The sequence below is a fragment of the Limanda limanda genome, chromosome 20, assembly GCF_963576545.1.
Source record: "Limanda limanda chromosome 20, fLimLim1.1, whole genome shotgun sequence".
NCBI lineage: Eukaryota > Metazoa > Chordata > Actinopteri > Pleuronectiformes > Pleuronectidae > Limanda > Limanda limanda.
The window spans coordinates 10,455,234-10,527,322 of record NC_083655.1 but is presented as its reverse complement, the minus strand read 5'-3'; the positions used below and the strand labels follow the sequence as shown (position 1 = coordinate 10,527,322).

The window sequence follows — 72,089 nt, the reverse complement described above, 5'->3', positions numbered from 1 at the left end:
GACAGTGCCCATAAAACGTCATGTGATGCCATTCTAGCCCCCCCCCTTCCCCGATTCAAAACAAGATGTAATCAGCATCTAATTTGGTGTGTTTACTCTTTGCTCGCGTACAGTTCGGCTGGAGACATTGCCAGACATTTCACTTGAGGGGGGGGGAAGGAGATACTTTGATTGCACAAAGACAAAAAAATTGTAAGAGAGCAGAAATTGTTGAAATCAAATTTACTGTATTTCTATTTTGCCATTTGAATACAGCTTTGAAATGTCATATTATCAAGAAGATGATATTTAAAGATCTATATATTTTGACTCAACCTACTAATCAACAAACATCTGTCTGAACAAGTTTCTCGAGAACCTTTCTTCTAATCAACGGGTTAATGGCCTGAGAAAGTGAAATGCTGACTTTGGTGCATTTTGATCAATATCTATAAATTATGAATATATGTAAATATTATTATAAATTAAATTGGTATCAGTCAGTGGGGGCGGGGCAGTGTTGCCTCAGTCTGCGGACCGAGGGGTCTTCTTCCACGTCATTGGATTAACGACAGCAGCAACTGGGTCAAATCACGCCAGATCATTTTGTTTAAAACAATGTGATCTCCATCACAAACACAACATTCATAGAATTCTCTTTTGCAAGTTATTTTCAAAGTAAAAGCACCACATTCATATATTTCTTCTAATGCTTTATAAAGAGATGAGTTGCTGTGCTCTTATTTTGAAAAAAGTCGAAATGGGGTCTGAAGATTGTGTCGATTGCTTAACAGACCTTTGAAATAGCTGACATGTAATGTATGAAAAAATAACAGCAGTTCAGTGATTCATTCAAACCTATATAGAAAGCACACACGTTAACAGTAATAAAGCAAATTCAGGTTCATTTTGTCATTGCAGATAAACAAAGTAGGATGAACACAAAGTTTTCTAACTTCACTCTGCACCGTAGAGAGTTCTGCACACAACAAGTTGTTATTGTCGAACTGTTTGAGGAAGACTCAGTAATGACCAGGAATAGTTCTGGAGTAGCTCTGGAGCATCAACAAGTACAAGAGAACAGCCCATTCCATCGGAACAGACACTGCACTAGTTTGACTAAGGCAGACGAGGTCTTTGTTTCTTCAAAGTAGTGCCCACTTTGATTGAATAAGCCCCTCACTCTATTGTTTATTGGAAATGCATGAAGAGCGAGTGTCTCCGGACACCTTAAGTGGATAACCATATGCTGTCACAGTAGACCAGACGCGCCTCATATTGAGAGCTCTGTTGACCTGGGAATTGTGTGGGAGGTGGAGAGCGGGGGTGGAGCGGCACAGGGGACTTGTGAGAATTTTCGAGACGTACAAATCAAGGATTTAACTACTTCAGCCGTCTCTCCTACACAAAAAACGTATAGGACCGTGTTCGATTGTGTTCGAGGTGGTGCTGGGCTCTCGGACTTCTGATATTTAAAAGGAGGAATCACGAAGCCCTGAGCTGTTTTGAGAGGTTGATGCTTTTGGAACGAGTGAGATGTACAGCGAGAGACGGACAGATGCAACAATAGATGGAGACAGAGAGACAGACAGATATTGCAGTAATGCCACGGCTCTTTATTGGGCCACACGTTAAATCAAGTGCAGATGTTCATCCCCCTTTTGACCGAGACCACATCAGCTGTCGCTCCCCTTGTTTCCTCCAGCCTCCCCAATTATTTCTCAATAAGCACAAACCAAAACCAACGATCAGTAAACATGCAGACTCCTCAGATTCCATCAACGTCAAGCCCTACGGACAACAAGCTGCGGCCCGACCTCTGTTTGTGTATCTGGGAAACCCCTCTCTGGTTCTGAGGCAGGGCTGTGCAGCTATGGCACGCTAGTTAAGGGGGGGGGGGGCTGGAGTGTTATTATGGTTTAACATGCCAGCAGTTTCTCCTCCTCATCATGAAACAAACCCACCGGCCTGTCAAACAACTGTTGTCTTCTCGGGGGGGAAGCACGCTGTCGTCTGCTCTGCAGAAGTCTTGCTTGTGGTTGAATGTTGGCAGCGCAGGAAAGAGTCAGTTTGTGAAATAACAAAGCAACTGGGCCCAACGCACATGTTCCTCTGTGATTGGAAGAGAGCTGAAGAATATGCAGCAGTGAGGGAGATTTCTACATAACGTGCTCTCCTGCTCCAACGTTCAACAACTTCGAAATGTGTCACGCCAAACTACGGCAAGTGTGCGTGGACGTGGCTCGCACGGATCTGGCAGGAGGCTGAAGCTGTTAGAGTAAAGGTGAAGCTAAAACTCATACAGCAGCAACCTCCACAAATCCATTTCTACTTAACTTTTCATGGGAGATAGAACTTGTTCCCTTCCATTACTCTGACTGTGTCCCGGGCTGCATGAAAAGTGTAACGCATTTGAGTGTGCTGCGTATTTAGCTCTCGCTCGCCCTTAATGGTGCCCAATCAGTTCCACCAGGTCCGCTCCAATGGGGTAGGCGGCCTCTGCCCTGATTACACTGAATTGTGGGTATTTCCTGCCTCTAAGCCTCGCATATGGATTGAGTAAGGCAGTGGCTGAGGGACTACCGTTTCTCTCCACTACATCTTCCTTTCTTTCTCTCTCTCTCATGCTTTTTTTTGCCTTTCTTTTTGTAACGGAAAAGCAAAACACTTTTGTTTTTTCTGGCTCGGCTGTCAAAATACTGAGCTGTGCTTGGCTCGGCGTCCGCCTGCATGTAGCCAAGGGAAATCCCACGAGACAAGTGTGGCTAAATGCAGTTTAATCCACATGATCACTATCCGTCTGCGCACTCAACCACACCTATTGCTGACCTATAGCTATAAGGCAAAAACATTTTCATTCAGTGTGTGTTTGCCGCTTTAGGATATTGATACCTTCAATGCATTTAAGTCCTGCTGGATGTATACATGTATGTGTAATGATTAACTCGGTTACACCATATGGGCTGTGGCCTGTTTTTAAGACGTTATAAAACAGCAGGGTGGACACTTAACAAATCTAATAAGTTTTTCCCCCTAAAAACTCAATTATAACATCATCATGAAATATAACCTTCTGCTTTAAAATGGCATGATAGTAGCTGTAAATGACAATGTGCACATAAATGCTTTTAAAGCTCAAATCTAGCAGAATTTTTTATACATATACTATTTTTATAAGCAAGTACTCTTCGCCGGAACATCTAACAGTTATTGTATTATTAAATAAAAGCACCGATATGTGAGACAAACCTTTGGAAAATGGTGTCAGTAAAGGAAAGTAGAGAGATGGCACATCAGTGGAATCATATTATATCCAAGAGGAGCCGATAAGAAAACCCCTCTCTGGTATTCCTTAAGACGTTTTTAACCTTCACACACATTATCTCCTGCAAGAGTGATTTTCCGTTAAGAGCCCAAAAGATTCTGGATATAATCTAAAAAGGAATCTGCCTGAAATGTTAAACAAAGGAGCCAACTTATTGGGCATCCCATAAATCCATCACGACTCAGTAAAAGTGGAAGACGAGGTCCTGCAGTCAGCGCCAGACTCCTTCATGTCACATTAAAAAGAATCCACCCGTACCAAATAATCATACTGAGCGGTTTTGGAGGACGTCTCCTCTGCTTTACAAATTTCCCATACTTATGCGATCCCACTGGACGGAGGCTTCACAAGCTCTTTTTGTGGGAGCTTCTGGCATTTGATGCCGGTGCTTGTATGTTTGTATAAAACATTTTTTGGAACAGGGTGGATCATTATTTTGCGCTGGGGTCTCACACACTGGCCATACTTCCTCTCCAATATAACCGCTGATAGACGACCGATTGGGCTGCATTTTTCATGGTTTTACACACTGCACGGTACCTGCAGGCCTGTTTGGTTTGGCAAGAGGACAGCATTCACCTCGAGGTCATGTACCACTGAAGCAAGGAAGTACTTTGATTGTTATTGTATTTGTATGTTTGGATGTCTCGCAAGTTAAATATATAAAATTAACTAGACCGAAGGACACACTGGGTTGTATTTTGTGGTATTAAGCTCTAATTTCTAGCCTATGGATCTACACCGCAAACATACTTGTGGATATATTATAATAGTTGTATGCATTAATTTCTTTTCCACAATATTTGGGCTTGGGAGTCTTTTTCACAATGTTTTCGAAAGGCAAAAGGTCAAATGATTGGTATCCAGCTCGATTTGCTGGTGACATGACCAGGGTGTACCCTGCCTCCAGCTCTCCATGAGTGGTATAGATAATGGATGGATGGATGGATGGATGGATGGATGGATGGATAGATGGATGGATGGATGGATGGATGGATGGATGGATGAATTGGATGGATGGATGGATTTCAGATTGGACCTTTAATTGAGGAATGACCTTCATGTCGCTATGTTGACTATACATCCTGCTGATTATTTACCAGCTTTAAAGTTGTCATTTTATTCCTCAGTTAGTCTGCAGTGGTCAATAAAGTGTCAGACTGTAATCCTATAAAAGATATATTATATTTCTACAAAAGTGTTACTGGTGGTACTGTATTAAATTGAGCATATTTGAATGAAATAGTCCATAAGTGATTCATATAAACCTCATAAAATGTTGCATAATCTGTTTTCTTTTCCGTCCGGTGGGAGAAAAGGCGGTGGGACCTTTTTTTTTTTTTTTTTTACAGTATGTGTCCTCAGCTGTTTGCAAAGCATTCTGTTGTCTTGCCTCCTGTCCCTGACTCACTCTGCCGTCCTGTGGCTAACAAAAGAGATAGTATGACACCCTACTAAATTACCGGCATGCAGAATGTGATTGATTGACTTGTTGTTGGCCTGTCAGGACCACGGGAATGTGCCTCGTGTGAAAGGTGCCTCCGACAAACACACTGGAGCATACCTCCTCAGGTTTCCTGTGTGGAGGAGGGGGCGAGCGTGGCACACCAGGTATTGTAGATCTCATTGTGTGATTAAAAAAAAAGCGAAAAAAATAATATCTGAATAAAAACACAGCCTCCTCCTTTGTATCAAAGGAAATATGTGCCTTTTTTTTCTCCAGGTGTGCGTTGTTTCACTTTGCTCGTAACGCGATAGGAGACTAACACAAAACACCTGACCTCAGAGTGAAACCTAGCATATGTATAATGTAATAAAGTGCATTGTCTGATTGGTAATGGTGATTCGTCATTTAGCCACAATAACCTTAAGCTCAACCGCCTCAGTCAAATCACTTGAAACAGATGTGGTTCTAAAGGTTCCACAGAGTTCTTTGAGGAATGTGTCTCCGGGAAGCGGCACCCCCATCAAATGCATGTACGGATATTTTCACTCGGAAGAAAAAGCATTCGTGCATTGTTATATTTTACTGGGCAGCATAAATCGAGAATTATAGAGGTGCTGAGAATAAAAAGTGCCTTGACATTTTTGGCGTGACAGTTCCGCCATCCCCGTTTAAATGGCGGCGGGAGCTTTGTGGCGCGAGGCCGAGATCTCCTCCTGTTAAGCGAACATCCTGTGCGCTCCGTCCCGTGGCAGCGACCCGATCCAGCCGGAGGAAGCAACCAATCAGGGAGATATTAGATCAGCGCCGGGGAAAAATTTATAAAAATTCTCTCAGGTCTGCCTCACCTATGGCGCTGAACCGTGAGATTTGTGCAGAGGAGTACAGGCGTTGCACTTTCAGCACTGCGACTCCATTAAACTCTCCGGGTTCGAATGATCTATGGGCATCATGATCCGCTTTTGTGGAAGGTGTTGTGTTCCTTGCCGCCAACATCCAGACGAGGGTGGTCCAGTGCAACCAGATCCTCTGACATCGTGGCGAACATGAAAACATGAAACATAGTTATTGATCACCGAGGCCCGCGCTAATCAAATAGCCGCCCCGTTTGTTTGAAGTTAAAAATGGTTGCAGTGGGTGTTTACCGTTGCACTTCAGGACCCTCCAGCCGCGCCCCTCTCAAACATACACAGACAGAAGTGTTATTTGTATTGTTAAATTTACATTAAGTCCATTTTAATTGCATCAACCCACTAAACAGATCTTACAATAATGGGCCTGACAGAGAAAATTGCAATCATCTGTGAGGAGCCCGCGGCGGTATAATGGACAAACCTGATTAATTTAATCTTGTTGCACTCCATTATGGCTGCACTTTATCATTTCAACAGATGGAGCACCAAGAAATTAAAAAATGCTCTCAAGGATGTGCGGCAATCTCCATCCCTTTATCCGAAGGTGTGTGGGCTGCGATGCTGAAATGAAGGCTTGGACGTGAACCTTGGGATGAGTGCATTTTCAAAACCAAATGTGATTACGTGAACAGTCAATTGATGCAACAAATTATCTGAATTGTCTCGTGATGTATCGCTGAAGGCCGTTAAGGGCTGTCCATCCAACCATCCAGTCCAATCACCTGATATTGTCAAAGGAGTAGAATGACAATTACCACATATTATATGGAGGCTATGAAGGTGAATGATGTTTTCAAATGCTTCTCGTCTCAATCTTTTACTGTTGAAATACTTGAAGTCTTGTTGTGTGCTCCAGTGTGTGAAATAGAGAATTTACAAAGACTCCAGAAACACTCATAGAATAAAGAACCACATGATTTCTATTTTTATACAAATGTTTTCAGCCTGTTTTCTTCCCTAAAAGCACACGAGATCAGGGGAAGTTAAATAGTAACTTAATCTGTGGTAAACCTTCTTTTCCTTTTACAATTATTTTACTAAGCCTTCTAGCAATATCAGCTCATGACCTCTCATCATAGGTTGTGTACAGCTCAATCATATCTGATCTCAGATGTTACATTTTAATGTCTGGAAGGAAAATCAATATGATATAAAAAAGTGAAAACTAGATAAAGTTCTGAGAAATCAAGACAGTCTACATGTATGAATCATATTCTACTACTAATACTCATACTACTTCTACTCATAATAATAAAAAATAATAATAGGCCAGATAATAATAATGATAGTAGTTTATGTTATTGGGAAATTACTCATATTTGTGATATTTTTGAATGAAGTCAAAACACAAGCACCCACTCACTAAAAATCTTTTCCTTATAATCGTATCCTTATATTTACACAGAGGCCTTATAGAGACCTATAGGTGGCGCTGTAGTTCATATCCAGAGAGATGGAGAACTGTACTGTACTACTGCTACCATAATATGATGCTGGTGTTCTTTTCACAATCTGAACATGATAAACCACAGGTAAATAAAACATAATAAAAAGATGATATATTTAAAAAACATCCCTTATCTTGCGTTAGTTAAATAAATACAGAAATATACAAATTATAACAACACACACACGCTGCTAAAAGTGAAGTATAATATTACAATATAATATGTTTGTTTCCTCGTGGTACACGGTGAGTGGCAGCACGTACGCGCACAAGGAAGCAGGCGGATGTATCTGATGGTGTCATCTCACTCTGTGTAACCTTCCGACTCCGCTGCTCCCACAACGTCCCGGGGGGTGTCGCGTTGTTTCCCCCCCCGTGTGGGACACGTTCCCCAGGCTGCAGTGACACCGGGGGTCGCTGACACGGAGGAGAAGACCTGGAGGGGGGGCAGAGGACTTGTTGCATGCGGGGACTGACACACAGCGCAGGTATGAAGCTGTGACGCGGCTCCAGTTGTGTGTTTCATCCGCTCCTCTGTTTCTGGTGTGGGTTTATTTGTCAACACACGTTCACCTGTGTGTGTGTGTGTGTGTGCGTGTGTGTGTGTGTTGACAGCGTGGTGTGGTGGAGACATTTCCAACATGGGCGGAGACACAGTGACACATCTCCATATATCATAGCTGAGGCAGGAGGACTAGTGCGCAGGGATAAATACAAACTTAGGCAAACCTACTGTGGTTTTACCATAATAACTTTTTTTTAATATCTATTTTAAATGTTATTTTGTCTGGAAAGTGTTGAACCTTTCTTGTAAAGCATTGTTTTGCTGCAACAGTGATCGATAGTATAATTAAAAAAGTACTTCTGCATCATTCAGTTGCTGCTAAAAGTCAACTTTATTGGACTAAGACAGGATTGAGATGCTGTTTTTCTCTCATCCCCGGTGTAAACATTTAATTAGACAGAACATGCAACTACGCATAACAAGTACTCAAAACGTAGTACACAGTACAACATAGTATACACATAGTATGCAGTCATACGGCCCACGGTGGATAGGATGAGAGTAGTGCATAACATGGATTGAGATTGCAAAAATACTTCATGGAAAGTAATGTAATGTACGAGTCCTGGATGTGTCAGACCCACGTGTGCAGTAGTATTGCACAGTATTGTGTTGCATGTGCCGTCTCACATTTTCCCTGTGTCACACACAGAGAGAATAACATGCTTTCACTCCCAACAAAATAAAGGGGCGATGCAGGTACTGTACAAGTTGCAGGCGGGACATTCATCAAACTATCATTCGACCTTAAGTTAACAGCAGCTCTACTTCGCTTTTACTCTCATTCATCCTGGCCCTGGGCTGCAGTCATTTTTCTATCTAATTATTTCCTCCTTTTTCTTTTTTTTAATTCTTTTACCGTGCACCACATTTGACAGTGATGGATAACAGGTTAAAAATGGACGTTTTCTCCTCAGTCGGCGTAGGTTGGATTGACTCATGCAGGCACGGTGTTCTTCCCTCAGACCAAGAAGGACCTTGGAAAGATTGTGTTCCCCTCTGCTTTTCCCATTCCAACGTGATACAGTTTGTCTTCATTTTCCTCCGAGCCGGGCTCATTTTCATGATGTATAGCCGAAGCACATCATCAAGACAGAAGTGTATGTTATGTCAAAGTTATGCCATCATGATAAGAGGCGAGGTTGCGGAGGCAGACCTTCCAATAGTGCAGCAGGCCTGAATCAGCATCTCGCCGAGTCGACTGGTTCCCTGATGGGATGTTTTTCTTTGTCTTGCAGAGCAAAATTGTTGAATATGGGAATTCAATCAGTGTCTAAATATCAACTCAAGAAGCCGCCATATGTGTGCACATGGTTATGATGAGGTTTCTGTTGAGTATTGGCTGGTTTCTGAGGTCGGGCTGGAAATCCACGGGTCCATGGTTGCACAAACCATCTCGTGCCGCAATTGCACTTGTAGAAAAGCAGCAAAAGATTAGGGAGATTATGTGTGCCTCATCCTATTTCCATGTTTTTAATCTTAAACTTAAATATTAGTCAAAGCTTTTACTGCTCTACCTGTTTGCGTCACGCACCTGATGTTGGTAACCTGACAGCTTTTATTGGTTCGTAAGCCAAATTATATTTTAGCTTTCAGTGCACAGACAACATAGAGTGAATATAAAGATGGATAACGCATCCACACTTGCTCCAACTGTCTGGATACGAAAGCTCCAATCCTGCAGCTTTGGAGTCACAGAGGTGGTGAGGTACCACTGATTAACATCCTCGACCAATCGTGAGTCAGTTTGTGAGTCAAATGACATTTTCACCTTGTTTTTATAGCTTCATATAAGTAATTCAAACCAAACTCACTGTAAAATCTAGAATTAGTGTGATAAGAACTACCTTAAATTAAAGAAACCTTCTTTGAGAAAAATGTATTTGATGTGTACTTGGACTTTTAGCTCAGTCCATGTCCCATCGTCTAACATGGAGGAGGCAGAGTTGATGATCTACACTGCAGCCAGCTACCAGGTAGCGAATGAGATGCTTTGGCTTCCCTTTTGGGGACCGTCACGTCTTCCATCTTTATATAAAGTCTGTGACAGACATGCATCATGAATGATAGAGATAGGATTATCTAGAAAATTCTTCTTGATATAGATGTTTTCATTAATTAATTAGAAAATGCTCATCTCGCTTTACTAAAGATTGATTCAACGGGCAGCAACAGACAAAGAAAAGCAGCAAAACCCTAACATTTGCTTTAAAATAAAACACCTACGCATACTGAACTCCGCCTCATATACTGTGATTGAATCATCATCTGACAAAACCACGGATTCATGATCCCGTCCTTGAATTGCTCGGCTGAAACATCATCCATTTCATGAAAGATGGGGAACACAGTCAAACTCCCCTACCCTGTAAAAGACACATTTATTGTGACTAAAGGATGTTACACTTTAAAAAGCACTTTTCTTCTTCTTCTTTGGGTGATCTCACATCCGCTCAATGATATATTTTATGGATGTTTTATTGACATTATGTGGAATATCTTGTTTTGTTTTTGACCCACTTTCCCTCTTCTCTCCTTTTTTCTGCTGCTGCTGCTGCTGCATTCTGTATCTTCAGACGGAGCAGCTGTGGCCTGAAAGTTTCAGAAAGTGAATTCATGCACTTATAAAAGTCTGGTAGCTCAGCGGGGACACTGCAGTGTATCATGTCCGCGGCAATGAAGAGAACAATTTTCATTCACACATGTACCGGATTGCCTACTGTAGCCTACATGTGCTTCACGTTTTCTTTAAGACTTGACTTCAGAGGAGAGTTCTCCAGTCTGCTCTCCTTACTTTTGAAGTTACATGCTCCTCCAATTACTGGGGCCATGCAGTCTCCCCTATGGTGTCCTTGGACAGCTCTCCGAGTGCCTGAAAATGTTGCGGACCATTAATTCTGGATTGTCTTCATCTGTTTGCATAATTTTCCCTCCATAACCGCTTTTTCCCCCATTTTCACAGTCCGTGCTCTCCGGTTTATTTTTTTTTTAAACGTTTTGAGTCTTCAAGAGATTTCAGTTTTATATCATTTTTCAATACCACTGACAGCTGTTAAAAGTTTTACATCGGCCTGTTTTATGGTATACAGCCTGTCAGCTGTGTACTGTACACAGTGTGTGCATTTTACAGCCCGTGTGCTGATGTTGCCTATTGAACCGCTTCACCTGCCAGCAGATAGATTTACGCATGTATTCTACAATATTTTCTATTCCCTTTGTAAACTCACCAAAAAATTTCTGAAATCTTAAACACAGCTGAGTCGCCGGTAAACAGAAAATCAATAATGTGCTCAAAAAGAAGGGGGGAAGCTGTTTTCTTAAACCTCATGCGTTTTCTCGGGATTTTCACTTAGACTAATTTGCTGTCAGGCAGGAGGTTGTTTTTGCAACTCAGGCAGACTCCAGAAATTAATTTATCCAAATAACCAAGTCCTCCTGAGCCGCGGAGGTTGGGACACTGAAATGGCCCTGGTAGGCAAAGCTGCTGTTTGAAGTCTGGAATGTTTTGGCTGACTTAGAGCAGGCGACCGGAGTGGAAGGATCATTTTCACTGACCCATGGGATTTTTAACCATTTTCATATAGCGAGAGCAAAACAAAGTGAGGAAAACGCCTGAGCTGATTTGCATCGACAAAAGCTGTGGGGGGAAAAATGAAGTGGGACTGATTTAGGGGAGATGTAGTTTTCTGTTTTGCTGATTTGTGGAATATGTTGCTCATGATATATAATCCTTATCTACTTAAAAAGAAATCTGGGATTTGTTTGCGTAACTATGTTTATGTCACATCTCCATTCATGCAAAGATTACCTCCAAAAACTTTATTGTCGCCATTAGGATAAAAGAAAGCAAGAAACTCAGTCTTTAAAAAAAATCCCCCTTCAATTGTGTTGCTAATTATGTGGTCATTTTGACTGCAGGCAAACCTAATACCAGGTCCATTCAAATAATATAAACACTCTGATTATACACTTTGATTTTATAAATGCCCTCATTAGGCGCACTCTGTTGGTGTATAATTTGTTATATCCACTATAAAAAACATAATCACAGCAGATACATTAATAAAAGGAATTCCTGTTTATAAATCCGATCCAATTTAAATACTTTTATAACAACTAAATGCGTCGCCTTTATTAAACAAGCCCAAGGAAAGAGGGGAAGTGCAGGAAACCAGGCGGACTCGAGTAACGGGGCACTTGAGTTTCCAGCGTAATAAATAATTCACAGGTCCTGTGTGATGAGCTGCTGAGGACAGAAATCCCTAATGACAGCTTTTTATAACCTATGACTCAGCTGGCCATTATGCTCCTGACATCCCTACACAGACCACATCCCCTCTGCATGCTCACTGCTCGCTCTCCACTCACTCGCCACTGCTTCACCTACCACATTGACAAAAAGGAGTTATATTACAAAGCGCCGTGTGCAGGCATTTACTGACAGATCTTGAAATGGAGAATATGTAAAAATTAAATTATTACATATTAATTTCAAACGTTTTAATATAATAATTGTAGTTAAAGTGCATCGTCGTGCCAATAAATACATTGCTATTTGGCAGTGTATGTATTTAATGTTTTTATTTTATCCGCTGTTTGACTCCTTGGGGGATGTCTCGGCTTTTGACTTTTTCCAATGTGATGTGATATCTCTGAACATATTGCCCTACAGGTTTTACTCTACAAAAATGTATTTTGTGGAATAAATTCAATCCGTCCTTCCTTCTTCCTCCTTAAGTCATTTGTCTAATATGAAAAAAAACAGAAAATGTGAAAACTGTAGAAAATTAAAGGTTCTCTCTTTATAATGTGTTAAATCAGCCCTGTCGTTGTATTAATTTAAGTTATTAATTTCAGTTTTCGTCATTCTCTCCATCAGATCCATGCGGGAGCACCTGGTAAGACCTTGACGCCTGTTTGCCTCTGCTGTGCACGTGTGAGGTAAGAGACTGAATAATTGAGTTCCTTCAGTCTGCTCTGGGCCTGTGACTGATCAAGTGCTACACACTTTGATTGGCATAATGGCACCATACCCCCCCAGGTAAGGTCATTCCGAGCAACATCTGGGCCTATCATGCATTATGCAACTCCCAGTATGAAAGGCAAGGCCTCATATGGTGCTGGTTGATATCATTATTGTTATCATTTCCAAGCCCCGGCCCTCACTAAGAATAGGTGGTTAATTTTAGATGCAAAATAAGATCCAATTACTCAGGCCTCTGCTTGTGGTTGTCCCCAGAGTTAGAGCAAGGAAATAAATCTGGTGGCCCTGATTAAGTACCTGACAATAGAGTTAGCACAGCACTAGTGGTTTATAGTAATACAGCGGACATGGGCAATTAGGCCCACCGAGTAATTTACAGTACTCCTTGCAGGTGGTGACCTGGTGTGAGCTGGGGACCACCTCAGAAACAAATGAGATCGTAGAGGCAGGCGCGAGGAGCAGCGCTGTACGACCTCCAAATAAAGCAAAGCAATCAGAGATTATAAAACGCTCCGTGCATATTTCAAATGTGTTATGCTTTTGATTCGGGGGGGGTGGGGGGGAAACATATGGCACCACGTTTTTCATCCGTAATTTTCTGCAGAATGAATGATCACTTTTATACCTTGTTGATCTTTTTACGTCAGCGTGGGCCATTCTCCCCTCGCTGCTACCTATTAATTATGAAATACTGTAGGTCTCGCCCATTTCGTTTTTACTGCTTCTTCCTGCTGAACTCGGTGTGAAAGGCTGCTGTTCTTAAATAGGTGCATAAAAGTGAGAGTGGGGGAGTGGGGGGAGTTTCCCCCAGCGCGCTCTCTCCAGCATTATGTCATCAGAGTCAAAAAGGCACGGCTGAAGAAAAACGGCTTGTTTCACACATGATAGACACCTTAACACATGGAGCGAATGGAGGGAAGTATGTGGCTACTTCTCTTTACTGGAGCAGGACAGACAGCGGCGCCTCGATCGGAGATGCTTTCACACTGGGGGCTTTATCATAGGAGTGAACAGATAAAATAGATTTGTTTCTTATTCTAAAATGTTAATTAGACAAATGTTCGATTATCGGAGAATCCACAATATAAAAATAGCTCAACATCTCTTTCTATATACTAGTGTAAGCTTAGATTTTAATTAGTACTTATGATATTTTAATACCTTTTTTAACATTGCACTATACTGTGTGTAACAGTAAGAAAAACACTGCCCTCTTCTGCCTGCCTGCCTGTCTGGTCTCCCCAAAGATTGAAACATAACTGTAGGTTTTGCTGTAGTTTACGGTGTGGAGAAGGCCTCTCTGTGTCTGTGGCTTATCGGCCTCTTGCACAGGTCAGCCGCTGGTTTGCAGAGTGGCAGGACCCCTGGAATAACTCTGACCGCCCTGATCCCCACTGTCAGCACATCGGCCTTAGTGTGAGCTGTTTTCATCAAGGCTGCCACAGTGCGCCGGTCGCCCTGCTCCCCGTGACGGACCACTGCTGGGCCGGCTTCCTCGGCAAGCCTGTTTCACTTAACAGGAACAGGTCCTGTCTCAGCCGGTGGGACGTATCACCGTGGAGATCCCGACGGCTATTTGACTCATTCATCCGAAATAAGTCGTGACGTTTAATAACTTCACAGTCTATTATTATTCATATATCTTTTAAACATCTACAGTTACACCTCTGCTTTAATCACCAGTCAGTCTCCAACATGGCGCTGCACGGCTGTGGGGGGGGGGGTTGCCATCTATTTCCATCCATGACAAACACCCTGCAAATAGGGAGAAAAGCTAATTGGCATAAACGCCAATGATGTAAGCAGCACCGCACCACCAACAGCTGTGTGTGGACCACCAGTGCTGGCGCAGCTATTTTAGAGCTGCAATCTAAAAGACGCACACTGTATGTTTGTGCTACACCTGCAACACAACGCGGGTGTTGGCTGTTAGCAGCAGAACATTCGGCTTCTTCCCTTGACAGAGAAGAGATTAGTTTTGTTGAACACAGCTATTATTTCTCTGACCATCTATCAAAACCAAGTGTTAGGATATAAAACCTGTTTCTTTTTGAGAGGATTGCATTTTCTATTTTCGATAGACCCATGTACAGATATCACATTATTTTTGTTTCTTTAATTTGTATAGATGCTTTTAATGAGTCCTATTCGATTTACCCAATAGGGAAATGTCTATTTGAGAGCTGGGTGATATCACAAAAAAAAAAAAATAATTAACCCAACATTTTACAAGTTTGATGATGATCTATTATGTGTGATACCTGCTCACTGTGTTTACACAATGCGTAAACAATATATAAATATATATTGGACTTCACTTATTTAGCTATTTATGATAAATATACAGCGATGATTATTTTTCAATTGCCCAGCCATTATTTCCACAGCTGCATGTGTGAACTCCTTGCTGGAACACTTGAGCAATATTTAGCATTTCTACTTCTACTGATTAGTCCCTCATTAGCCTGTAGGTGACACCACACGGCATCAGCCTCCATCATGCGTTTGCCAATCAGGCGGATTGAGTGACAGGCACAGGACAGCACATCCCTTATGTAAACCCTTCCTCTACCGCCACAGAATTAGAGTGGCTGTTGCTACACGCCACCGTCTCCTGCTTCCACACAAATGAAAAAGTAAGCGCTCCGGTTCAGAAGTTCACATTCTGGATGCGTGCCGGAACTACTTAAGCCCAATGACGTTTTTTTTGTTTAGTTTTTTTGTTCAGAGGAACAGGTGGTCGGAGTGACATAATTCTGGCTCAGTGCAAAGATCCTCAGAAATTAGGCTCTGCTGCTCTGCCAGAAGGGTTATTACTCTGTCAATATGCATGAGCATGAGTTTATCTGACTTGAACTAATGTAAACTGATATAAATGGGAACGCGGAGTTAAGATGCGGACATGGAAGCTTCTTTACAGCTGCTTACAAACTTAGAAAATAGGTCCCACAAACAAACATATCACATGCATGTGCGCCCATCTTTGACATGTCTTCAAGGCTTGGCCCAGAAAGCTATTTATTCTCATACACTGTTAACTACTGGCACGTATGCGTTAGAGTGGAATGCCATTCAGAATGCAGAAAATATATTTAGTTCTTGCCAACAGACAGCAAAAGGCACCAGTGGGTCTGGCCCCTGTGTGAGAACAGTTATTTCTGTCACAGTATGGGCTCTCAATTACTGTAATCCGCTGTTTGACTCCTGCAAGAACATCAGGCGCGATTAACTATTCAGATACATCTGATGTGATACCTACACAGTGCTTATCAGAAGTGGACGATTTATTTTTTGACGTAAAAAATATTTATTTTCCTGTTTTTGTTCGTTTTTATCGACAAAGTGTCAAAATACGATTGAGTATTAGGGGAAACAAAGATTTTGAAAATATAATTATGATATTATGAGAAAAAGAATCGTACATTCATGAGAATGAAGCCGTAATATTACAGGAACATTTTTTGCACATGACGAGCATGAGGTCGTAATATTAAGAGACAAAAAGTCAAACATTTCTTAGAATAAGTTTGTAATATTGGGAGAATAAAGTCATATTTGTAGGCTGTGTCATGTGAGACAGGGAATATCAGATCGGCTTTGCGTCTGAATTAAAATGACGAATGTGGAGCATCTTTTTTAAGTTATACTTAAGGTTTCAGAAACAACAAAATACTGATTATCAAGTATCAGGTCTTCGAAAAGATTTTCAAGAAAGAACCACTAAGACTTGAAGGAAATTGCCTCTTTTGGGTGGAGGAGGAAATGTTTGATGATAGTGGTCGACTGAGAGACGATTGTTGTTAGCATTCAAATGGGTTTCATAGTTTTTTAAAGAAACCGCAGGATTAGTTGAAGATTTGAACTCCAGTGAGATGAGTTCTCTTGGCTGCTTATGTTCTTTTTCTTTACTCGCATAATATTATGACTTTTTTTTTATTTTTAAGAAATGTTAGTTTATTTCCTTCAATATGACTCTAATACTCCTTCATAACAAGCAAGCAAGTGTTTTGCATTGGGAATCTTCTCAAAATTACTCTTGCCTTGTGCCCCTTGTTAACTCTTTCTCAGTGTATGAAAGCAAGGACACAGGAAGTATCACATAGTGTATCCGCTTGCTTTTGATTTGATAAGAAATTGTTGCATCCAAGAGAGAATAACTGTTTGACAGACTTGACTTATTACGTGTTTCTTTAAGCCCATTAATAGGGAGGTGCTTATGGACAGTGGAAATACCCCACAGCTGCAGTCTGGCTGCTGCTCCATATGTGATCCTCCTGTCACCCCCCAGAAAACACTCAGACCTCAGACATGGTCTCTACTGCAGCAGAAGCAGACACGTGTCCGGCAAAGGGTTCACAATGAATATACAGATTTTCTGCCTGCTTTCAAAATTAGTTTAGTATAAAACATCATTGACAACCCATTACGTTTTCACTGTGCAACAATAAAGCCGTGGTATGGACGATGCATTTCTCTTTAAACACTTAAAATTGTTATCGTCACATGTAACTGCCTGGTAACACTAAATATTCTGCCTGGTTTTATTTGGGGAAACCTGTGAGGTCTGCGCTCGTACTCGGGGTAGGGGGGGCTTTATCTAAAGCTGGTCAAATCTTATGGTAAAGCCATGTGATTCAACAGGGATGAACCAAGAACAATGCCCAGATAACTGAATTACCTACCTGGTTGGAACACACAAGGGCTGTGTCCTGAAGCTAGGCAACTGGCCGGCCCTGTGTTTGTATTAGGAAACAGTTGAGCGGCGTCTGCAAACACATCTTGTCCTGTTTAATTGCTGCATAATTCCTGCCAAAGATGTCATATATGTCTCCTTTCCCCTGCCCTGTTTAAACAATGGAGGGTGTGTAATGGCCATTCACTGGTTCAGTGGCTTCTCTTGACGGGCAAATAATTGGTTGCTGGAATTGTGTAAACACTTCTAAACCCTCAGCAGACAAAGTTGTATTGTTCAAGTTGGAGCAATCACCATGGCAGAGTTAGATTGGAATATCAAGTCAATTGTTTGACGTAGGCTACTGAGTGCAATGTCTATACATTTCAGATTATTGAAGATGTTTGAAATGTTAAATTGTACCAACAACACACAAATTAGCTGTAAGTGTGACATGGCATTCGTTGGTCACTGCATCAGATGTAACTATTAATGATGAACTCACCCAACAAAACTATACATCAACACCAAGTATCTATATGTATTTCAAATTAATGCAGCACTTTTTTTTATTATAGATGTTGCATCATTTTAAGACCTTCTAATTGGTCAAGAAACATACTGTACTGTAATAAGATTATGTATTAAGAATATTATTGATAAGAAATCCATCTTGCACTAAACTAAAAACTAAATTTGGTTTGTCAACGTAACCATGACAACTAATATGATTTGTTTTAACAATTTAAATGATGTTTTATTTAAGCCTTGTCTGATTACCCTGACCAGTTATTATATATTCAAAACAGTGGTTTGGTTTGCTATAGATACAATATATTTACATAATAATTGGAGATATTAAGCCATTTAAAAGATTTTACCCACTGCACTCAAGTCAATAATTCATGGTGCCGCTGGAGATGACTAATAAAAAGCCTTAAGCTCAAAAAGATTGATTGCACTTAATTCTCAAAGTGCAGCTATTTCAGACTTTAATTGATTTGTAGAATAATCTTCACTAAGATGCTATACTGGTATTTGTGGTGCTGCATTTATGAACTGATTCACCGAAGATATCGGAGGCTGAGAAACGCTATTTTTAGAGAAACTGCGCATTGACTTGGCTGAAGCTCAAGACAATTTCACACATGCAGTATTTGTTCCTCATAGCAGTGATTTGCGTCCTCAGCCATGGAACTAAATCCATCTGACATAACAGATAAATCAAATATATATTATTAAATATATACTTAGTTATATCTCTGATCTGCTGCCACATGTGAACAATGCCTTCCCCCTTCTCTGAGCGCTCAAACTTTTTAAATGTCCTGGAGGAGTTCTAGTTCGAGTCCCAAACCTACTGAGATCTCTAATGAAGGCTTTACCTTCCAGGCAAGCATATTTCTCCAAATGACAGTAATTTACATATGATGTATTTAGAGAAGGAGAGGGCAGGCTAATTCTATTTAGAGATTTTCCTTTGTTTTAGGAGTCATTAGCAGCTCGCTCAAATCTAATTTTTACAATTTCATCAGGCCATCTTGGAAAGCCTCTGTGAGCTCATCAGAGAGGAGCATTTATTGCTAAGTGTTCTCTATTGCATTAGCACACAATAAAGCGGCCAGGGACTGCTACAGACGTTTATGCGGAATCCAGTTAACACTCCGCCAATTCGTTTTTTATTGGGACACAATCAATTTTTATTCATTTTAAAGGCAGAATGCTTTCTTTCATTGTGTGCCTACCCCAGCTTATTATGCCCTAAACTAATTACTCATTTTGTTTTCACAAAACGCTAATGTTTATGTTAAAGATTTCCTCCTCGAAAGGCTCACCTGACGTGCACAACCAGGCGTGAGATTTTTGTACGTTTTAATGCAAATCTGTCCCACATGCTCCTCGTTATCAAGCATAATAATTTCATTGATTTCATTTGCAGAAGTCTGGCAATAACAATAAAGTGTGAGTAAGAACACATGGTGTGGCACATCGATTTTGAAGAATGAGTCATCCAACTTGGCCCTTGGGTCAAATGTGGCCTTGACCAAAATTATTGGCCCTTCTTTGAAATTACAATGACACTTTTGGCAAATTTAGACAAATCTACTGCAGGGAGTGGTCCTGAGGAAATCATGTGGAAACCAAAATGAGCCTCGGCTATTATCAAGCTATTCAGTGCAGCTGAAACAAGATCAAATGAACTGACCAGATTTCTTTATGATTCAAACGCAAGTAAAATCCATCTGTGTTTGTCTAAAAGAGAGCCCGGTGTCTTTGTCAAGAAGACACACTTGCCTGGCTTTGGAAAATAAGGGTCACATAAATACACCCTCTTTAAACCCACATTTCTGTTATCCATCATTCTTAAATGCAATTTCAAATGTGACGTGAGGTATTTTATCAGGAGCAGAGATGCTGGTTTTTACTGTAGCGCAGCATAGTGGTGGAAATCATTTAGATCAGTATCTGTAAAGATGTTGAAATGTTGAACACTTGTTTGAACACAACTGCTGATCCCTGGTCATATAAGTGATATTGATGCCGTTCCTACAACATGACAATACGTCTGTCTCGTTACATACCCAATACACCATGTAATATTCTTAATATTGAGGAAGAAAGGGGGAACTAAAATAGCATTTGAGAGTTTGCGATATCAAAACTTCTAGTTGCTATTTATTTTGGTGCCTGTGTGAAAGGAGATCTCGATCTCCTGCGTGGGGGAGAAGCAGCTTAAGTAATCTCAATGTGAGCTCGATGTGTGCATCTTCACTGTGGTCTGATAATTAGAGTGCTTAAGTGCTCCTGGAGACAAGACAAACTCAGATACTCTCTTCCTCCTCTGTCCCTCGTCTCCTTCACCACCAAGTCTTTAATGGCTCCCGTTCTGCGCTGATATGGTTTATTGTTCGGTGTCCGATGTACCTTGTTCCCATCGCCGTTTACAAAGAAGCACGTTTGACCTTAAACGTAACGTAGGCAACAGGCTTCAAGTCCTCTCCCTTCATCTTTCAACGTCCGCTGCTTTCCCATCAGTAAAATACGCAGGACTCCTACATTTGGGGTTAGATTTCAATACGGACAAACCAGGAATATTCATAGCTGCTTCCTGAAATGACAGTTACAGTAAATGTCCTTGCATGTGTGTGGGTTTCCAGTGTGTGCCTGCAGATATTTGTCTGTTCCATTTTTGGGATCTGTCTTGCACAGGGATCTGGAATCCTTTCAAACACATCGACGAGATGACAAGTTATCATTGATCCGTCCTTACTTAGTGGGATCCATTAAATAATGTATGGGCTCCTGTGCATTACCAGTGCACTCTCCTGTCCTGACCCATTAGAGGAGCAGGGTATGGGGCCCTATAGTGGCTCCAGGCCTTCAGAGGTCCCCGGGCTTTCATTTAATTAAATTATCCTATAATGAAAACTCCCATAACGAGATTAATTTTAATTATTTATCAGTGGCCGATTTGAGGCAGAGGCAGCATTAATAATGCATGAACTGGCTAAACATTTTTCAATTCATCACCTTTTCCTTTTGTTGAAGGTGCAATTTATTAAGTGCTCTTCAGCTGCTAGAGGCGATGGTGCTGGAGTTATTGACGACCAGGCCCAGAGGTCAGTCAGAAGTGCTCAGCTGTCAGTTGATAACGTGAATTAAATTGATAAATTAACGTCCCTGCAATACATATGTTGCATTAAACATTCTCCTGGCGTGTCAATATAAATTCATATATTCTTTATTTAGAAGATTTATCCCCAAAGCTAGATGGATTTTATATTAATACCTAAAGGCAGAGAAGTAATCAAAATTATGCCTGTAATTCTCTGCTGATGTTTGTATACCCCAATCAGGTCGGCATGCTGATTCCCCTTGTGTGAGCACATTAGAAGACTTTGGTGGCTGGCCAACAGACTAGGGGAAGATTGTGGACTGTCACACAGTGTGAAACTGTAATAAGCTGGCATGGAAGTGTGTTTATTTGAGTTCCCGGGCAGGAAAGATAGCGGTACAGTGGAGATCTGTAAGCTGATATATTGTTGAAAACAATTATCTTTTGTGATTCAAATGAGTGCATTGACAGAAACATATAGGCAGGCAGAGCAGCAGAGGTGGCTTAGGGAGAGCAAGGATGTCATTGGGACAGTGAGCCGAGTGCATTTATTAGGCCCTCATCAATACTTGATTAATAATTCAGGCAGAGTCTGGGGCTTCTTTAGGACAGGGTTTCAGCTAGCTTGTAATTTTGCAAATTGCATCGTCATCACGCAACGAACGGGCCGAGCCGGGCCTCACAGAGAGTCCCAGCAGTGAACGTAGGTCGGCCTGCAGGAGTTTAGTAACAGGTACAGGGCGGAGAATCAAATCCAGTTGTGGTTGTTGCGTTTTTTTCAGGTATCCACAACAAAAGCAGCGTGGAAACAAAGGGCTTCCAAAGTGACAGTTGGCAGCACCTTCCCGGTCGAAAAACAAGCTATTCTCTTGCACACGAATAATCAGATGTAGACACCAAGCAAGAAGAAAGAAATATACATTAACTGTTTGATTAAGCTCTTGAGACAATAGCACCCAGTTGTGGAATAACCTTCTTACATCTTGAAGGTTTGCTGATTCCTTGGAACCATTAAAAAAACAGATAAAAACATTACCTGTTTAAACAACCAGTCAGGTGACTCGTGTGGACCAGGTCTTTGCACTTAACTGGACTTGTTCCTTTTCCGTGTGTGTGTGTGTGTATTTACATTTTGTATGACGCAACTCTGTTTTGGTCCTGCACTGCACTTTGTGACTCTTGTCTCTGAGAAGTTCGACATATAAACTTCACTTTCTTATATAAAGTACAGAAGCAACACGATGCCTCATTATCTGGACCCAACCGTAGCCAGTGCAGCTACATTGGTCATTATCCCCCAAGTCAAAGTGGACATCAATATTAAGAGAGTAGCCTTTTGTCATGCCACCAGCCCCGTCCTATAACAGATAACTTCCTGATTCTCGCCGAAAACAAACAGGCATTTCTTTCCATTGTGATTTGTTCACGGTGCCCTGGTCCAGGTGCGGCGCTCGCAGATCATTCTGTGACCAGTGACTGAGCAAACCCACCAATTACCTCAAGCCAGCTCTGTGATAACTCCCATTCACCAACATGGGCCCTCTAATTGCCCTGACCAGTATTACCTGTTTTCCGAAAGTGCACTATTCTTCCACATTGTTTCCAAGGCAACAGGAAGTTCTGGTGACCTATAAAAAGTTGCCACTTCTGTAACTGATCCGAGTCGAGGCGGTTGTTTGTTTCCATGGCAGGCTGCAGAGCTATTTATAGGATCTATCTAGCTGGTACTACCAGGCACAAAAAACATTACAAGCAAGAAGTTCTCTGGTGCTTTTCACAGGCTGAACGCCGACCAGAGAGGTGAGAGGATGTTTTGAGAACAGAAAACACCTGGGGCTTCAGCGAGTCACAAAGTCAAGAGGAAGAAAAGCTTCACACTCTTCCCCCGTCCCCTGTTTTCCCACTGTCTGCTTTTCCCCCCCTCAACGCCGAAGCGGATCCTTGTAACAAAACGTAATGTTTATTTTGGAGTGAGAGGCAATGCCCCGGATGGCCGGCATTTCTCTGTTGTGGTTTCGCTTGTGTTTCTAGCAAAGACGCGCAGAGCTGCTGGTATTGATGAGTCACAAGTTCATCATCAGAGGTCTCTGGCAGTTCATCCCATCTCCCCCCACCGTGTGCATCCCTATCAAAAGGTTAATCAGGGAACCCTCTGTATCAAAGTGATAATTTATCTGTGTTTCATGTTGGGTTCACCTTGTGAATCCGAGATAAAGGTATATTAATTATCAAAGGTGTCGTTTACAGAGTTCATGGAGAGATCTCCCCCGAGGCAGTTGGCAGCTGTATCCGACTTCTCTCCAGTTTCGTCTGTCTCTGACTTTTATTACTTTTATACATGTGCACGTACATGTCTGTGCCACAGCTTTATAAACAGTAGGTGTTACTGCAATTGTTCCAAACACTTTTCAAAGTTCACTTTGAGTCTTGTACATTCCTGAATAAAAAAGCACTACGGCTTCTTGAAAACCGAATGTAGATACACTATGAAAGGTTTAAGTCTTCAAATGAGATTTCAGGAGGCTACACAACAGATGGAATGAGGTGAAAGAGCTGAGATATCAATAGGAATCCATTTAGTTTATGGACCAGATACATTAACTTAACTAACAATCAATCATTTTCGCTCTTTTAAAGCTTTTTAATGCACGTAGATCTGACCTGTCAATACATTTCAGCTTCATGCTAACACTTTAACAACATTGTTGTGGTTACTCGTCTCCCATTGTCTGTTTGTTACCTTCCTCTTGAAACCATCACTGTACAGTCTTTCTCACGATTGCTGTTAGATTCCTGTACACTGCTTTGCAACAAACATGATTCTACAAGAGAATAAAATGAAACCTTTTATTATCTAAGGGGCACTTTAAAGGGAGCATTTTATTTCTTAAATATTTTTTGAGCTTTTGAGGAAACAACAAAAAGCATTAAGGGTGTTAGATTATTATCTAACATCCAGAAAGACATAGAGAAATAAAAAACAAAATCAAAATACTGTGAGGGGGAGGCAGAAATTATAAGAAATACGCAGAAAGTCTTATTTTCCTATGTCTCCTTTAATAATTTAATGTCTCAGTATCTGTCAGTAGCAGTGACACAACCATTTACACACAAAGTCCTTAGACATATATATGTCCCAGAAGATACTTTGTGATGACATGCACATCTTCCCAAAATGACTGTACTCTATGTAAGGCTTGCCAAAAGTGGTCATTTCAAAGAAACTGGTCGTGTGATGTGTTTACCTTTTGTATAGCATCTGTTTTTTACTCTGTAGTTCAGCTCTGTCATTCTGAAATTATATGTGTTAACTATATAAGTTTGTTTACACTTAAACTGAGACCTACTGTTCCAACATGGAGACTGAAGAGAGAGAAACGGCAGAATATGAGACTGTGGGGCAGCTCTTGTCAGATGAGATACAACATATTTTCACACAGTACAAAGAGAGAGTGTGCTGTAAGGAGTGCATTGCAAATTCCATTTCCTCATGGAGGAAGTCACCTTTTAACAGGGCCACTGCTGTTCCGAACACATCAAGAGGAAACAAACATGGAAAGTTGGCATATCATTGAGCCCAGTCGGTTCTATTGATGTCTTCCACAATGATATGTTTGTCCAAATGAAGTCTGAGATCTCAAGAGAGTGGACAAGCTTTTCTGGCCTGGACAGAGAGAATCGAGGTTTACTTCCAATGGATTCTTGGAAGTTTTGGTTATTTCCTCTGCCAATTAGGTTATGTTTTCACCCCCTGTCGATTTGTTAATCGGTTGGTTTGTATATGAAGCAAGCTTACAGCCAAACTATTGAAGGGGTTAGCAGGAAACTTGGTGGAAGGAGGCAGTATGGGTCATGGAAGAACCAATTAAAATTTGGTTTGGATCCTGGAGGTTCCAGGAATTGTTTCCCTTTGTGCTGCACATAGTGAGGATGCTTTTTTTTACCATTTTCACTGATTTATTAGAGTTTAATTCATTGAGTAAATATATGGCCATATTAAGAGGTCTGGTATCTATGAATATGTGCAATTTGGTGCAGCTCGATTGGACTAGAGGCGACTGTTGGGTGCTCCATTGTAATTTCTTCCTGCTTTGTGACCCACTGTTAGCAGTCTCCTCCCTTGGATGATGCCGTCTTTGTTTTGTCATATGTAAAATGACTTAGGCAGCCCTTCCTGTCCACTGGATATTGATAGCACAGCAGTAGTGCTCTAGTAAAAACAATAAATGAAAGGTTGTCTCCCGCAGTCATGATGACCGCAGCGACAAGTACCAGATACATGCACAGAAGTCACCATGAGGTACTTTGGGCTGAGGTATTAGCATATACATCAGCACTCCTCTAGCATAGTCTTAAACTGTGATTATCCCATCGGTTATTTTGGAACCTCATGTCATACTTCATGTCTCTCCGACACCGGCATGATCGGAGGGACCTACTGGTTTGGCAAGCTGCTAATAGTTCACACTGTCCTCAAGGCTGTGAAAAATTGTGCGGCTCAGCAGGTTTCCTGCTGTTCTATAAAATGAGTGACATTTGGTGCCGAGATAATCCGAGCCCAGCTTCTTTACGTGCACATGCAGGAGGAGGCAGGGTAGACAGATAAGCCCAGCTGTTAAGTCTGTCCGCAAGTTAAAAGTTACTGAAAACTGGTGTCCAATGGCAGTGCCCATTCATCACTGCAAATACCCCGGCTGTGTTCGCTTGCACTTGCTTCTTAGAGAACAAATGTGGATGTAGGTTAAATATAAGTTATTTTCCGGTCTGAGGTATTTATGTTTTATTTATGTAGGATAGATAGCTGATTGGTAATACCCCAGGCTTAAATAGCCTTGTCTGTGCTTTTGTATCATCCCTTGGCAAACGGCCTCATAACTTGAATGTGGAAGCATATTCTGTCAGTGAGACAAACTGGCTCGCACAGGCCTACCTCTTTAGAAACTGTTTTTAGTCACTAAGCAGAATGGCACAGGCCCAATCTAAGTGGCTTTCATCTGTCCAATTCAAACAGACGTTTGACCCCAGACATTTGCCTAATGTGTTTTTGTTATGTGTACTCCTGGCTTCACAAATGTCACAGTGGCTGGACTGGTGGGGGTTTGGTTTGTTACTCGGGGGAGGAGGGGGTCCGGGAACAGAGTCAGCCTGAGGGGGTGGGGTTGCAAGGCAGCAGTTATGTCTATAACCTCTGCATTTTGTACTCTAACCCACTGGGAGCTGGTGGTGTGGTGAACATAAGTTCCCAGTGATGACCGCCCCCACCATCCCCAACCCACCCCCCCACGGGCCAGACCCACTGTGAGCCTGCTGATCAGTGGCTCGGCCCCCGGTGCTCTGATGACCGGGGCCCAACTGGACATGCAGCTGTGGAGGAGATGGGGAGTGCCACATTTCTGGCCGCCTGGGTTGCGCAAGTCAGAAGCCGGCCCCAGACAGTTGGGCCTGTCTTGACAAATGCTGCCATTAGAGGGCTGCTGTAAATTTATTACCAAACATATTGGTATTCTAGGGTGCAGAGCATTCAGAGTTAGTGGCATTACTGGCTGAGGTTTTGTCTTTAAAACTAAATACCAGATTACTAGTGCTAGAGAATTTCTTTCGTCATGCCATCCACTTACCTTAAGAATCAGTGCTCAACTTGCAAAGTTCTATTGTGTATCAGATTCCTCAAGAGTTCGATTGTTCTATTTTTGGAATTTAAAAAAAAACTTATGCACAGTTAATATTACAAAGGCAAACTAATTTCGTTATTATGAAGTCTGCATGTTCTGTCAAATTGCTCTTGTATCTGGTCTAGTGCTATAAGTGAGGCTGAAAATAAGTAGTTGTAGATTAAGGCCTGTTTCTTGAATCAAAATTATTTAAAATAATTACCTCCCAGCCATGCAAACTCTATTTTCACCGTGCATATTTTACCTACTTAGAATCCCATAGGCCAAGCTGCTGAATGTAGTGTTTAGATAATTTAAAGCCTGGAAGCAAATATGGCCTGGTCCTCCCCCTCAGCTGAGTTTGTCTTGATGAGTAAAGGCCAAAGCTGTGATTCATCTAATTTAATATTATTATTTCTACTTCTCACAAAACATTATTGTCTTAGTCTAACCTATTTATAACTAAAGCTTGTTTCTAAGGAAGACATGAATCTCAACAACCCATATTTAAGTGACTTATTCAGCTGAGTTTACTCTACTCATTCTCTTTATCTTTTAACAGGCTATATATTCTCAGAGTAATGCCTGCAGTAGTGATTCGTGCAGCCATAGTGATGTCTCATTATGAGTAATAGGTCTCTAACGGGTGCTTGTTTGGCTTTTTTGGGGCCATTGGAGAGCAATAAAGTGTCTGTCTGAGGATTTTCGGGGTCCTCATAGACTTTCCCCAGGTGTGCCTCTCTGGTCATAAAGTAAAACCTGTCTCTCAGGGTACAGTCACATAAATGTGCCTACTGAGCAAAATACCTTTGACTGTGATTTTCAAGTCAGCAAACGCAAAGATTTTAAATTACTTTTGAAAATCCTTTTGCAGCAGAGTACCTGAGCTGAAGTGTGCTGGCTGTATTTTATTTTATATAATCTAAAGACAAATGAATATTTCCCCTTAACTCAAAACATGTCCCCCGTGTTTTGTTTGGAACCAAAATGGCTGCAACAGTAAGGTCACGCTGTTCATTTACGTTTGTGACGTCCACTGAGGTTAACCGTTTCCTTTGTTCCCCCTCTCGCTGCGGAGGAGAGCTCCTCGTGTATTTTCAGGTTGAGGTATGCAGTGTTTACTTTTATCACAGTTCCTCGGCCGCGGCAGGCCAACCTGATGTTTATTTATAAGGAACTCAGGCTTCACTTGGAACTTTCATTCACCACATGAAAGCACTTGACTTGCTACTAATTTACCTTGAGGGACTTCAAAATTATCTGTCTGTGCTGTCAAATCCTTTTTTTGTGGCGGCAACTTGTCAGCATCAAAGATTTTCTGTGGAGTTTAATGAAAGCCTGGTAAATGGATGGGTTAATCTTATATTGTATAAACTTGAATACAGCAGCTTGAACTGAAAGCAGCTTGTTTTTGTGCCTTTTTATGTTTTTTCTGTCAGTGTTGCTATGCATGTTGCTTTCTAGTTAGTGTTGGGGAGCTTTCGTGAAAACACAAGCAGTGGGTACGGAAGAGCAATGGAATAGTATTGAAAATGATCTTGAATTTCCCTTGGTCATCAGTGATGTTTTGCTTCACCAAGCATGTGTCACTCTGTGCAGCTTTTTTATTTTCTACAGGAAACCCTGCACATTGAATAACTCAGGAATATCCAGTACCTAGCACTTACAGAGCTCTTTGACAAATTGCCATGCAGCAAACTTAATGTCCCACTTGTGTCAGGAGCAATGCTGGAGGGTAGGAGTTTTTTTTTTTTTTCAAAATCTTATTTTCCCATTAGTCAGTAGGTGAGCACTTCACCTGGTAATGCCTGTACAAATATATAAAAACTGTTATTTTATCCAAAGTTATCCCAAGTTCAGATTTCTCGTCCTGGAGGAAGGTTTTTGACAATAATGCTCTGCTGAGACTTGTGTCAAAAAAGGAACTTGATCCCCCCCATGTGTGACATTGTATAAACACTGTAGTAGCTCTACCCAAACAAATTTGCAGTATATGCATATGAAAATATTGCAACTGTGTCACCGGGGTGTTAGCATTTTGTTTCATCTGCACCATTTGATTCCTTGTCACACCGTTCCTGCTTCTTTCACACTGTTTATATATTCTTTGTCAAGATAAGTAAACTCACTCTGTTGAGATGTCCTCCTTTATGGAACAACAGGAGGGGGGGAATCCCACAGTTAGGGATCTGAAACTTTCCAACTACTAGGATTCCAGTTAGATGTACATTAACCCTCCACTCTTTATCTCCATAATGTAATCAGCCGTTTGAGAGCGAGTCTATTTCCACGTGTGTGAGAGGTCTGAGTGGATAACCTGTTGGCAGTGGGGGACAGTGCAGATCTCTCCTCACTCTAAATTGCAGGCAGGCATCCTTGCAACCCCACATGAAGACCATCGAGTCCCATCAAGATAATCCTTAATAAAGAACGGCTTCACATTTAATCTTAGCTCACTTCTCAAATGTCTTCCTTGATATAGTTTTTGGCAAGTGGCGTTCTAGCGCTGATGTCAGTCGGACAGTATCAGTGCATCTTTTGTTAAGCTTCCACTTGGCAGATGCATATGCTTCTAAGCTTTTACATTTGCAGGGAAAGGAAAAAAAACTGCATCTAATATCTTTTAAACGTCTCTGACAACGTATTGTTAACGCGTTAAAAAGGCGATTGACTTTCCCATTGGCTGTAGAGGACTTTACCTTTCTGTTTCGTTTTTACTTTACCCGGTGAAGCTTGTTCGACGACACGAATGCGGCAAAAACTGAGAAGCACTGTCCTTGTCATCCTGCCAGTGTTGCCTCCTGCACCATACAAAGAAAAAAAAATGCTGTTGTAAAAAATTATAAGTTCACAAACACTCATGGCTATTTATGTGCAAATGGCCGTACGTCAAATTTGTGTCGTAACATCAAACTGGAAAAGGTGCTGTGTCGACATCTAGACTGCAAAGGAAAGGAGAAGGAAGGAATAAGCGGATTCACTCGGGTGTCATGTTTCCATCACTGCTGATTGGAGTCGGAGACGATAAAAACCTGTGTTGAATGCAATGTCATTTTACTGGGAGTGAATGCCCAGTGAATATCTATTCCCATTGCAGACAAAAGCCAGATGGTGGTGGGTTTTAGTGGGTGTAAGTGGGTTTTTTCTATAGTGGAAAAGGGGCTTTATTGAATATGTCTCAGTGCTTCTTGAACTTTAATATTTGAAATCCATATGAAATTTATCTCCTAAACTCAACATCTTGACATTTAAAATTCTAAATTAAGTAAACAAAAATGTACAACTTATGTAAACTTGTTTTTTCTATTTCATTCTGTCAAACATAAGAAATAGAACAACAACATAGGTTGATTGGAGCTTTGATTCAAAACATACCGTGCTCACAGAGAGAGAGAGAGGAAAATCTGACTTCAGTCATTGAGACATAAACAACTCTGGATAATGATACTGTGCAATTTGAAAATAACTCACTTGCAAAATTACATCTCCAGCTAATTTCATACATCTCGCTTATTGAAATAGAGATCAACAGAGTAAATCCAGCAAGTTAATTGGCACATGTACCCCACCGCTATTAGAAATCGTCATCCGAGAGTCCCCAAGCATCTATTAGTCAATCGAGTTATCTGTTACCTGTTGAATGTGCAATATATTTCATGCTCTGATGCTGAAACATAAGCCTACCGGTTCACCTATGGGTAAAAAGGAAGTAGCGCTTGCATTTCCAGCTCGTACACCTCATTGCTGCTGCGTATTTAAATCAGGAGCTGGGCTCACAGCTCTGATCTATTTCTGTCAGCTCCTTGTTGACTGCTGCTGCACAGAGGTTGGTTGGCGTTGACCTGCTTTTCAGTGCGGGTTGTGAACTCAGTGGCTGATCCAGAAGAAATCTACTAATCTATCAGTTTCTTTTTGATCGTGGCATATGACAAAACCAGCTACGATTTTGCTCTTTTTGTCTCAAACGTGATAAATTTCTATTTCACCCACTGACCTTGAGCAGCAGATCTACAAGGAGTGCATACACAGACCAACCACGAACACAGTAGACCATTCTTTCAGCCATGGGTGTTCTTTTTCTCTCAGCACCTCTTTACCGTAGTAAATGTATGGTTTCCTCTTCCTTGAAAATCATTTTTCAGCATTACAGTTGGTATTTCACCCTCGGTTTTATTACGTGCGGATTAAATTTTAAATGGCCCATTGCATTCCCAACCATTCATTACACAGAATTGATATTCTTGGGGGGGGCGGAAAAGAAAAGTCATAGCATATTGAAGTGAAAGTTGTACAAGCCTCATCACCAGCTTCCATAAATCACCAGTTTGAGCTCATCAGTAGCAGCGTGGCCTTGTTTAGCAGCTTCGCACAGTTGAAATAATAACCTGGAGCAGACAGAAGGCAGTCATTACCTTGCACACAGGCGCGGTGTGTATGTGTTGACGGAGGACTTCCACTAGACTGCAGTGCAGACGGACAGAGCCGGGACGCTCGGGCCGCTGGTAACCCCCCCCCGCACCCCCGCACCCCATCACCTCAGCTAATGACCTGAACCCCTGTTTACCCTCTGGAGTTCCTCTGCGACTCAGAGGGAGAAATCCAGCAGTGACCTAAGACTCACTCAAGAGAGAGAGCCGAAAAAATGTGGTTTGTGGTAAAGAAAAGAGAAAAAAAAAGAAGAAGAAGAGGAGAGAGCATAACAAAAACAAGGGGAGAAAGGGGGGAGAAGAAAAAGTGAGGGCCCTCGGGGTGTGTGAGCACAGGCTGGTCAGGCCAGTGGAGGGATCTGCCATTTCATTGTCTTAAGTCTCCACTGATACAATCTGGAGAGAGGGCTCTATTGCTTAAAGCTGCGAGTGAATGACATATGGGGAGCTGGTGTGAGGCACAACTCCCGCGTGCCTCCTCCAGACCCAAAGTCTTCCTGTGAGAGAGCACCGAGAGCAACGTTCCTGCTTTTTCAAACGGCAGCAGCAGCAGCCTCCCTCTCCCTCCCTCGTTCCCTCCCTCCCTCCCTCCCTCTCCAGCCGTCGCTCTCTCACTCTCTCTCTTTTTTTCCCTCTTCCTCAGACACTCACTAGTCACTGCCCGAAGCAGTAATCGGACAACTCTCTTTCTCACCGGGACCGGGTCTCCTGAGATACGGCGCGGGGCTCCATGGGTTCCAACACCTAAAATGAAAAAGAAAAAGTAGTCTTGTAGTTTACGCTCACGGTGCTACAGGTTCTGGCAGCAGCTGAAGAAGCGCTTCAGAGAGTCTGCCGGACCGACTGATCTGTCTGTAGACGATTTTTGTTTTTTAAGAAAGAGGACGGGATAAACACACAGGGATTCAACAATAATTGTAGTAAGTATAATTTAAATTTCTGCCTCATGTTTTATCTGACGCTTGTCTTGTCTCAATTCTTTTTTATTTTGAGTGTGCCAGTGTGTGTGTGTATTTATGTTTGTGTGCGTGTGTGTGTGTGTGTGTGTGAAAATAGCCCTTTCATTTCATAGATTTGCATCAGCTTTTAATTCAAGAGATAATTCCCATTTAAAGCAGCTATGTCAACAAAGAGGTTGGAGTAAAAAACTAATTTTTGCACTTATACTGTCATTAATTGTCAGATATAAAAACAACCTTAAAGTAAAATCAATATTGCTAAAATTGTAATAGTGTAGAGCTGTACAGAAAATAATAATATCAATAAAAGAAGACCCGGCACATGGCAGATGTAATTCATTGATGATAGAGAGATAATAGCAAAACAAAAAATATTTTTTCTAGGTGAATGTTCTATTTTAATTAAATTAAATAAATACAACCTACATCCTGATTAAATATGTTAATCCATAAAAGCAATTACATTAATTAGATCTTTAAACGGCAATTTCGAGCTATTTTTGCACTTTCAATAAAATTAATATAATTCAAGATTTCCTCTTTTTGTGATTAAAAATACATTTTTAAATTGTGGAAAAATAATCTACGTTAGTTTTGAATACGATATCATCATTGCCCTATTCCATTGACAAATATAGTAGCCTCCTCTCCTTGGCCCAGTCTACATTTTTTTGGTCAAGCGAGGAAAACACGCTGCTCCCCTGCAGTGAGTCTCTCTCTTTTTCGACTGGCAGAACAAACAAAACCAACACAGTTAAAGCAGTTGACATCCAATGCCATCTGCTGAGGCTAGGAATGCTGTGGAGGAGACCTGAGAGGCTCCCAGCGTCTGTCCGGGACAACAGGCCTCCACTCCCGGCCGGGCTGCGTCTCTGCTCGCCAGCGCTTCACGTGTAGTGGAGATGACTCAGCTGCTGTAATCACTAGCCTCGCTAATTGAAGGATGTTCTGGTTTAATGTTGTGTGCGTGATCACAGGTTTACATCACAAGCCAGGGAATTACTGTATGAGTGTGTATGAGTGTGTGTGTGTGTGTGTGTTTGAAGGGGCATTTCATCTCTCTGAAAGTTTTTTTTTATTTTTTTCCCCCCCTGTCCTTTTTCATCTTCTAATTCCTGTCATTTTCAAACGCCTGCTCTTTTTCTGTATTTAGAAAGGTGTGTGTTTGCAGATGAAAGAGAGGAAGTGGAGAGGTTAGGGTAGAGAGCCAGAGTGGCCTTCGCTCCGTGTAGACAAACATGACAGTGTGTGCGACCGCCTGCTGCAACCATTCACGCACACAATAACCTTATTTATCCAATTAACAGATAATGAGCCGGCTGATTTAGGGGCTGTTTACACTGTGTATTTGCTTTACGCAGGCAGAGATCATGGTCTCTCTCTCTCTCTCTCTCTCTCTCTCTCTCTCTCTCTCTCTCTCTCTCTCTCTCTCTCTCTCTCTCTGTCTCCCTGCCTGGCTGCGGAGCTTCAAGCATGTGTAGCAGCAGCGAGCAGAAGAAAGAGTGGTCGACGGTGGCATTGTTTGCCCAAGGCCTGATGCCTCCCGTATGGATGTGTTTAGCCGGGGCCGAACCCTCGTCCTATTCTCTCAGGGAGGAAGATTGAAAACGGTGAAAGACACAGAGGGCTAATTGATCCGGCTTCGCTCGGAAGACGGCGAGAGAGGGGGAGACAGAGCGAGGGAAGGAAGAAGGAAATAGGTGACCTCCTATTAAGTAGCCCTATAGTGGGCGAGCAGGGGTTGTTTACTAAATACTGCGGCCTATTATTTTGTTAACACACCTCTGTTTGGAGCTGAGTTGTGTGGCTGAAAGAGCAGGAAATGAGCTCCAAAGATTTCTGTTGATTGACATTACAGGTCCTCAATCACTAATACCCACTTGTGTCTTTGTTTGTAAATGGCAATATGTTTACACAGAGCCGGGTAATTGGGAAGCTGCTGAGTCTAAACAATTGTATTTGTAGAGATTGAATTGTATTGCAAACGTGCCTATGGTGCAACGCCCCTCTGCACAGATCATTATAAATCCTTCTGGCTTTTAAAATATTTTTTTAAAGTATATTTTTAACATCCACTACAATTTTGGAATTTGCTTCCCTTCCTATCCTTCATGCATAATAATTCCCTTCACAGAACAGATCTGTGTCAGGTTTGGGAGAATTAGAACAACAAGTCACGAGCATTAAAGTGATTTAGGCGTCAGATTTGTCACTGGACTTTTCTTTCATCTCGGTGCTGCACAGCCTCTGTCATCCTGCGGTGGTCTCGTGTGGTGGGCAGCCCGTGATAAAAGCGTGCACCTTAAATCTTGTTTGATGGCCCCGCAAAGGCGAGCTGGCCTTCTGGAAATAATTTGGAGGGTTGAAGAGCACAGTATTAACAGATTTAATGTAGCCATTGAGTGAATTGCTGGAGCACCGTGTCAGATTGAGCCCAATGAGAGAGACAAATTGCAAAGCGACAAACAGCACACGTGTGAATAATTGTGGGTTTAATTGTGGACAAGTGCAAAAAATGTTAAATTGCACGTGAAGCCCTGCGTGGTTGCGTAATTTGTCGCCATCAGTCTCTTTGTGAGTTGCGCTGAATATCCCACAACAGTGAGTTAAATCCATGTAAATAAATAAAGCAGAATATGAATGGAGAATTAAAAAAAAACAAAAAGCAGCATCTCATGCTTTTATTTAAAATAATTTGTGTGCTTTATTCTGTAAAAAAAATATTTTGAAATCAGACCTGCACAACCATGAAATTTCAAATGTCTATTTTGTTTTAAAATGAGCTGTAGCTGTCTTTTCAACATTACTCAACTTTTTTGAGGATGCAAAACAAATAAAAAAACTCCACTTAACTCTTTAGTGTTGCATTTGTTGGCAGCCCTCGTTTTTTTTCAGCCACGTATAGAGATATAAGTGAAGTGTAGGATTTTGTAAACTTGTGCCTAATTCCACTCACATCTGTGTTCAATTGTTGTCTGCATCTACATTCTTCGCGAGTGGATTTATTTTTCCTGGGCCACCATGTGGATTCAGCTGACCAGCTTAAGTGGGGATTAGTTGTTTTAAAGTTAGATTTTGATTAAAGCATTGTTTTTCAAAAACTGTAACTCACAACACATGGCTTTACATAGTCTGCAGAACACAAAGGACTGTGCACTTTGCCCTGTAAAATTAATATCTGTTAAAGATGATGCAGCGAGTGGAGGATGGACATAAACAAAGCGTAGTTCACTTGTGTTTTTTTACAGTGAAATCCTCTGTTTGTTCTTCTTGTCGTTTATGTGAAAATACTTTTGCAGATGACACAACATCTTACATGTGAAAATAGGTATTCCTCACCTCTAGAGTCACAGAGAGAAAATGATTAGTGCCAGGTTAGACAGCCTGCATGCCGAGATGATCTCTGCTAAAAGCTTGGCTGACTATGTTTACCTTTGGAAAACGCAGGACTTGAAATAAGAAAAGGGAAACAAAAGGGCCTGCAAACAGCCGTGAGTGAAGCGTGTTGTGGCTCTTCTACCTCATCTCCTTTTCCTTTTTTCTTTTTTCTTTTTGCGCTTGATGACACTTCCACCGCTTCATCTGTAGCTGGGCTTTGTTCTCGTTCGCTTCAAAGACCTGGCAGTTCAGGTTGAACTAAGACGCACATCAAAGATGCTGAATGCGGCCACCTTTTCTTTCTTTTTTTTTTTACGATAAATATTTAGCGTGGCAGAAGAAAGACTTGTTTTTGCTTTTAAATCCCTGCTCGCCCCCCCCCCACCCCCTCTCTGACTTCTCCTTTCCCATCTCCCGTTCAACCCCCCCCCCCCCCCCCTCTCTCTTTCTCTCTCTCTCTCTCTCTTTTCACCTGGCTGGTTTCACCTGCTGGCACTGGCAGATACACCAGCATGGTAATGGCTTCACTGGCTTGCAGAGGAACCAGCCACCACAGACACACACACACACACACACACACACACACACACAACACACACCACATCAACCCACCACAGAACCCTCTCCACAACTCTTCCCTCAACTCTTTGAACGCTGTTAATGTGCTTTTGCAAAAATAATTGCCCTTTCGTCTTTCTGGCGTTTTACCTCTGCGGATTTATATTTCTCTGTTTTGTTGAAATCCCTTCTGCATATTTCAATATTGTGAAATGCCAGGAGGAGGCACTGCAGTGGTCCGCGGCTCCTCGGAGTGAAAAGGAAATATAATGGTTATTTTGCTAAGATGGCTGCACCATAAGCAGCAGGAGAGGAGCCGAATTGTAAAGCTGGACTGGTATTCATGAAGGCTTTGCCTTGGTGTGAAGAGCAAAGCCTGGTGAAAAAAACAGAAGGAAAAAAAAAAACGTAAGACCATGCATGCAGCTCAGGTTACCCTGGCTCATGTAAAAAGTCAGCTATTAAAAAAATCATGGCAGCATTTTGGAAAAAATCAATTTATTATTTTTCCTTTCATGTATACCTTTGACCTTTTTTTGGACCCTGCGTCCCCATGGTGGGCAGGAGTCAGGTCAGATATAGTGTTATGGTCGTGCTAGTATATGGCTCCGCTTTATGTTTGGAGGGAGACGAGCAGAGCGGGAGTGGACAGCAGAATGTAACTGTCAGCTAAAGGAGAGTAATAGAGGCATTCGTAGCGTCATAGGAAACATATGTGGCTCCATATGCTCTCTGTGTTCTTGTTTCCAGTCTCCTTCATTGTCTGAGATGCACCACTGATCTGGGGGCCTCTAAAGTGCCCTGCATGTGTGAGTGTGTGCGTATGTGTGTGTGTGCACCACTGATATGGGGGCCTCCGATGTGCCCCGTGCACGAGTGTGTGTACACATGCGGACATGAGTTATGTGTCTCTGTGCGCGAAAGAAAAAGACATAAGCATGAATTTTCATGTTGCCACAGGAAAAGAAAAGATTTATACAAGGCCTGTGTGAGTGTGTGTGTGTGTATTATTCCCTTCTCTGCTACTCTGCCCATTGTGACTGTGTGAGGAGGCAAGTTGTGTGTCTCTGTGCTGTGGCCCCAGGCTGGGGCAGGCCCACGGAAAGCAGCCCTGACGGTCATTAGGACCTGTCAGTTTGCCGGGATCGGGAGTGCTGATAAATTTCAGATAGTGTCAATTGCAGATGAGAGATCTGCTGGAGATGCTAGGGGTGTCACGCTCGGCTTGCCTCTCCTCAACAAGTCCCATCTTCCTCCCAGCAGCAGGCAGCCTCTCTCCCACCCTCCGCTGCCCCCCCCAGCCCCTCACCCCTCTGCCTACCTTCACCCCCGCAACCACCCCCCTCCCCACCACCACCACCACCACCCCCTTCCTGCTTACCTTGGCTAAGCAGCTTTGCATGTTGATTGGGGGAGGGCTAATCCAGTTTGCAGCTGTCGTAGACCAATGATGAATCACCTTTCCGTCATTTGGCCGTGCTCCCCTCGCCCAGGGAGGAGGGAGGGAGGGAGGGAGGACCTGGCGGAGGAAACAACAGTGGAACAGGGCTGCGGCTCGGCAGGGAGACAATGCGCGCCTCTGTTCCCCCCCATGCAAGCCTCCTCTTCCCATTCTGCTGCAGAATAACAATAATGTTTTCTCAGACATGCCTTTTTTGTGTCAGGGATGGCTCTGGACTGTGACATCGAGCTGCAATAACAAGGAGTGACATTGTTTCTGCCTGGGCAGGTGGAGGCAGCGTGTGGTTGGGCTGAGAGGACCCTGAGCCGTTTCTAGCTGCAGGTAAGAGCCCAGTGCAGCATCAGGGACGTTCACCTCTGTGCGGGGGGGGGGGGCTTCAGAGACCGTCTGAGACACTCTGCTCAACAACTGTCAACTTCTCTCAGTCTACTGTGTCTTCTGAGGGGAGACAGTGATGTCAGCTCATGACTCAAATGTTTGGAGCGAAGGAGAAGAAAGGAGGGTTGAGTGTGAGATGTGGGACAGAGGTTAGTTTGCCTTGCAGAGTCCTGAAGTGCTTATATTTGCACCTCTGTGTGGTTGTGTGCTTTGAGGGTGTGATGTTTTAAGGGCAGAAGTAAATGAATATACCATTGGGGAAAGGATTACGCAGCCGTTATTGGAGCATGTGTGAAGAAGATTGAATTATCCTTTAGAATATTTTTTTTTTCACTTGCATTTCAGTGTTTTAATTTGTTTGAAAAATATTTATTTTCCAATGATATTTTAATTGGATTGGGCCTGGAAGAAAAATACTTTGTTTGCTAAACTGTATTTAATATAATCTTAAATACAGTAAATATATGTCATAATTTAATCTTTTCATCTTTATTCTGGTTTCTTTCCCCCCCTCCATCTGATAGCACTCAAACTTCTGTACTTAGAGTTACTTGAGCATTTATCTCTGTGTTGCCCTGTGTAAGAGGCCACTGTTTATCGATAGCAGAGATAGCCAGAACCCTGGGACATAATTGGAAACGTCAGTATAATTTACAAAACATTTTGTCCTAATTTCATTAACTCGCCGTTTCAATGGGAACGGTGGCACAGACAAATGGGGTCTGGAGTTTGTGGCTGTGCTTTTCAAATCACTCGTGCCTTCCCCTCGACTGCATTGTCTACACTCGATCAAATCCTTTGAGCGCACAGACGAGGAGATAGAATAATGTTTTTGGTGGCGTGGTCTTTCGTATAAACACAGAAACAATTAAGGAGCTTGCCAGAGCAAACACACGCCTCATGAGCTTCTCATCTGCCCATCACTGAGGCATGGGCTCTTTACAATCAGGCAAGAGTGCTGCACGTTTAACAGGCACATTAACTGATGCCTCAGACCAGCAAACATCTGCTAACAGTCTTCGATACCACACAATACCATATACACTAAGGGCCATTTTTACTCGGAGTAAATTGATAGTAAACTCCTTGTGTTCACATCTTGTACAACTTGTTGTGGTGCTGCTGTAATAAGAGAAATTGTGTCTGTCTTTTCAAAATGTTTCGTGTTTATTTTATTTGTAATGCCTCAGTTTTTGTGAGTGTGTCATATTTTTGCAGACAATCTATAAGTAGATTTGTACAACATTTAAAAATGTCTATCGTTCGAATTGAATTGCAAATATCACATTCAAAATAGCCATTTGTGAAATTGCAGTAAATTCTATATTTTAAATGCAAATGTAAAAGAAAGTATCAAACATACCTTCTCTTTTACAATACCTAAACTTCTATTTTTACTTTTGAGTATTATCCCTGTTTCATTTATCTAAATCTGGACTTGTGTATTAGGGATATTTTGTGCACAACATTGCGTATCAGAGCTGCGTGTCTTCCCTGAAACCAGAGCGATAAGTGTAATTTGATTTTTTGTGTGTGTGCGCGTGTGTGTGTATCCTGTCAGGTCTATGGAAATGCAGGATCTAGCCAGTCCTCACAGCCGAGTAAGTGGAAGCAGTGAATCTCCTAATGGTCCCAACCTCGACAACTCACACATCCATAACAATTCCATGACACCCAATGGCACTGAAGGTATGTGTGCGCGGCTGCTGCTGCTGCTGCTGTTACACTGTAGCTGTTCTCTCTGTGACGTGGAGTTTTATTAAATATTTTAAAAAGCTGAGAATAGTGATAGAATCTATATCCTCACACTCAGCGTGAAACTGACTTTTTAATAAAGTCAGTAAAGCTGTGGCAGCGTTAGAATTTTAAGATTTATTTTAAACACCTGTATGATATTAAACAGGCAGTAAAACAATAGAGAGAATGCACTTAATATTGGGTGGATTACAGTGTTGAGCATTGACAATTTGATGTCCTATCATTTGCAGCTTAAAAATGTCAGTGCCTCTAGTAGTTGTTCTCCCGGCGACTTTTAGCTGTTTATTTAAGTAACCATATAATTATTCAAAACCTACAGCCATGGAAATGATGGAGTTTTGCATGAGGTTGTACATGTAGTTATTTACTCAGGTGATTCACCTGTGCCTTAAATCGGAGCCTTTGTTTAGTGAAGTCGGCTCGTGTCACAAACAAACAAGTTATTGAAAACATCGCCCGCTGTCACGTAATCTTCACGTTAGTCTGTTGTTGGTTTTTCTGCATATTTGTGACACAGGGCCCGTAGACATGGTGCCGACTGTCATGTGTCCCCTTTGCCATTCTGTCTTTCCCATAGGTGATAACATCACAATGCTTACCACTGCAGACTGGTTGTTAGGTTCTAACTCACAGTCCGCTGCAGGTTGGTCTACTCTTGGTGACACAATGAAAGCACAATACTTGGTGATTTCCCTAAACTCATCTGAGAGCAAGAACAAAAGGAGTCTTTGTGGTTATTTCTTTCTGAGACACTCACCACTTTTGTGAGGAAAGTTGAATTCGTCACCCCCCAAAAAAACACAAACTATCAGCTGCAAAAACGTCACCTCAACTATTGTGCCTTTCATTCAGAAACTCTGTGGTATTTGCTGTAACTGTTGTGGTATTATGTTTCAAGCATGGTTTGACGCAACTGGACTTTCAGTGCCATTGTTGAGTGAATGTTCAGGTTGTGAAGTTGCATACTGTGCATTTTGCTTTTGTTTGAACGTTCCATGACGTTTCCTGATTTCAGTGGTTTTTTGTTTGCTCCGTGCGCTGAGTGTGCTAGTTTATGCATGCACCTCGCCACTAGATTTCATCAGTGTGTTGTTCAGAAAGAACTGCCCCTCGTCTACATATGTTTCTGCACCCGACGTGCATAGCAGGAACATGTAAAACATGACAGCAAATGGCTTCTTCAACCATCAGGGATTCCGCTGAGCATGACTCCCTTTGCCCACATTGTCAATTTGCTTTGCCAAAAAAAAAAAGAGAAAAAAGAAAAAAGCTCCAGCCCGCCTGAAGTGAAATGGATGGATTTCAAAGGTTCCGAGCTGTCAGATAGCTGTGAAATTGTCTTTGCAGATCTATCGTCGAGCTGTTTAATGGAGTCAAGGTCAAACAGCGTTTGCTACACTCTCAAAAAGATTTTATACGCCGTACATTTCCTTGACATTTCAATTGTGCTTGTGTTTTTTTTTTATCACTGACTCTTAACACACATCCCCAGTGTTTCATTTCATGCTACATTTAAGTACAGATAAGCTTGTCATTCCTCATTAAATTAAAGTGATAATATAATGTTCTATTATTTTGTTTTATTTACTATGTTATTTATAGTTTAAATGCATTTTTGAAATAAAGAAACTTTTAAATAGAAATATGACTCCAGGTCGTCAGATAAGGATCAGTGATAAAGATAAAGTCTCTTGAATAAATCCCTTCAAAACGAATTAAACATAGTTAAGTAAAATAAAAAATATATATAGAAACCTTTGAAAATATATAATACATAATCCATCTCAATTTGCTGACATTGTAGATACTGCTGAAAAGTTTGACTACTGCGACCCACCTCTGTATCTAGTTTTTTTTTTTGCATTGAGTACTTGTTTTGATTTGATTTTATGAATGTGAAAATCTGAAAGTTTGACGTGGTTGATCCCGACATTTTCTTTTTTTCTTTTTTCTTCTGTTACAAATGTTGAATTGGTGCATTTGGTGACAATGTGTTTTCTTTGTTTGCAGTTAAAACCGAGCCAATGAGCAGCAGCGAAATCATCACCTCAGTAGCAGACACCTCTCTAGACAGCTTCTCAGGATCAGGTGAGTGGGGAGGACCGTGTGTGTGTGTGTGTTTGTGTCTCTCTCTCTCCCTCTCTCACACACACACAGACACACACACACAGCTGCAGAACTGATTAGTGAGAGATGAGCCGAGAGATGGGTGGCTGATAAGCCGGGGCCTCAGGAAGTGTCCCTGCAGCTAAAACTCCAATATAGTGTGTGTGTGTCTGTCTGTGTGTGTGTGTTAAAGAACAAGAGACTCTACCTTTCCTTTGTCAGCACATATATATGCTATGCTTGCTCGTGTGTGTGTGTAACTCTGCTGGTTCCCATGCCAGCGAGGACTGAATTATGACCTGTAATGCACTGAGCCTGTCTGTCCAGTGGAGTGACGTGGCGTCCCATTGGCTCTCGCTCTCCACGGGCTGTTACCCTATCGCCCTGTCAGTGCCAGGGGTTTGACACCCTCCCCCCAGCGAGGGAACATCAGACAGACACACACACACACACACACACACACACACACACACACACACACACACACACACACACACACACACACACTGACATAACGTAGTATAATGAGTTTAATGAGCATTCTAAGAATTTAAAAAGAAAAAAAAAATCTCTAATGTGATAATTTTGTAGCTTATTTCTTTTCTCCACTGCGAGTGGTATCTATGTCACCCAGCAGCCCCATGTTACGTTTTCTATAAACCTTCATTAATAGAATCCCATCCGACCGCGTGTGGTGTTATCTTGCTGCTAATTTTCCTGTTTTCCCATCACAGTTTCACTAAGTACTTGATACTTTAACACAAGAAGTGCATAAATCACCGCTATGACTTTTGACTGTGACAGTATTAATGAAATTTAGTAATCTTACACCCCGTATCCTCTGCGGGGGGAAACCCAAGGCTGCGTTCAGAAGAGCAGGTTTTGTCCAGTGGCAGGTGCTGGCGATGTGGGAAAAGTGTTCAATATTAATAACGTGTGTGAGGGGTTACAGCATACAGTTACATACAGTTAGCTCTCCCCCGCAACCAAATCCCATATTTTACATGTCATGACCAATTAGACAGATGTTTCCGAGACTGTGCCCCTCGGCTGCAGTTAAACACCAGAACTGATTGTAGCCGGTCTGAAATGTTCCACCTTTTAATTCACTGTGAATTTTATTAAAGGTTTTTTTATTTAATTGTGATATTACCTTTTTTTGAATGCAGATGTTATATCAAACATAAAATAATCTAAGTCAAACTTCCATTGGTTGCTTTTTATTGCAAATATAGATTTATTTTAAATGAATTGTGCATACTATAAAATAAATTATTGCTTAAATTAAAACAAATAATGGTACTTTTTAATTTTTGGTGAGGTTCTTTTGTGTTTAATTTACTTTTAATTTAATTTAGTTAGCTCTTTTCCAAAATTTCAAGTTTCAAGTTTTGAGTTTGAATCCTGCCAACACTATATATATAAAGTTCAAATTTTAAATCACGATTTGACTCTTGTTTGAAAAAGAAGTGTGTGTGTATAACTACAGCGTCCAAACAGATTTTCCTCTGTGAGTAATTTGCGGCTGAAGCTTCATAAGTGAACGGCACTGTGGAACCACACAGTCATACGCCTAATGAAGGAATGATTATGCAGTAGCACTAATTACCTGCAATCAGTGATGTCACTTCCAATGTGGCTGTGGCTTGAAAGGCCGAGCCGGGCAGCTGAAGCCACCGAGCCGACGCTGATTCAAACTGTCCTGTGTGTGTTTACGCCAGCGGTCGTCATAGCAACCCAGACGTATCTCAGAGATGCGCGGGTCAGCAGAAAAACCTGATGTTCTTACCTGATTATTTTACTTCATTATTGCTCTCCGGTTTTCAACCTTAAATAAGGTTACCTCAATAAATAGACTAATGCGATGTAATTACTGTTTCCTTGGAATCCAGAAGTTCCGTTGGCAAAAGATAATATTGACCTTATTTCTTAATGTTTAAATATGTGCTTGCCTCTTTTCTTTTCAACTCTCCTCAGCCATTGGAACCAGTGGCTTCAGCCCAAGACAAACTCACCAGTTCTCTCCACAGATTTATCCTTCCAAGTAAGACTCCTTTTATTTTTGTTTAAAAAATAAGCAGCATCCAACTTCATTTGGATCTTTAATTAGATCCTCCTGTCAGATGTGGGGGGGCTCTCCGCTCGCTTTGTTTGCCGGGATGTCTGCAGCTTGCGCACCCTGAAATCTGTTGTAATTATCATCTTGCAAAAATTTCCTTCGCCCATTTGTTGTTCTTTCACCAATGTATATGAGCCGCGAGATGCTATCTGCCTCACAGCTTGGCTCCGTGTTTAGAGTGAGGTCGCACAATCACATGGAATTTGTCAGTTAGCGAAAGTGTGTGTGTGTGTGTGTGTTTCCCGTCTCACTTTCTGTCTTTTGTTTCTTTTCTCAAATAGCAGAACATATCCGCATATTCTTCCTACCCCTTCATCCCAAAATATGGCTGCGTATGGGCAGACGCAGTACACCACAGGAATGCAGCAGGCCGCAGCTTATGCTAGCTACCCCCAGCCTGGCCAGCCGTATGGCATCCCAGCTTATGGTAAGATTTCTCTAACACGACTCATAACCTCCTCTCCTCTTGCTGAACACGCCTGCTAACAATTTCAGTGTTCTGTAAACCGAATGCATGCGGAGAAAGACAAATGTCACACTAAATATACTTCCTTCCTTGAGGTCAGGACCGAGACTTTGCTCATGACAAGCCGTGTTCCCACAGCTCCTCTAAGAGCAGGAGAGATGCTGAGCTCTTGTTTAGTGCCTGCATGTTCTCCTCCATTGCAATAAAACGGAATTTGCTTGTCAAGCTGTTCAGATAGATCTGAAAGATTTGTGATATAAATCTGAAAACAAAAACTGGTTTCCTCTGGCACTGCGAGAGAAAGCACAGAGTGGATGCCTCACGGTGGGCTTTATTTGTCCAAAGTCTTTTGACCCAAAAAGACTTTGCAATATGTGGAGGAATTTACACTGTTTATTTGAATGGAGCTCTGCACAGAAACTGCATCGTGACTGATTCAATGTAAGCAGTGGCCGGTTGAGCTCAGAAAAACAAGCAAAATGTTTTATTGCTTGTGCATCTGTGCACTGATGATTTATCTTACATGATAATAATAACTGTAATGATGAAAACATAAAATCAAACACAGGCCAAACATAGACAAGTCCTTTGCAGTTTAACAGCAACCAGTGAAAGAAAGTATTTCTTAACAACTGAAGAAGGTTAAAATCAGATAAGCAGCGCTCGTCCGTTGCGATTCGCGTGTAATGCCGACAGACCAGCACTCCAGTGTAATTTAAAACTGTATGTTGATTGTTGTTTTGTGCATCAAACCGATCTGGTGTCACTAACTGATTTAGGTCCATTGTGGGCAGGCATAAAGACGGAGGGGGGCCTGAGCCAGTCCCAGTCCCCTGGACAGACGGGCTTCCTCAGCTACGGCTCTGGCTTCACCACGCCGCAGACAGGCCAAGCCCCCTACAGCTACCAGATGCAAGGTGAGAATCCTCCATCGTTTCTTCTGTGCATGCTCACAAGTCAGTTCCGGTGTCGAAATGCAGCGTGAACCACCATGACTATGTCGTTAAAGTGACAAGTTCATAGTTATGACATGTTTGCAACTAAATAGCAGAAATGGCTTCAACGTCGTGATTGTTCTATAAAAACTACGAAGCAGATTTTAATTCACCACTGATCTAAAAATACTGGGAATCTGTGTTTTTCCCCCTGTTTTTTGTTTGTGTCTTTTTACTTTCGCTTAACCAGCCTCTCTGTCTTTTCTATTCTCATCCTTTCAACCTCATGTTCAAAGTTCATCTCCTCAGTCCTTCAGTCCCGATTGGTGTAATTTCATTGTCTGCCATGTGTTCGGCGATAAAGTCTATTCCGCTCTTTCAAAAAGATGAGAGACTGCAGGTCTCTGTGGCTGATTTAATAGCGTTCAGAGGCCGACTGATTCACAACACGGCCCTCGCTTTCACCCCAGAAGATGGTTGCATCCCAGCAGTCGTTATGTGCAGCCGCAAAGGCCGCCCGCCTCTCTTCTCCTCTTAAAAGAATCAACACAGATGGAAAAATGGCAGGCGCTTAGGAGGCACCAGCCATGTCCCCACTCCCCAGCCTTTGTTTTTTCTCTCCCTGTGATCATATTTGTATTTGTTTAAGAGCTGAGACCAGCGAGATTTACGGCCTCGAAACCGATAAAAATGAGTTGTTGCGCCTGCACTCCCCCACTTTTGCTCGTTCTCTCCACTCTTTCGGCCAGTTTAAGTGCAGCTCAGGCCTCCTGCCATGTTCTGTTTGTGTTCCTCTCCGTTTGTATTGGTTCAAAAGCTCATTGCACTTCCCCGACACCACCTGCACCAGGCAAGGACGGTTAGTCAACATGGAGCAGAAGTCCTTTCTCCTGTAATATCCAACGTGGGACAGAAGAAACATCCCCACATGTTGGTGAAAACCCTCCAGAGCATCGCACAATAAATAACGCCAGCTCAGCAGCAGATGTGGCACGGGGAAGCCTCTTTTCCACGCCTCTTAACCAAATACAGCCGGCCGCAGCCAGAGTTTTGCAGCGTGCATCAGAGCCCCTGTAAAAGGAGCGGCAGAGAGAGAGAGAGAGAGAGAGGGAGAGAGGGAGAGAAAGAACGGGAACAAGAGACGGAGCATGTGCGGCAGAATGCACAAGCTGCTATCCTGCCTTTAGTGGTTTAACTCACGATGACAGTATTATGTGCCCATTCATCTTCTAAGTATTATGCTCTTACTCTGTCTCTCTCTTTCCCTCAGTCTATCTCCGTCACTCCCTCTCTCTCTCTCCTGCTATCTCTGGCTATCGGATGCCCCACGTAGCTTTAAGTGCGTTAGTAATTGACAGCCATGTCAGATGACAGATTGACCACTATTGGGGCTCTGGCCTCTCTAACCGTGACTCTGGCCCTCTGCCACGCCATTGTCGCTACTCGCTCTTGCCTATTGATCTGTGCTGGGTGAGGTGCCTCGGGCCTGGGTGTCCCGACCAACAAACTCTCCCCCCTCTCCCTGTCTGTGCCCCTGCCACCAGCCTGTAGCCAGCTGTCGAGGCAGAGGACGATTAGATTAATGCTCCTGCTCCATGCTTTTGTGTCCGATGCCATGGAGCTTTGTGTGGGTGCTCAAGTCGTGGCCCAAAATCGTAAAAAGGGTGCAAGTGCGTTTCTGTGCTGCCCGTATTTTTTTCTTTTTGCGATTATTGGAATTTATGGAGTGTATCTCATGGATGGTCGTAAAAAAAAGACTAAGACATCAGAGGTGTGCAGAAGAAGTGATGGTGGAAGCGAGCAGATGCTAATTAGGTGAATAATTGGATTCCAGCGTTCTGTCCCAGTGTCGGTGCAAGGCTGAAGAAGCTGAAGCCTCGGTTGGCGTTTTAAAAAAAAAAAGGAGAGCCCCATCTGGACTTGATAGCCTATTCCCAAGTGGGGCATACGAACTTCTGCTACAAATATTGTGCACTGATGATAGACATAGCCCGAGGCAAGGGGACTGATCAACCAAAGCAAATGGACTTCCAATTGTGGAGCCAGAAGGCATGAGGGAAGGTGGAGAGGAGGGAGGGACGGTGTCTGGTCTTGAGTGAGTGAAATAACCGGAGCAGGACAGGGGGAGGGAGAGAAAACACGGCCCCCGGGGGAACCGAGACCCTCCGTTCTCCCCCTGCTATAACCTGCACCACCACTCCCCAACAGCACGGGCTCATTCTCACTCGGCTAGCAGGGGTCCCCTCGGCTTTTATGTGGCTCCGTGTTCTCCTGTGAGCTTTTATGACCGTTTGAACTGTGCATTAGGCTAATTTGTTGTCCTTCACAGCATTACTGCTCATTCTCTCTGTCTTTTTGTTCTGTTCTGGACTTTCACTTGATGTTGAACTTTTCTGCGGAGAATGCAGAAGTAAAAAGAAAATACCAAAAAAACAAGTTCCCCCTGCAGGCAGTGAAATATCAAACAAAACAACAAAGGGAGAGAAGGTTTCTGAGTCCGGGGTGAAAAACATGGTAAAAAAATCTGCTGTGTGTTTGTAATTGCTGGAAGCAGAGATTGAGAAACTGCACAAATAATTAGTGGATCCTGATAATCCTGGGAGCTCGGGAGGTGTTTGTTTCTCTTCATTAGCCACAGTCCCGGGTGCTGAGCTGACTGACAGGGCAAAACACTGCACTACATCTTATTTTTTTTCCGTGCTTTCATCCATACGTTACCCTTCAAGTCCCCCCCCCGCACCGCCAGCCCCATTTCCCTGATCTGTTCCCCCCCGCCCTGAAAGCTGCTTCACGTTTGTCACGGTGTGGGAGGGCCCTCCTGATGGGGCCAATGACCAGAGGATGAAAGCAACTCCCTGTGTTGGTCTCTGGGAACAGAGGTGTAATTACGCCCCCATTTAGGAACAGTAAATTTATCTCTCCCCTTCGTTTTCACTGAATCCGAGGGGATAGTTTTCTGGCTGCAGGAGGATCACTGTGGTGATAAGTGAAGAAGCTGTTTAAAGCAGTGGTAGCAGCAGATGAATGTCCCAGGCAGCGTTTGGAGTGACTGTGTATGGACAGAAGGAGTAACAAAGCCCAGGGGTCGTATTTGTGAAGGTTGTTAGAGCTGTTATGACACAGATGTTTCTTTAATACACTATTTGTAATAAAACCTAGAAAACTCACCACCTAGTAGGACTTTAAAGTCAACAATTCCCCGGAACATATGGTTTCAAATGCATGGTTCTATATAACATTATTAACATACAGAATAAAATGGATATACTAAGCTCCTCAAGTAATTGCATACTTACTGCACTCAGGATTTTTGCTTTCACAATTGATTTGATTTAAGTTGATGTAATATTTATATGTGTCAAATTCTCTGAGCAATCACAGACATTTGCTCAGAAAAGGTCCTGATTACCTGCTCAGGTTCTTTACAAACATGGTTGTGGCTGCGCAGGCAAAACAGCTCCTACCTCAATGGCAACCGGCATTTTCTTTTCATTTAAATATTTGCAATTTTAAAGCAACTTTTATGTATAGATTTAAAGAGGGTAAAGTTGAACTAAGTTATTCTCAGAGATTGTTCAAATGGGATTTGTCTAGGGTTTTAAAAAGTCTGAAATTAAATTATCTGAATCTTAAGCCTTAAACAATCTGAAATACATTATAATAGAAAGGACAAAGTCTTAAATCAATAAGAGTAGGTCTTAAGTCTTTGGAGGTTTTTTTGTGGCATGTATACATTTATCTTAAGTTAAGGGGAATTGTGATTTTTCTTCATATCTGTCGCTCTTCTTCATAGGTCTTTCATTTCATTCATTACAGTCTTAAAAACATCTTTAAATTAACTTCAACTTAACCTGCAGAAACCCTGTGAATAATTATTATAGTGATTCCTCTGTAAGCTGCTCCTCCTCCTGTTCCCTGACATGACATGACGGTGCAGGTGGATGGTCACTCATGAAGTCATGCCCCTCATGTTATGTATATCATTAAGCCATTAGATGCTCTCCTGTGAAAGAGTTCCTTTCCCTGGTGGACCGTCATTAGGCCGAGTGTAAAGAGGGACGTACATATTTATTGAGGCCGAGGTGACTCACTGTGACCTCAACAGTCCTTTCCCGAATGTATTTCTGTCTCGCTGTATTTCCCATTTGCAGCCCGCACTTACGCCACCCTTCAGTAGCTCGCTCACAACAGCCGCTTGTCTTCCCCACACTGTGCGAGCTCGGGCGCCTCTGTAAGCAGGTTCTCTCCGTCCCTCAACCTTTTCCGCCCTCCCCCACGTCATTCATCGTGGCCTGATCCAATCACTGATAACAAAGGAAGAGGAGAAAGATAAGGTCACTGCTGGGAGCTCCCTCAGGCCTCCCTCTGTTCACCACCTCACCGAGCTGTTTCACAAAAGACTAATCTTTGTTTTGCCCCTAACAATGTGTTGTTTCATGTCCGTCGCTGCTCCGCGCTCTAATGAGCTTTTAATCAAATATGTTGATGACTCACACTTCCATTATGTTTTGTCTTTTAAAGGTGGTACTTTTACAACAACTTCGGGATTGTATCCAGGAAACAACTCCCTGACGAACTCCACCGGCTTCAACAGCACACAACAGGTAGCTGTGAACTTCTCCCCCTCTGTTCCACTTCTCTGATCTGGCATCAGTTTGTATGAGTTTGAATTGCAGACTCTTCTCTTCCCTAGGCTGGAAGCCTTTATGAAACATGCACACTCAATATGTTACATTTCATCTGTGACACATTCGAGTCATAAATCACTCAGGATGTCCGAGGCTTTATATGCAGAATCACCTATTGTGCCTTCTTCCCACACATATGTATTATGCCACAGAGAAAAAGAATCGGAAAAAAAGAAAAAGATAGATCATGGTCCAGATGTAGGACAGAACAGACATGTGTTTGCATTTACGTTTTGGAATCTGCCCTGTAAAGTAGCAACACCGGCGCAGGGCATATCTCACATTACTCTGCCAAAACTCCTGCTTCTGCACCTCAACTCAGCTACCCTTTGTCTCCCTTTGCCTAAAATCTTCCATCACCAACACCGTGTGCCTATCTTTGCTCTCATCTCTCCGCACCAGTGACAGCCACAACAGAGGCTTGTCCATTTGTCTGCCTGTTCTCATGAATGTGATATCTCAGCAACACCCGGAGGAATTTCCTCCAAGTTTGGCACAAAACCTAGACTTAAAGTTGAATTGAATAGGTTTTGGGGGTGAAAGGTCAAGGTCGCTGTGACCTCACGTCTGCCTCATTCCCTGTGAGCGCGAATTTTATCAATTACATCTGGAGGGAATTTAATTATGTCTCGAACAAATGTCTGCTTGGACTCCAAGATAAACTGATTAAAATGTGTTGGTCAAAGGTCAAGTTCACTCTGACTTAGAAAAATACATGATTGGGCCATAGCCCAATTATTAATATGCTAATTATTTAAAAAAAATACACATAAAACCTTTTTCATAAATTCCTTCAAGGTCTTAACTACAGGTCATCTGTCTATTTGTCCCATTGATGATTCAAATATAGTGGTCAAAACTCAATTAATACACTTATTCCTTTATTGAATTTGGTAAATGTCTTCAGCATATAATAGGAGTCTGAATAGACATGCATGTAAAATGAAGCTTGACTGGTTAGCAGAGGCATACAACTGCAAGGTAGTGCTTCTACTTCTCCTCTTACCTTATCTTTGTCCTAATGTAACCCACCACTTCCCTTTTCCTCCCTTTCTCCTCAGGAATACTCGAGTTATCCAGCCTTTGGCCAGGGCCAGTATGCTCAGTATTACAACAGTTCCCCCTACACTTCACCCTACATGACAAGTAACAACACCAGTCCCAGCACCCCCTCCACCACCACCACCTATACCCTCCAGGAGCCGCCCACTGGCATCACTAGCCAGGCGCTCACGGACAACTCTGTTGGTATCACCGACAACTCTGCAGGTAAGGATCAAACCAGGTCATCACTAAGTCAGAGGCGATGCATAAAGAAGAAATGGTTTCATCATATAAAAGTCAGACTGAAAGCAGTAAAGAATTTAGAATAATGCATCATCTACCTCTATAGTACGAATTGTTTCTTTACAAGTCGCTCAAACATTCATGATTGATTTTAAAATTGTCATCAATCAACACCTAGTACACAGCACTTTAAGGAAGCAGAGTTTCAGACACACACATCCAATTTAAATCCATTACATCTTTGCTTTTTCCCGTTGACATGTACTCTGTTACCTCTGGTTTCTTCAATCATAACGGAGCAGGTTTTATAATATGCTCTCGACTGATTTATGATGCACGTTACCTGTCAATCGGCCTAATCCCTAAATAATGTCCCAGGAAGCTGTCCGTCCTGCATCAAGACAAATAGTCACTCAAACATTTTGTGCTAAAAGCAAAACAATCGCTCATCTTTGATTCCCTCTTTTCATGCTCTCCTCCTTCCTTCTTTCCTTCCTTCCAGGAGAGTACAGTACCATCCACAGTCCATCAACCCCCATTAAAGATTCAGATTCGGATCGATTGCGCCGGGCCTCGGATGGAAAGTCACGTGGCCGGGGGAGAAGGAACAACAACCCATCACCGCCGCCCGACTCTGACCTTGAGGTAGAGTGAGCCCGCTACCTTGGCGACAGACTGCCTCGCCCTGTCTGAGGCACGCGCACACTAATCCACTTACTATATGGCTGCCACACCAGCTTTAACACTTGATGGGCATGAGTACTTAAATATTTGATTCCTTAACAATCTCTGCATTACTAATGCATTGTGGAATATATGACATCACTAAATCTTATATAAAGTTCTCACGTATACCTCATGATTACATAATGAAGCATGTGAATAATTGAGTCATCAATGAAGTGAGTGATATATATTTTATAGTCATCAAAGATCGGACTCTAGCTGAGCCGAACAATGGTTACGTCTGCACCATTAAACACTTTGATAGCGACCATATGTCAAAATAAACTCCTGGTAATTCAGGAGGCTCTTCATTAATATGATATGAATTTGAACAAGGTTAATAGCGCCCATTACAGCGCTGACATCATGGCATGTTAACATATCTAGTTAATTAGTTTGTCACTATTGATTACTCTAATGTAAAGGGCAGAGGCTGGAAAGCGTGCGGTGGGCTGAGGGGAGGAGTGTTGTGGTGACCGACCCAAGCAAATGGATCCCGGTCCCAGTGGCACACGAACACACGCTCCTGGCCTATTGACCAGGAGGATCACCTTGCAGTCCTACAGAGTGCACCATTGATTTTGCCTCTTTTCTCTCTGTTTTCCTTTGTTTCTCTTCCTCCACCTCCATCCCTCCAGCGAGTTTTCATCTGGGACCTGGATGAAACAATCATCGTTTTCCATTCCTTGCTTACGGGTTCTTACGCCAACAGATATGGACGGGTGAGTGACATCAGACTGGCAGTAGCGGTTCATGTTATCAGCAAAATACATAAATATTAAAACGAAGAGAAAATAAGAGGATCACAAGTGGGGGGGAAATGGCCATTTGGAGGAGGATAGATTTCACTGTGCCAGTGTACAGATAATTATTTTTTTTTTTAAACGGGTCCAATAAGGCTTGGCAAGTATTTGACTGCTCTCTGCAGCTGTTGGAGCTATGCGTGGCTGGTCGGGGCTCGGCTGGAGGGGCTCACAACAGTTGCACCCAGGATGTCTATTGACACATCTTAAGTGTTCCTTTCTCCTTCAGAAATGCCACATTGTTAGTTTAATTAAGTGCTTCTCAATCCATCGCTTTCAGGAAGGGGTCTCCCCTGAGACCCTGGCAGGAGAGGGGAGCCCAACAAATGTAATTTAGACAAACTCCCTATACACACACACACACACACACACACACACACACAAACACACACACACACACACACACAATATATATATATATATTTATATATATATATGTGTGTAAGTGTGTTTAATTGGAGGGTCATTCTCTGTCCCATGTCACTGTGAATGCTCATTAAACAAAGTTTGCTTCTCCAGGCTTTGCTATTTGTTGTTACATGTAAATTGCTTCTCTAAATTTAAACTTTCAAAACAAACAATTTGGGAAATACAGCAAAATCGTATTCTCATGGTTTTGTTGAGGTCATAAGTTCCATATAGCTCACTAAGCGCTCTGATTTTCCCATTTTGATTTAGCCAACGAGTAAAAAACAAAACACGCTGTAGTATCTTGACATCAATTCAACACAAATTCTGGTTTAAAAATGATAAATTAAACTAGATAATATTCGATTTTTGCCTAAATGTAACTTTTCTAATCAGCACCAGTTGTTTTGTCTGTGCCTGTGTCTGGTTGTGAAGCTGAAAATGATATATTGCTCCTCATATGTCAGACAGCTTAGTGTCTGCGGCCCATGCTCTGCTCCTTTGTTCTGGTATGAGGGGGTGTTTGATGGGGGCAGTGTTTTGTTTTTGGGGTGAAAGAGGGCTGCCCCGCGACCCTCCACTGTTTATTGACTTTATTCTCAGCCCTGCATGCTGGGTAAAGAGAGAGAGCTCAGGCTTAGGGGGCTGCGGCCCGGGGACGAGGGACTCTTCCACCACACACACATGCATGTGAACACACACACACACACACACACACACTTGCATACACAGGGTCTCCAGTGTGCTCCTCCGAAACAGGAAACACTCCTGACTCCATAAGGGCTCATTCCATCAGAGCTCAGCTATAGGATGTGACAGCCGCTGGAGTCCCTCTCACTTCGCTCTCTCTTTTGTTCCCTGTTTTTCCTCCTCGGCTGCAGACTTCACTCGCTTTTTCACGAAAAAGTTTTCCCTCCTCTCCTGTCGGCGCTATCCCAACAAAGCGATATATAAGACATGCTTACTCACAGAGACCACAGAGCGCGCCACCTCAAAGCCTATCAGAAACCCAGATCTGTAAACTACCAACGCGTAAAGACCAACTTTCCCCCCACTTCCACCCGTTCAGCACCACCCCCCACCACCTCTTCCCCTCCCTCCTGTCTGTCAGTCATGCCATCCCTATCTTAGCGGCATAAACAAAAAAGTTACTAAATCTTTTCCCTCCTTGCTGCTCCGAGCTCACTATAAATAGACGTGTATCTGAGTGAGTGCGCATCAACACTTTCTCTCTCTCACTGTGACCTCCCGCCCTCCCTCCCTCCCTCCCTCTCTCTCTCTCTCTCGCGCTCTCTCTCTCTCTCTTTCCCTCATACACACATAAACACACTGCTGTTCTTATCAGCCCTTTTAATTGGCATCAAGGCAGCTCCCCCCCATAAAGCTGATGGCTGAGGCCAGCTGTACCGATATTGGGCTGGACAGAGCAGGAGCTTAAAATGGGCTTGGGACGGTGGGGGTGTTATTGGTAGGGAGGTACTTGGCGCCCCGGCGGATGGCACTGACATCTCGGGACAGGTGGTGCCGGAGCAATGACAGCAGCAGCACTTTGGCCTTCTGGCCTGCTTGTATTCTTAACTCCCTCACTGACTGATTGTTTAGATTTAATTGGAAAGGATTCACTCGGGCGGGAGAAGGCCGCCTTTTTCCCACCAAAGCTTCCCCGAGAGCTTCCAAAAGAGTTCGAGCCGAGGGAGCCGGCAGCCCGTTGATGTGGGCGGGCGAATTATTTGTTATGAATTCTGCCTGAAAGTTTGATTCAATCCGGGAGTTTAAGAGGCGCAAAGGAGGCCTCCGCAAGTGGGGGATTGTGCTCTACTTGTGTGGTTTGCCCTCTGTCATTTTAGTGAAAACATAAGCATTGTGGGGTGTGACAGCTAATCAGCCGAGAGCTCAGGTGAGTCTTCAGGTGGTTTAGCTCTGTAATCCCTGCTCCTGGTGCTGCCGGGCCCGTCTTTAACCTTAGCCTCACGCAGCTGCAGAAAATCCTCCTCCACAAGCCGCCTATTGTCTGTCTTCATCCTTTGCTGAAGACAATTTGCTGATAAGAGATTTAAGATAAAAAATCAATTTGCATTTCTCTTCTGTTAAGTAATACATTTTCATATAATCTATGTTGTGTTGTTCCCAAACTGAAACGTAATAACTGTGAGTTTTCTAAGGAAATGTGTGAATTTGCATCAATGACGTTTTGCCTGTTCATTATGTTTTTAAAGGGAAAAAATCGCGCGCACACATTGTCACAGGCTCATTAACTATTTACAGTGTAGTTCACTCCTCTCTAGGTGTCATTTTACAGAGAGTGCCACCTCATCAGCATCACAGCTCGTGTCATGTTACTGACAGAGACCATGATTTAAGGAAACAAATTCCAGTTGTGCAAAATCAAAGGAAATATTCCAGTGTTTATTTTATATTTCAATTATTTTAAATGTTCCTAAATTCAGTGTGGCTGTTGATGATGTAAATAGATTTTTAGGCTGAGAAAGAAGCTACAGAGCCATCAAATGATGCATCAGTGCAAGTATGTGGAGAATGGGCGATTTACGACGGGCGTTTGACCCCAACTCTTCCCACTTGACCACCGCTCCTGACAAGAGACATGTTTTTTACTGTGTTCATTCAAGTCTGCCGCCTTTCTGATGACTATTTCGGTCCCTTTCAGAGAGTCGTAAACAGGGGTTCGAACTTTCAAGTTGCAGCTAACGTCTTGTTAAATAGAAATAATCTGCAGAGGGAATATATTGAGGGGGGGGGGGGGGAAACTGAATTAATTTCAATTTCTTTTCTTTTTTTCTATTTTTCAGGACCCACCGACCTCTGTTTCATTAGGCCTGAGGATGGAAGAAATGATCTTCAACTTGGCTGACACACACTTATTCTTTAACGACTTAGAGGTGGGTCTATGTGTGTTTTGTGTTGTGTTTTTTTTTTTTTACTCTGCACAAATGCCTTCTTGTCACCTTTTGTGAATTGTGGTGGTTGAATGAGTTATACATCCAAACAGGAGGGTTCAATTAAGATTTTAGTAAAATCCGCAACAGTTGTTTCATGCTGTGGAGCCTAGCTCTCAGTTCCTTATCAGTCCCCTGGTGGTGAAGTATTACCTCGGAGGCCAAGGGATACCATGAATTTTACATGTGCTGTCAGTCTCTGTCATTCCGGGGTGACCAGCCCTGCCCCGGCCTCCACCTCCTTCCCACTCCCATAGCGGCTAGCGCAATTTGTCAAGCTCTAGTGTTTCTGTGGCCACGCTGTCTGTGTGTCATGCTGTGTGCTCGGTGTCGCTGTCCACCTACACCACAGACCCGGTCGCACACAGCATGAAATCCCCTGCCGTCCACCCTCCCACGCCTCTTTACCCCCCTGATTCATGTACGCCTAGTGTAAAAACTGCCCCTGGGGACACAGGAATAGAGGGATCAAGGGTAGGGAGATGTGTGTGTGTGTGTGTGTGTGTGTGTGTGTGTGTGTGTGTGTGTGTGTGTGTGTGTGTGTGTGTGTGTGTGTGTGTGTGTGTGTGTGTGTGTGTGTGTGTGTGTGTGTGTGTGTGTGTGTGTGTGTGTGTGTGTGTGTGTGTGTGTGTGTGTGTGTGCGTATGATGGGGTGTCTGGGGAGCAGAGGGTCAGGGATGTCTATTGGCTCAGACTGTCTGTACAGAGTAGTGGGACCCCCATTTGTTCATATGCATGTAATACAACCGCCACCCTCTGTCCAGATCGAGACGTAAACCCCAGCTAGCTCTCCGTGCTCATCACAATATATCAATAAACAGAGCAATTCATCTCCATGATATTTCTTTGTCAACACTTGCTCTCTCCAATTCCCTGTCTTATGATTTTCTTGAGTTTTTATTTCCTTGATTTTTGTCCCTGCTTCTTCGTCCCGGTCTCTTCTCTCCCAGTGAATCTGATCCCACTGACCCAGCGCTTTTTCCTCAGTGTCCTGTTTTGGGTTGACCTCACAGTAGAGGAAATGTTTTGTTTGATACTTAAGTGTGAAGAGATCTGTGGCCGGTCTGCCAAGTCTCATTACTCACCACCATGTTCGGCTTTGTTACATGAAGCAAGCCCAGAGGAGGAGGAGGAGGAGGAGGAGGAGGAAAAACCCGGGAGAGACACACAGAGAGAAAAGTTTCATACTCCCCAGACAGACGTGTGACTGAGATTCCAAACGCAGTCATCGTGATCAAAGTTAATTGTCTGCAATTGGCTGGTTAAATATTTCCTTATGCCCTCGCCATGTAGAACCCAGTCCTAGCTGCACTTTATTTAATAGATGTGCCCCAATCATTTGAAAAAAAGAAATGGCAGTTTGAGACAACACTTAAATGTGGTTTTGCTCAACATCTGTCCTGTGTTTTGATTTCTTTTCATGTGTGATGAAACCGTTCACAGATGAATTGGCAGCTCGGACTGCTTGTAAAAATTATAAAAAATAAAATGCAGCAGATCTATTTTCTTCTGCTCTATCTCAGAAACCAAGTTATTGCAGTTTGTTATGACACCTAAAAGCCTTCCTGCATTATAGTTTTCAGACATGAAAACCAGAGAATGTCCACAAAGTTGGGTCTGGACATTCTTGGGATTATGTCTTCCACACATGAAAAACGCAGCAGGAGATTATTCACAACGCCGGGGAAATGTCCGCAGCATCCAGGTGAAGTGTAGAGCATGCAGGAGGCAGGACATGATGTCTGCTGTGGAAATCGGGTGTTATTTATTAATCACGAAAAAGCTCTAGAATCTCTTTGTTTTGTCAAGTTGACATTTCTGTCTGCGTCTTCTACGTGGATCGCGCCTAATTGTCATCCTTAGATATTTGTTTTCTCACAGTTTTGCTTCCATCACGTGTTAGAAACAAAGTCAACATGTCCTCTTGCTCGCTTTGAGTATTCCAAATAATATCCGGCTTTACTCTCACCCGGATTTACATGTTTTACCAGGAGGCTTGCAGGAAACGTTTCAGAAAATGTCGACATTTGCGTTCTCACAAACAAACCTTCAGGAAGGTTCCAGGAACGTTTCTGAAGTTCAGTGCATGTCTGAAAGCAGCTTATGACCCAGGTGTCTTTGAATAGTGCGACGTAAAGACTTCACTCTCTGCAGACACTGATCGTCATTTACAGTGACACTAGGAGAGGGGTAAGACTTTCTCTCAGGCGCACAGGTCTCTCCTCTCTCGGCCCCGGTGCGAGCGTTAAGTGCCAGTTCGCAGCAACGCCTAACCAGTTGTGTTTCCTCTCGGCTGATTTACAGTCGTCCATCTCAGATAGAGCTAAATAGAGTCCAGCTATAAATACCGCAGCCAGCAGCAGTTATGTATTTAAGCATGTGCAGAAATGCATATGGTCCATCTAATTTAGTCAAAGCCATAAAGGGAGACCCCAGAGGCTGTGCAGAAACACAGGTGCAGAGTTAGTGGCCCAACAGTGTGTGTGTGTGTGTGTGTGTGTGAGAGTGGTCCATCTGAGTCTTAACACTGCTGTCCTGCCAGGCCCCGGCACAGGAACATTAAATGTGGACTCTGCTTCCTTAAACTGTTGCAGTATGTGCAGTTCAGCGTTTGCTTGTATTAATTAAAATGTTTGTTTTTATGAGCCGTTGTTTCGGTTTTAACTCATAAGAGTTGTTTACAGCCGCATAAACAGCACAATTAAGCATAATATTGAGCTCCGTCTGCCGAAGCTGCAGCAAACACTCTAATGTCCTGTATTGCGTGTGTGTGTGTGTGTGTGTGTGTGTGTGTGTGTGTGTGTGCGTCTGTGTGTGTGTGTGTGTGTGTGCGTGTGCGTCTGAGAGTGTGTGTGAATGGAGGCTGGGTCGTGTTGATAGAGCTGGTGAGTGACGATTCAGAGGAAAGTCATAAAAAGAAAGAGGGCATGCCGAAGGGGTCAACAGGGATCAGTTTCACCCTTACGTCTCCCTCTTTCTCTCTCTCTTTTTCTCTCTCTCCATCTCTCCATCTCTCCGTCTCACTCCTCTAACCTTTTCCTGGATCAGTGCTCAGAAATACTGCACCTCCCCCAAAAGATTTCCCCTCCCGACACACACACACGCACACACAGACACACAAATCTCTCCATCGATCGTCCCCGCTCAAACCATTTGCCGCTCAGCTCTTTAAAGGACGGGGGTGTAGGATTGTATGAACCACACAATCTGTTTTTATCATCCAAAAACTCTCACGCTGAAGGAAGTATTAGCAAAGTGATTCATAGCAATGTGATCCCCACTGATCTGATCTCCACTGTATTAATTTTCCTTGTAGAAGAAGCTGTATTTCAATAGCTACAGAGATAAACACATAATCTGAATTAATCTGATACAAAATCAATTTCTTATGTTGGTTAAATTAAAAGCAACATCACATTGGTTAAGTTATATCAGTCATTTCATAATTAACTATTTTATTTTTAGAATTGCACCCTGTCAAAGGAAATAACCCTTTAATTTTCTTTTTCTAAAATAATATAATTATATGAGCATTTGTTGTTCATATATCTCATTTTTGAAATATAGTCGGTTTGCTTTATTGGATGTCGTTTTTATGGGACAGCTGAAGGGTGGGGGGGGGGAGATAATTGATGGTCTAAAGTGATGTGTGTAATGAAGCCCACTGAGGCCGAGCTCACGGGGAAGACTGACAGCTCTGCCGAGACTCGGGGTGTGAGTTTACTGTAGGCCCGAAACCCCAACACGGAGCAGTATGTGGGAACCAGAGGCCTCTGTCTGGTTGGCCCGAGCCCCCCCCGTGTTCCCCTTCTCAGTGGGGTACGGGGGCTGCCGTCTCCCCCCTCCCTGGGTGAGAAAACAACCCTCCCTGTCTGGAGGATAAAGGGCATGGGGGCAAACCACTCACAGGGAGAGTGAGGGGGAGAGGTCTCTAAAGGTGGGAACATTTTAAATTAGTCCACCGATGCCTCCACGCTGTGTGCAACACTCTCTCTCTCACACACACTCTGCAGCAAAGTCTTCATTTACACACGTACCGGCCAAAGCAGACCCACACACACACACACACACACACACACATACCTGCGGAACAACCCTGTGACACGGTGAGCCCACTGCCTTTTATAGCTCCCACCTCGCACTCGCTGGTTTAAAACCTCCTCTGTCACTCTCACCCAGGGGCTGCTTGTTAATGAGAGATGCTGTGAAACGCACGGTTACCTTTTCCTCGTGGCTGGAACGGCTCTCCAGAGCCTCTTAGCGCCGAGCGGTTCTGTTGGTTTTATGTCCCACAGTAGAGGGTCAGATCCTGTACTCGCCATTCCATGTGATTGGTGGGTTTATGGTGCGTTCCTTGATAGTTGACTTTTTGGGGCGATTTTATTCCCAGTTAGAAGGAACTTAACGCTGACTGTATGTGCCAGTCATATATGGAAAGAAAATCTTCCACCGTTATAACAGAACAGTAACCCCATCAGGATCTGTACTGGGGAAAGCTATAAAACCCGAGATTAAGAGTTCATGTTCCTTCGGTTTAAAATCTGCCTCTGAAACCAAATTGCGACAGGAAACTCTGCCGTTTTCAGACATGCTCTGTTTTGTCAGATGTTCTTCTTTACGTCTGCACACATTGATGTGGGTATTCCCCAATTTTCCTGGCCACTGACTCAGCAGTTCTGTCACGTCCTCGACAGAACTCCGTCAGGTCTCGAGGCGCGGCCGCTGCTTTGTTTTGGAAACAGTACAGAGGGAAAGTGGAGGTTTTAAAAAGCCACTTTGTCAATCTGTGCTCCACCTCGCTCCCAGCCTCTACCCGCTATCCCAACATTGCCGACTCGTGCACCAATAAGGGTTGAGGGCGCACGGAAAATATATCATTGCCGTCTGGTGACAAATGATGATATTTAAGATTTCTTGTCCCGATTTTAAATTGGAGACACGCGGCACCTGCCCAGCGTGGTCTGTGGCAGGAGAGAACCAACAGTCCACTTGGCAGGAAGGAACTGCTCCTCTATTGATTTTGATTTGTTGCAAAGGGGAAACTTCTGAGAGGAGTGAGATTTGATATTATATTTAATGGTGCACTCCTCTGAGGTGTGGTTTGGAATTGCATTTCCAAAAATAGGAAAATAATGAGAAGCGGCTCGTTTTTTTTGCTGCCTACCTGTGGAGAGTTTTCCAGTCGCTATAGCAGCACTTTGCAGACATTTTGTTGAGAATCCTGTTCAGTGGGTTGTCGTGCTGCCTCTGGTTGACTTCTCAGAGTTGTGTGACTTTTCTGTACCAACCAGCTTCTCTCTACCTGCGCTTTGTTTGGCGCCGCTGTTTGAATTCCGTGACTGTTCAAGCACAGATTGTGGATCGGAATGAAGTGGCTTCGAAGAACTCTTCCTTTGTTACCCACATCCTGTGTTCAACCCCCAGGTAATCACAGCCCCTCCTCTCCCGGCCCCCCCCCACCCCCCCAACCCCAGACAAGGGTGCCTGTGGTGGGAACAGAGAAGGAAGTTGCTGGGGGTCACAGACCACGGGGAGAGGGGGGTGGGGTGGGGGGGGATGACAGCCTTAGCCGGTCGGAGTGGCAGTATTGAGAACCTGCGAACCATGGATGAGCCTTTTTCACATGGCATTAGCCTGTAGGGTCAGAAAGAATGCTGTGATGACGGCTGTTATCGCTCATGCCGGTTTTGACCACCCACCCCCACCCCAGCAGCTCACCTGAGAGAGAAGAACAGAGGGGGGGGGGTGGGGGGGTGGCTTGTATCTAAAGAGTGGCCTCTGTCCGTACGGCAGTGACAGAGACCTCCCCGGGAAACACGGGTCTAAAGGTTAGTTCCGATAGCGCGGTCCTTCCTGTGTTTTGGTAACATGCGTTGCTGAGTTCAGTTTTTTTTTTCTCCTATCTGGCTCTGAGTGCTGCAGTCACCACTCTGAGCTCCTTCCAGAGCTACAGGAAGACTCAGGCCGTCATTACTGATTGCTTAATGACAGATGCCAGGGGAACAAAGAGGGCTCTGATAACTTCCTCCCTAGTGAGAAGTTGTCTGCAGACCGGTGGCGAGACGGCGAAAGGAAGAGTGAATGATGTGGAGATGGACTCATCCTGAGGCAGAAGTCTCCTGGCGTCACTCGTGCATTTTTTTTGGCTATTCTCGTCTTTCCTGTGCGGATATATAAATAAACTGTTTGGTTGCTGGATGAATTCAGATTGAAGAGAAAAGAATGTGTCACAGATGAATTTAACAGAAAGACAGTGTTTGCATAAGGAGTAATTGCGATGGCTTCTGGTGGAGGGTCTTCACTCCTGAGTACAGTAGGAACATCTGGTGCGAGTTAGCAGTGATTGTAGGTTTTAGAGAGAGACCACTGTTTGCTCGGTGAGGGGAGAACGGGGGGGGGATCTGATGGAAAGGAGATGTTCAAAAGGTTCTAAGAAATTCTTCGATTCTCATTGCCCTCAGTGTGTCACCATCGTGAAGGCCTGTCATTGTATCGGTAATGTTGTCCAAACAAAATAAAAGCAGCCTGTTATTTGATATTTTAAGCTTTTCAGTTACAGGAACCTAAAGCACTTGTGAATATGTTTTATTAAGTCCTGGATGCCTATGAAACAGCCGCTAGAGCCACAAGGAGAACATACAATAATGTTTTTTATGACAACTTTTAGAATTTTGTATGGTTTAAGCCGTTAATTAGAATTCATTAGCTGATTTCGAGCATCAGCTTCTCCTCCTAGGGTTTGTATAAGACATTAAAAACTAGAATGGCACTCGTCAAAGAGCATATCGCTGCCAAGGCCCATCAGTCCCAGTAAATTCAATCAAAACGCACCAAATTGCACACACTCTGAGATATCAGTTCCCGAAACATGTCAGATTTTTTTCATTCGTAAACACGAATTATTCTGTGAGAAATCAAATGTTGAAAAACTCTCCATCTCTCAATTTCAAAGAAAGTGACGAATCAATCCTGGATCTGTTTTTCCTTCCACAAAATTCAATGGAAATCAGTTCAGGTTTTTTTTTATAATCCTGCAAACAAACCAACCAACTTATCCTTGTTGGCAGAGATAATAAATCCTATTATGACATATTAGCCTACTATATTCATAGTCGTATACGCAATACAATAAAAACACCTACACATGGAGAAAATTAATGCATGTATAATAACGTTTCTACACATTTATAGGAATATGCAGGAAAGTCCTAAATCCATCTCTCTAACAATGGCGGCCTGCAATTGACACCTTCAGCGAGTCCCATCAGTTAGTAAAATCCACCTCCTCATAACGATGCCTTCCATCCACCACTTTGACTATATGACTGTACTTAACGGACTTGAACCTGCCCGCACCGTCCGCGGCTGTGTGGTGTTTACGAGACCTTCAGAAGTGGCTCCTAATGAGAATGTGTTAGGGTTACTGTACGACATTACCCTGCTGCCACCTCCTCCATTAGTTCCCCCCCCCCCGTCCTCCCAGGGAGCCAGTGCAGAGGTTTACGCCAGCCCCAGCTGCGACCAGTAATTGTTGGAGTCTGTGCATTTTTTCCAAAGCCGTCCCCCTCCGTCTTTACACTCACACACACTCACACGCACACACACACACACACACACACGCGGAGACGAAACTCTGTCTGGTTTGCATTGTAACATCTACAGATTCGCACAAAATGAAAACGGGTTCAAAACCCCGAAGACCCTATTTTTCTTGGCCTCCTGGATTTCTAACACTTTGCAATTGTTGAGGTTTCGACGTGTTTATTAGCTCAAAGGATTTGGAAAAAGTCGATGAAAAATCATCCCTACGCAGGCGTCAGTTGTAATGGCCACAGAGAGGCCTAATGACCGAAATGTATTTGTGTATATCAGGTCATATTTGGAGTTTTTGGCCTTGGCTCATGCACCACGCCCCATAATTAACTCGCTGAGTAATATTGTTCTCAGATAGCTGGTTTGATCTATGCTGCCTGTCAGACCCTGAAAGAAACACATTACATAGGAGGAATAAAATGAGGAGCTATTGTCATCCAGTGAGGCTGGAGGACACAGTGTGTTCCTAAGCAGTGATCTGGCAAAGGAGCGGGACTGAATGAAAGTGCAGGAGGTGGCAGGAGCTTTGTGCTGATTGTGTCTGACTCACCAGCAGGTAATTACTTGATAATAGGAGCATTCCAGTCACTTGCACCAGAATGGGAGGTCTTTGAAATGCGGCTTTACCCGGTGCTTAACCCAGGGTGCTGTTTTTGTTTTCCTAAACAAACAGACATGCCTGCACTACTTAAGGAATTAAGCACATCAATACTCCCGGCTCGGGCTCGGCTCCGAGGGAAAGTTCGGGGGATAATTTGCGCACGTAAATTATCCACCAGCTTGTTGCCAGTGGATCATCAAGCCGGGACAAATTGCCGCTTTCTTCGACGATTAAAGATCTGCTGGTGAGTGTCTGGAAACAGATTAGGCCGTCGGAACTGAGAGAGAGAGAGAGAGAGCCCCCCCGCCTGCACCTCGGCTTCAATTGGCCGTCCATCTTCTGGAACGCGCGGCTCAGAGTTTGCTCCATGTGAGGTCACTTTGGACTCTCTCTCTCCCCCAGCGTTTACCCGCTGCTCTCCTCCACATCCACCGCTCTCTGCCCTCCCACCCCCTTATCGGGGTGCCGGAGCCCCGGAGAGGAGGGGAGCGGGGTCGCGGGGTCAAAGTCTTTTCCTCTTTGGATCTCGGGGCTTGCTGGGAGAGGCTTGGCGAGAGAATGGCTGCATTAGAGCTGGGGTTGGGGGTCAAGATTTTAATTCTGTTAAAGAACAGCTGGTTTGAGTTTCTCCTCACGTCGCTCTCCCCTCCCTCTCCCCACAAATCCAGGGAGATGAAAAATTTGTTCAGAGGGGAACCAGTAAAATAAAAAAGGTTTACGGTCGAAAGCCCTTACCCTTACCCTGCTCTAGCATTAGAGAGGAATGCAATAACGTCAGCATTTGGCCTCAGTTAGATTGACTTAAAACAAGGAAGTCCTTTTCTGTGTTTGGGTGTCTTAACAGCCGGATGAAACTTAATTAAAAAGCTTGCAAAATCAGGATTTTTCATACTCAAGAGCGGAGGAATTCTCCCGCTCAAGTTTCAATTATTATTTTCTCGCATAACTTTAAACAGGTGAGAGGAACCTCTTTTGCAGCGGGACGACCAATTTGAAAATCGGAGGAAATTCTTTAGGTTAATTCATAGAGAAATCAAATAGTGTCTCTCTCTTCTGGTTCTGTATTTGCGCTGACTGAAACAAACTGAAACGGTGGATGTCACATTCGGTTTGAAGCCTTTTTGCTCTGAACACTCTTATTTCTTAACCTCCTGTCAGTAAAAATGTTTTGCAACCCTCAGGTTTAAGTTAAAAGCAGCTCATGTCGACTCTCTCGGCCCCGTCCCCTGTGAAATGTGTTGATGTGAATGCCAAGGCAGGACTCCCTCACATTTCAAGCTTGCTGAGAGGGGGGGGGGACGGAGAGAGAGAGAGAGAGAGAGAGGAGCGGAGAGGAAGGGGGAGGCTCCAGAGTGATCCTATAAATGGAAAACTAATAACAGATTTTTTCGTCTGCCTTCTCTTTGCGCTCTTTTGCCGGCTGGCTGGCTGGCTGGCCCCGGGGCTGTGTTGGTGTGTGGCGCAGCAGCAATCAGAGGTCATAATTTCATTGGCGGTTAGCATCAGGTTCAATTTTTCTAGTAGGTTACATTTACCAGAAAGTCTGGATTGTGTTACTGGGTACCGGTGGAATCAGCACAGTGCAGAGCTGCAGAATCTCTCCACCTTTCCAAGAAGAGACCGGGCACCCCCCAGCCCGAAGGGGGAGATCTGCGTACACATGTTTGGAGATGCTCACATGCACAGGCCATTAGAGCCAAGTCTCTTTATACACAGTATTCCCCTGGCCTTCATGCATCGCTCTACTGTATCTACTGTATGTCAGATGAAGCAGTATGAATGGAACGACTGGTTAAACTTGCTGTATTGGGGATTTCATTGGTTATGTCTGTGGGTTTGCATATCTTTAGACCCCTCTAGTGGTAGAAAACCATTCAGACTGATGATAAGATGAATTATTGTTTGAATAGAGTCGTACATGAGGGTGTAGGGGGCAGAAAAATGTGGTGTCTCCTCCTCTATGGAATCTATTTTAGCTGTTTCTTTACCAGTGATGTTGATGCTGCCGCAGCCCGGCTCTGGTTGGATCAGTGGGCCAATTCCCCTTGCATCATCGATTGGAATAATATTTAAAAGTAGCTGGGGTAAAGTGCAAATAGATGAAAAATATGCAGTAAATGTACTTTGTCACATCCCACCACTGAAAGGAAGAGAAAGTCGAGGCGAAGGAGGATTAATACTGAGGTGTCCAGTCAGAGCACAGATTCCTGTATAACGTGGAACATGTGGGAAGTGTCCTTTCCCAAGAAGAATCAAATCTGTCTGAATTCTCTTTCTGCAAACTCACAGAGCATGTTTTGTGTTTCGCAGGAATGTGACCAGGTACATATTGACGATGTGTCGTCCGATGACAACGGTCAGGATCTGAGGTACGACGTTACTCCTCATAGCTTCTCCGTTCATTTATCAACAGGAAAAGTGTCACGTGCTCAGCCACCATTATGACCAAACAGCTCAAACTAACAGATTCTCTCTCTTTGTTTCCCTTTAAATCAGTACGTATAACTTTGGCGCGGACGGTTTCCATGCAGCGGCGACCAGCGCCAACCTGTGTCTGGCCACGGGCGTGCGCGGAGGCGTGGACTGGATGAGAAAGCTGGCCTTCCGCTACAGACGAGTAAAAGAAATCTACACCACCTACAAAAATAACGTTGGAGGTAATCCCCGACGAGCAGCGCCGCTTTGCACAGATCTGTCGAGTAGAAACCAGGTTGCAGATGTACGTGCCCCCATTGCGTGGGCGTTTGTGTGTGTGTGTGTGTGTGTGTTTGTGTATGAAAGTGTGAGAGAGCCTTTGCGTGTGTGTTCTAAACGCTCACATGCCACACTACTTGGTCAGGGTAGTTTTTTTTTTGAAAATTTCAGTGGTATTTCAGAGGGGCCAGTCCAACCCAAACAATGTTACCCTGCGTTTCAGGTCTGCTGGGCCCGGCCAAAAGGGAAGCCTGGTTGCAATTGCGAGCAGAAATTGAAGCCTTGACGGACTCCTGGTTAACACTGGCACTGAAAGCACTAACATTAATCCACTCAAGGTAGGACTCCAGCAAGGAAAATTGTACCCAGTCCCACACCGCACATATATACACTCGCATGTGGTGTAAATAAGTCAAGTCCATACTCCCAGGCTATTAAAGAAAAACACCAACGCTCCAAATTTGTCTCTCTTGACAGGCCTCGGCCTTTTGATTTAGAAAAATAAGTGCGCTAAGAGCGTCGACTTGAAAAGGAGCTGAGATCTAATCCTCCTTTTGAGGACGTGTTTTTACACAACTGATTCATGACTTTGTGTGTATTTCCAGCACCCTGTGTTTTTCTTTTGTCCTCCCTCGGAGTGATTTAAAGCAACGTCATCCCCCTTTTTTTTCCTCTTCTCCTAATCCAGGTCAAACTGTGTGAATATCCTGGTGACCACCACGCAGCTCATCCCCGCCCTGGCTAAGGTCCTGCTCTACGGCTTGGGAATCGTCTTTCCTATCGAGAATATTTACAGTGCAACCAAAATAGGTAAAAGCTCCTGAAGTGTGTGTGTGATCTGAGTTATCGTCGATACTGTATTTTGTGATGTTCCTCCTCCCGCTGCCAATCTTTCACTTTGGGGGACGTGAGTGCTTATTAGTTCAGCGGCGTGAGCGTAAACAGTTGAGACACACACGCTGCCTAAGTGACAGGGCCGAGGTGTGGAAAGGGGCGGGACATGGAGTCATCGGAGAGGGTTGATGTTCCTCTACCAAGGAATCAGCCTAATCAGCCTGGGATTATTTTTCTGGAGCTGGGCCTGAGCCGGGCCTCCCCCGGCCTCTGCTGCTCCGGCTCTGCATATGAAACCACTTCTGCACATTTATGTCATTCCACAGCAACAGGCAACGGGACCCCCCCCTCTCTCTCTTCCCCTTCTTCTCTTCCTTCCCCCCTTTCCTCCGGTTCTTCCCCTTCTTCACTGTTTCAAATGCAAAGTAAACATCAAGCTTCACCCCCCCACACACACGCCATTTTCGGGCCCATCAGCACAGAGTTCAGCTCAGGGTTCCTCGGAGCATTCAGCCCACTGGTCCTCCAGTAAGCAGACCCTGGGACATGCTGGTTCAGTCCACTGGTCCCATGTCTGAGGAGCAGAAGGGAGTGACTTCATGCTTTTCAAATTGTCTTTATCTGAAGCCTGATCTTATCACATCTCCTCTCCGAGCTCAAAGTGTTTACACTCGGCCCTGTTCTGTGCGTGTGGTGTTTTTAAAAGGGGGGGGCTCTTGTCGCCCTGCGCCTCTGAATCAACTTGATGGTTCTTTAGCGCGAGTCTTTTATAAATGTGTGTGTCTGTGTGTGTGTGTATATACCTGTGTTTCTGTTTGCCTCCATGCAACGCTCCGCTAAACGTTCTCCTGTGCACTCCTCCGCAGGGAAGGAGAGCTGCTTCGAGAGGGTAATTCAAAGGTTCGGGAGGAAAGTTGTTTACATTGTCGTTGGAGACGGCGTGGAAGAGGAGCAAGGCTCGAAAAAGGTAAGAGCGCCCAGAAGAACAGACACTGCTGCTGTGTCGTCCGGGGGAAGCATTCATCAGACGTTTGCGGGGGTCGGAGAAAAGACAATGTTTAGGACTCGTGGTTGCGTTCCGTGAGGTCAGGAGTTCATAACAGAACACAAAACATACCTGCCACGTCCTTCCAAAGAAAGGAATCAGCGCTCCAGCTCCCCCTCCACCGCAGCCCTCCCTCACTTTTAATGCGTTTATCCTCTAGTACAAGAGAGAAAGTCGGTGGTGTGTAATCAGGGCTCTGCCTCCGACATCTCAGGTTTACAAAGCAGGGGACGGGAGAGATGGCATAATTATATACGCCGGCTCGGTGCCCTGAGCAGTGTGAATGCTGAGTGTGTAATGCTAGACAGGCCCTTTCAGGCCCGGTGAAGGCCCATCGTAAACACACTGCGCATAATGGAGACTTAAATCATTGTTGACGAACACAGAATATTTACTGCAATGACAAGCCTGTTAGCACGAGACAGATGAAGAAAGGCTCCGAGCCGACGTCTCCCGCAATCTCTCAGGTTGAATCTGATGACTCGACCTTTTTTTTTTTTCTTCCACGCTTACCTGTTGGCTCTTGCTCCCCAATGTGTGTGTATTCAGCGCTTCTGCCAAGTTTTTTGGATGTAAACCAAAAGCCACACGCGGCAAAAACACATATTCATTAGCCAATTAATCTGCGGCCCAGGAGCATATTTCACTGACAGTCCTGGTGTCAGCGGGTGAAGACGCTGCATTTTCCCTTTGAAAAGCCTCCAGCTCCTTTTTTCACCTGTTTCTCAGTAAACAGCGGAGAGGAGCGTGAGGACAGATGAAGAGTGATTAGGCGGCGATTAGGCAGAAGAAGCCACCTTTACCCCGGATGAGTGTGAGAAGCAATAAACTCCGTGTTATGGAAAGCGAAACGTGGCCTGGGAATACGGTCTCGAGGGATGATTGTGGAGAAAGATGCAAATATTTTTACTCCGTCTTGAGTTGTTCAAGTGTGACATTGATGGAAGGCTAAGGCGGTTTACCCCCCCCCCCCCTCTCGTCTTGGTGTGAGAGCCCCGCGACACGCCATGCGGTAAAAGGTTTCTGTGTCAACATCAGAGAGGACGTGTAATAACACAACAATTTCACCCGTCAGGATCGCGCGTATCCGACGGGACGCTGCGTGGAACTACAAAAGCAAACGTCTTAAAAGTTCTCTCGGGCCCTCATTCCTTCACCTTGAGAGGAAAAAAGACCCCCGAAACAATTCTCTCCCCTCGGTTATCGCCGTCGCCTGGGAGACGAGGGCGGAGATAACATCTGCAGCTTTTAAAACTTAAAAGCAAAGACAATTTACAAAACAAAAAGGCAAAGAGCTTTTTAAGGGTCAGTGCAGGCTCTCCTAAGCGGAACATATGCCTGGGAGAGGCCATACCTTTGATAAGGGAGGGGGGGGGGGGGGTAATGGGCTCCACACACTGAGGAGCTGAGGACTCTACCTGACAAGCTCCTTTCATTCTGCGCGACTACTCGGGTTTCTCCCCCTCGTCCTCTGCCTGGGAACAACAGCTCATTTGCAGCGTCCTGAACACACTCGGGCGGCAGGAGGTGGAAGTTCGAAAAGACTCGGTGGGGAGGTGGTTTCTGTCGAGGTGGACGACGGCGGTTTTGAAACTTCTCGCGGCTGCAGCAGAGAAATTAGTTTGAGGTACAGATGTGCTACTTGTGCCAAGGAAGCATGAGCAGCAGTCAGGGGGGGTTACTGATGTGATTTCTTCTCCCGGGGAATCAGCCAGTCTCACTTTATTCAGTAAATTAAATTCATTAAACTTCCCCAATGTCCAATCGTTGTTTTTATATTTTTTTGTTTTACATTTAAATTGATTTGTGAAGCTAGAGCCAGAGCATTTTGTGTATAATAACTAGGGTTGCAAAATTCCGGGAATATTCAAACTTGGAAACTTTCCATGGGAATTAACGGGAATAAACTGGAAATGTTGTGGGTAATTTACACTAACTGTATTTACCTTGTCATATACAGACATAAATATAAACATTCTGTTTTGTCATAGGCTGATTTGAGCCCTGAGGAAACTTTGGGCACTTGACTATATGCTTCTGCATCGTTGTGTCATTCTTAACATAGGTCTTTGCACAGTATTTGCAAATGTACACAGCTTTTCCTTCTACATTGGATGGGGTGAAATGTCCCCACACATGAGATAGTGCATGTGGCATTGTTCTTTAGAATAAGATGAGAAAAAAGTTTGTAAAAAAACACTAATGCAATGCCAGAGATATAAATAGTTAGCCAAACAATTGGAATCGTCTGTAAACATATTTTACAATTGATGGATAAATGAATAGAAATAGGCTAAATGAACAGATAAACAACCCTCAATCAGCATGCTAATATATTTTCCCCAGTAATATCATCGAAACTTACCTGACTAGTCCTGCACACTACAGCAGGCCTCAATAGCCCTGCTGTAGAGTGAAGGATGCTGCGAATTATCTGTGCATGTGATGGAAGAATGCACAGTGGAGGGTTGAAATGCAACGTGCAGCGTGTGCTGCCTTCCATACATCTTTAAAATAGAGTTTTGAATGATGTTTTTATTGCTCAGCGTTTAATTTGCCTATTTTTTTTAAAAATTCCCAAAATTCCCGAGCTTAACTTCCCATGGAGGTTTCCGGAAAGTTTCCGGAAATTTACCGGAAACTAAATTGCGTTGATCACCATAATTAGTTGCTTGTGTGGTAAAAATAAGCTAATATATATTTTATTTCTGGATTTCTTTTTTTTAAATGAATCCGTGTGTAACATGATGCGGTCTCCCTCCACAGCACAACATGCCCTTCTGGAGGATCTCCAGCCATTCAGACCTCATGGCCCTCCACCACGCTCTGGACCTGGAGTACTTGTAGCACCGCACCACCACTGAACACCGTGCTCCACCTCACACCCCCCCCGGCGACCTTTCACCTTCGACCCTCCAGCCCTGTCACACGCTTGCCGCAGACCCCACAGCCCCGGAAAAAAAACGAAAAAGAAAAAAAAATGACCGCCCCCCCCCCCTGCGCTGCCTGGCGTCCGTCTTCCACTTCACAGGAAGAAGAGAAGAGGAGGATGGAAAAAGAAAAAAGAAGGCTGACGGCACACGGTTAATGTGCTGACACACGGTCACACTTCGTCTTAACCTGAACCTTTTTTCCCCTTTTTTTTTTTTGTATCTGGAAGCGAAGGCGAGAGGTGAATTTACGGCGCTGCAGCTGCTCGCCCTGGTTACTGTGAATTGGCGGCGTCCTGAAGCCGTCCCAGTGTTTTACGGCGCCCTGTCGGTGCCGGGACTCTGTCAGGGTTCACACCTGTGAGGAGAGAGAGAGAGCTACT

At 43.5% G+C, this 72,089-nt stretch overlaps 1 protein-coding gene across 10 annotated transcripts; it reads left to right on the top strand.

Moving 5' to 3' along the window:
- Positions 1 to 39,324: 39,324 nt before the first annotated feature.
- eya1 (EYA transcriptional coactivator and phosphatase 1) lies at positions 39,325 to 71,623 on the top strand. 10 transcript variants are annotated; one of them, XM_061093920.1, is made up of 17 exons: positions 39,325 to 39,448; positions 40,095 to 40,158; positions 41,508 to 41,605; positions 43,601 to 43,667; positions 44,027 to 44,167; positions 44,980 to 45,125; positions 49,665 to 49,747; positions 50,893 to 51,057; positions 51,617 to 51,763; positions 52,483 to 52,566; positions 55,863 to 55,952; positions 66,514 to 66,572; positions 66,700 to 66,860; positions 67,121 to 67,235; positions 67,586 to 67,707; positions 68,598 to 68,698; positions 71,543 to 71,623. In XM_061093920.1, the coding sequence occupies exons 1-17, from the start codon at positions 39,325 to 39,327 to the stop codon at positions 71,621 to 71,623; spliced, it is 1,848 nt and encodes a 615-aa protein (XP_060949903.1). The 10 variants fall into 10 exon arrangements, with proteins under 10 accessions (XP_060949903.1, XP_060949902.1, XP_060949896.1 ...); XM_061093919.1 differs by having other exon boundaries at positions 50,893 to 51,079; positions 51,621 to 51,763; XM_061093913.1 differs by having other exon boundaries at positions 40,095 to 40,160; positions 41,528 to 41,605; positions 44,024 to 44,169; ... (1 more) ...; positions 50,893 to 51,079; positions 51,621 to 51,763.
- Positions 71,624 to 72,089: the final 466 nt, after the last annotated feature.

Coding starts and splice junctions, on each gene's coding strand:
- eya1 (XM_061093919.1), top strand. CDS start 39,325: ATGGAAATGCAGGATCTAGCCAGTCCTCACAGCCGAGTAAGTGGAAGC. Junction 39,449..40,094: donor GACACCCAATGGCACTGAAG/GTATGTGTGCGC, acceptor TCTTTCCCATAG/GTGATAACATCACAATGCTT. Junction 44,168..44,979: donor CCGTATGGCATCCCAGCTTA/TGGTAAGATTTC, acceptor GGTGTCACTAAC/TGATTTAGGTCCATTGTGGG.